The sequence below is a fragment of the Anolis sagrei genome, chromosome 12 (assembly GCF_037176765.1).
Source record: "Anolis sagrei isolate rAnoSag1 chromosome 12, rAnoSag1.mat, whole genome shotgun sequence".
Classification (NCBI taxonomy): Eukaryota; Metazoa; Chordata; class Lepidosauria; order Squamata; family Dactyloidae; genus Anolis; species Anolis sagrei.
This window is the reverse complement of record NC_090032.1, coordinates 12,997,051-13,068,843: the sequence shown is the minus strand read 5'-3', so window position 1 is coordinate 13,068,843 and position 71,793 is coordinate 12,997,051. Positions and strand designations below refer to the sequence as shown.

Here is a 71,793-nt window from a genome sequence, read left to right as displayed (position 1 = left end):
CATGCACGGGAGGCTGCTCTCGTGTCCTTGCATGAGAAGCTGGAACTGACTGACGGAAGCTCATCTCAATTTCCAGATTCAATATTATGATGACACTGGACATCAGGTCCCAGTGTCGGAAAGGAAAGGAAAGCCAGAAAAGGGATAACAGTGTTTCAGCCACTATGTATAATATCACAAAGGACTACGGCCTCACCCGCCTCATAGGAAACCTGCTAGAAAAGAGGAGCTTTTTTGTTGAGTTCCAGGGCCAGAGAAGCAAATGGCAGAAACAGAAGAACGGCCTGTCTCAGGGGAGCCTGCTTGCTCCATCCATGCTCAACATCTACACAAATGACCAGCCACTGCCAGAAGGGACAGAGAGTTTCATCTATGCTGATGACCGTGCCATTACTGCTCAAGCAGGGAGCTTTGAGATGGTTGAACAGAAGCTTTCCGAACTCTAGGTCAGTGGTTCTCAACCTGGGGTCCCCAGATGTTTTTGGCCTACAATTCCCAGAAATCCCAGCCAGTTTACCAGTTGTTAGGATTTCTGGGAGTGAAGGCCAAAAACATCTGGGGACCCGAGGTTGAGAACCACTGCTCTAGGTGCTCTTACTGCCTATTACAGGGAGAACCAGCTGATCCCTAATCCATCTAAAACACAGACATGTGCTTTTCACCTCAAGAACAGACAAGCATCCTGAGCTCTGAGGATTACCTGGGAAGGAATCCCACTGGAGCATTGCAGCGCACCCAAATACCCGGGAGTCACTCTGGACCTTGCCCTGACCTACAAGAAGCATTGCCTGAATATCAAGCAAAAAGTGGGCGCTAGAAACAATATCATACGAAAGCTGACTGGCACAACCTGGGGATCACAACCAGAGACAGTGAAGACATCTGCCCTTGCACTTTGCTACTCTGCTGCCGAGTATGCATGCCCAGTGTGGAACACATCTCACCATGCTAAAACAGTGGATGTGGCTCTTAACGAGTCATGCCGCATTATCATGGGCTGTCTGCGCCCTACACCACTGGAGAAATTAAACTGTTTAGCCGGTATTTCACCACATGACATCCGCCAGGAAGTTACAGCCAATAGTGAAAGGACCAAGGCAGTGACATCTCCAGCTCATCCCTTGTTTGAGTATCAGCCAGCACGTCAACGACTTAAATGAAGAAATTGTTTTCTAAGATCTACAGAGACTTTCGTTGGAACACCCCAGCAAGCGAGAGTCCAAAAGTGGCAGGCTCAAACCCAGAACCTCAATCAATGGTTGATACCAAATGAGAGACTCCCTCCTGGGCACACAGAAGACTGGGCGACTTGGAAGGCATTGAACAGACTGCGCTCTGGCACCACAAGATGCAGAAATGGGGCCAGAAAGTGGAATCCACGACATGCGAGTGTGGAGAACAGCAAACTACAGACCACCTGCCGCAATGCAACCTGAGCCCTGCCACATGCACAATGAAGAGCAGAGCTTGCAAACTTTGTGTTTTGTCTGTTTGTTTGTTTAAAAAAATGCAATGCAATTGTTTGGTCTGCCCCTGACACGATAAATAAATAGCCACTATGGCGAATTACCAAAAAAAAACACAGTATCTGAGAGTTTAAAGAGACCCCCAACAGTCATCCAGTCCAACCCCTTTCTGTCAGTCTTCCACACAATCAAAGCCTTCAGATAGATGGCCATCCAAGGTCTCCAGAGAGCGGAGACCCCACTGGACTCTGAGGCTGTCTATACACCAAGGGCCATCCAGTCCAATCTAATCCCGCCATGCAAGGGGTCCCCAAAAGGTCATCCAGTCCATTCCCCTTCTGCCAAGTTGGAGGACACAATCAAAACACTCCTGTCAGATGGCCATCCAGCATTGGTTTGAAAACCTCCATCAACATTATTATTGTTGTTGTTGTTGTTGAACCTTAGAATTAGATGGAACCTCCAAAAGTCATCCAGTCCAACCCAATCCTGCCATTCAGGAAGACATCATCCAATCCTTTCAGCAGGCTGTATTACACTAGTTGAGAGAGGCTCCCAAAGGTCACCCAGTCCAATCCCCATCTGCCAGGCCAAAGGACACAATCAAAGCACTCCCAACAGATGGCCATCCAGCCTCAGTTTGAAAACTGCATCAACGGCATTATCCAAGATGATGTTGATGGTAATGATGATGATTATTATTATTATAGGATTCTACAGTTGCATGAATTATTTAATTTCAGTCAATGACCAGTATTAAAACAAACAGTAACATTTAAATAATAATAATAATATTTTTGATCCAGGTTATATAAATGTTTAGGCATTACATTTCAAAAGGAGAATTGTTGTTGTTGTTGTTGTTGTTGTTGTTATAGAATCGTAGAGTTAGATAGGACCTTCAAAGGCCATCCAGTCCAACCCCATTATGCCAGGCCAGAGGACACAATCAAAGCACACCCGACAGATGGCCATCCAGCCTTGGCTTGAAAAGCTCCATCAACATCATTATCCAAGATGATGATGATGATTATAGAATCCAAGAGTTGCCTGAATATTCAATTTCCATCAGTGACCAGCATTAAAACAAAGAGTAGCACTTAAATCATTATTATTATTATTATTATTATTTATTGCCTGCAGCTCCAAGTTAAGCACATGTTTAGCATTAAATTACAGCTTTCAGAAAGAGAATTATTATTATTATTATTTCAACAGAAAAGGAAGAAACCATGAAAATGAACAAAATCTGGCTACCAGTATTAAAAAACTCAAATATTACAACAGCAAAACAACAGAGAGCAAACAGGCACATCAAATCACCTCTCTACAAGAGTTTCCCCCAGGCATTTCCAAGCCATTAAATGCTAATCAAGGTGGTCAGTTGAAACATTCACACCCAGCTCCAGCAGACAAGAGTCCTTTGTCCCACCGTGGTCATTCCACAGATATATAAACCCATTTTCCTACTTCCAACAGACCTCACTACCTCTGAGGATGCTTGCCATAGATGCAGGCGAAACGTCAGGAGAAAATGCCTCTAGAACATGGCCGTATAGCCCGGAAAAACCTACAACAACCCATTATTATTATTAATTATTATTATTATTAATATTATTATAGAATCAGAGTTTGATGGGACCTTCAAAGGCCATCCAGTTCGACCCCATTCTTCCAGGCAGGGACACCATCAAAGCCCTCCCAACAGATGGCCATCCATCCAGCCTATGCTTAAACACCTCTAGAGAAGGACACTCCATTTAAATATGGCTCATCCTTGCTAATGCCAGGGTCAAGAGAAACGCCCAGGCCCCAGTCACAAAACAGAGAGAACATTAAATGGAGCCTCTTTCTCTGGGAGGCCATCTGTCGGGAGACCTTTGATTGTGTCTCCCCGCATGGCAGAATAGGGGTTGGGCTAGGCGAGCTGCGGGGAGGGAAAATGTGAGAAGAAGTAAACCTGAGTTGGTCGCAGGGTCGCAGCAGCAGCCACCGCCTCTTCCTGCCTCTCCTCCTCTCCCCAAATCCAGCTGAGCCTCTTCCGGGTTTAAGCCCCGCCCCCTTTGGGGAGGGAGGGGGACGAAGGGGGCGGGCTCTTCTGAGAGCGGATGGCTCTGCTCACAAGCATCTTGCAAGTCACGTGGCCTCAGGGATGCAGCCCACTCGCCTCCCGTCGCCATGGCAACGGAGCAGGGCCCGCTGTGGTCCAGAGCAGCATCCTCTGATGGGCAGGCTGCCTCTCAAGGGCCCCATCATGCCCATCAATGGGGATGGGCCTGGGACCCAAACCAGTCTCTGCCCACTCAGGGTCTTTGTAGGAGAACAGCCTCCATTATTATTATTATTATTATTATTATTATTATTATTAGGAGCCCCCCCTCCCCGTGGCAGAGCGGGTTAAACCACTGAGCTGCTGAACTTGCTGACCAAATGTGAGTAGAGCAATAGGTTCTGCAGAGCAGGGTGAGCTCCCACTGTTAGCCCCAGCTTCTGCCAACCTAGCAGTTTCCAAACATGCAGATGTGAGTAGAGCAATAGGTACCGTGGAGCAGGGTGAGCTCCCGCTGTTAGACCCAGCTTCTGCCAACCTAGCAGTTCGCAAACATGCAAATGTGGGTAGAGCAATAGGTTCTGCAGAGCGAGGTGAGCTCCTGCTGTTAGCCCCAGCTTCTGCCAACTTAGCAGTTTGCAAGCATGCATATGTGAGTAGAGCAATAGGTACTGTGGAGCGGGATGAGCTCCCACTGTTAGCCCCAGCTTCTGCCAACCTAGCAGTTCGCAAACATGCAAATGTGGGTAGAGCAATAGGTACCGCGGAGCAGTGTGAGCTCCTGCTGTTAGCCCCAGCAGAAGCCAACCTAGCAGTTCGCAAACATGCAAATGAGAGTAGAGCAATAGGTACTGTGGAGCGGGGCGAGCTCCCACTGTTAGCCCCAGCTTCAGCCAGCCTAGCACTTCAAAAACATGCAAATGTGAGTAGAGCAATAGGTACCGCAGAGCAGTGTGAGCTCCTGCTGTTAGCCCCAGCTTCTGCCAACCTAGCAGTTCGCAAACATGCAGATGTGGGTAGAGCAATAGGTTCTGCAGAGTGGGGTGAGCTCCCGCTGTTAGCCCCAGCTTCTGCCAACCTAGCAGTTCGCAAACATGCAAATATGGGTAGAGCAATAGGTTCTGCAGAGTGGGGTGAGCTCCCGCTGTTAGCCTCAGCTTCTGCCAACCTAGCAGTTCGCAAACATGCAAATGTGGGTAGAGCAATAGGTTCTGCAGAGCGAGGTGAGCTCCTGCTGTTAGCCCCAGCTTCTGCTAACCTAGCAGTTTGCAAGCATGCAGATGTGAGTAGAGCAATAGGTACCACGGAGCGGGGTGAGCTCCCACTGTTAGCAGCTTCTATGCAGCTTCTGCCAACCTAGCACTTCGAAAACATGCAAATGTGAGTAGAGCAATAAATCAGCAGAGTCTGATTTAAACTGGGTTATATCAGTCCCCAATGCCAGATAATCTGGGATAAATAAAAAACCTGGGATTACATCCTGGGATATAGGGCATGTCTGGAAGGGCCCATAGTAGAACACATGCTGAACAAGGTGATGCTGCAGCTCAAAAGGCCAACGTGATACTAAAGTACCAAACGTAGGCATTCACAGTTATAGGATGGCTTGGAAATAGCCCACGTGAAAGGGATCTGGGTGTCTTAATATGCCACAAGCTGAACATTAGGTTAACAGCTAAAAAGGCCAATGCAACTCAGGCCAGGTCGTCCCTGGACAGATAGGGAGCCAGATGCCTAGCCTGACACAGATGGAAAAATGCAACTCTGCTCGCAGTGGAAGCCTGGGCCTCCACTGTCAGCAGAGGGTCTAAAAAGATTTATTTATTTATTATTTATTTCGAGGTTTTATATACCGACCCTCTCACCTTCAAAGAGGGATTCGGACCGGTTCACAACATGTGTTAACATACAAAAAAATACAATAACAACACAATGCCACTTCATTACACGGTTAAAATATCAGCACTATACACGTTAAAACATTATCATCACAGTTAAAAGAGCCAACTCGTCCGACACCATCACAATCCCATTCATCATCCTCCTTTCATGTGGGCAAAAAATTAAATCAGTTGTCAAATGCCGCGTTCCACAACCAGGTCTTTGTTAGTTTCCTGAACGTCATGAGGGAGGGGGCAGTTCTGATCTCTAATGGCAGGGAGTTCCAAAGTCGAGGGGCCACCATTGAGAAGGCCCTGTCCCTCGTCCCCACCAGCCGTGCTTGTGCAGGCGGAGGGACCGAGAGCAGGGCCCCTCCAGACGATCTTAGTGGTCTTGATGGTTCGTAGGGGAGAATATGTTCGGAGAGGTAAACAGGGCCGGAGTTGTTTAGGGCTTTATAGGTTAACACCAGCACTTTGAATTGTGCTCGGAAGCTAATCGGCAGCCAGTGGAGTTCAAGTAAGAGCGGAGTGGTGTGCTCCCTGTACCCCGCACCCGTTAGCAATCTGGCTGCCACGCGTTGTACTTGCTGCAGCTTCCGGGCAGTCTTCAGAGGCAACCCCACATAGAGAGCGTTGCAGTAATCTAAGCGGGATGTAACCAAAGCGTGTACTACCGTGGCCAAGTCAGCCCTCCCAAGGTACGGACGCAGCTGGCGCACAAGTTTTAATTGTGCGAATGCTCCCCTGACCACCGCTGAAACCTGGGGTTCCAGGCTCAGCGATGAATCCAGGAGAACTCCCAGACTGCGTACCTGTGCTTTTAGGGGGAGTGTGACCCCGTCCAGCACAGGCTGTAAGACTCCCAGACTCTTTACCAAAGATGACGGGCATAATGTCACACCATCCAGGGTAGGCAACCAGATCACTCCTCCGTCTGGGCGACCCAACCAAAGGATCTCCGTCTTCGCTGGATTCACCCTCAACCTGCTGGCACACAACCATCCAGTAATGACCTCAAGGCATTGATGGAAATTATCGAGTATGGAGTCTAGCTTGCTGCTGACCTATGCAACAGTTGCATCTGTCAAGTAGGAAATTTAGGTACTGCTTTATGTGGAGAGACTAATTTACAATGCCATAAAAATCCTTCCAGCAGAGTGCAGAAGAATGAGGAAGTACTCCATCAAAGGACTCGGTGTCACAAGTGGACGGTGAAACGGCAGTGATGGGAGTGATGGGGATGAAGAGGAACCACTGGATTGGACCAAGGTACAGGAGGTTCAGAATGTGTGTACTCAACCAACGTTTAGTGGCACTTTTGTGGGGTTTTCTGGTGACGGGGATTGGCAATCTGGTGATACTGTGGATTCATGGGGAGACCTAAGTCTTGACAAGAAGTGAAAGAGTTGGAGGGATGGGCATTGGCGTTCAGCTGTAGAGGCTAAGCCAGCTGATAGCAATGAGGACGGGATGGAGGGCAGCTCATCATCGGATGATGAGCTGTAAGATAAATAAAGGCACTGGAATTATAGAACTTTGCTTGGTTGGTTTCGTGACTTGGGTCTTGTCGCTGCCGCTTTCCTGTTGGGCTTGGGTCCTGGATCTGCAGGTTGCTGTTTGCTTTGTTTGCTTGGATTCTCGTAAGTGCGGATTTCCTCTCTCCTTGACTTCGGACTGTTTTGACGATACGGCCTTGTGGAATTTGGAACTTTCAACTGAGATTTCTTCGACTTTGGACTGCTACTGGACAACGGCTTATCTTCACAGCTCTTTGTTTGCTTGTTTTCTTTGAACTGTGAGATTTTGGTGTGTTTTGCACAAACTCTTGTTTAATCCGGGGTTTTTTTGCCAGTTTAATCTGGCTTATTTTCTGAGTTCGTTTTTCAAGCTGTAAATTGCTACAAACTTTGAGTTTTGACCAGAGGCACTGAAGCAAGTGTCTCTGGGTCCTATTTACTTTGCTTTAATAAACTATTGTTTGGACTATACTCCTGTGTCTGGCTCTTTAAGGCATCTGGATTCCGACACCAAACACTTCACCTGAGAGCCAGCAAAATGTCCTTTCTTTCCTTATCAAAAAGGATGGTGAAATCACATATTGTCATAGATTTTGGAACCAAGAGAGAGAAGAGGAAGGAAGAGAAAGAGCAAGAAAAAGCAAGCAGTGCACTGATGTCAGATTTCCAAATGAAAGAGGCAATGATGATGATGATGCTGCTATGTACTGCAGCTTTCATGTGTTCGTACCATTACCTGCATAGGGGGTGCATTCACCCGAACCTCTATGTTTCTGGTCCTGTTTGTGTGCTGCGTCCTCTTTGCCTCTGTGCTTCCTCCTTCGTGGCTTCCTTTTGGTGGCAAAACCACACTTTTGGAATGTATTAAAAAGTAAACAAATCTCTTGCTTCCCCTTGAAGCCTATCTGGGTGTGGGTACTGCCACCCCTTTCTCTGACACAGAGATGGTTCGGTCCCAGCATTGAGGGGTTTTGCAGCATCCTCAAGGTGCTGGACTATTGAACTAAGCCTAGGAAAGGTGAGCAGAGCCATTTGGGGGAGACAGCGAGGCATCAATTTGGTGGCAGAGGAGGAGAACCAAGCAGGCAAAGGCTGCCAGAACCCTCCCTTTTCCTCGCTCTACAATTTCCCAGTATTGATAGGGGATAGAGAAGAGTCGCCCACCTTATCCAGAGCTTCAAAGGGCTGAAGAATACCATTTTGATCTCCTTCTTTTTGTCCAGGTAATAGCAACGAAAGGGTTTGTCTTGGAGGTTGGGGCTCAGTCCAGGTTGGAGGCTTATATGCATGAGATCAATGGTAGGTGAAGACTCTCTAGGGAAAGTGGCTTTTTTTTTTAAGGCAAACATAAGGATCTGGGTTGCATGGCTACTCTATATCATTTTGTATCTGTTCTAACAGAGACAAAGACAATATATGCCTTGGCTGGGTGGTTTGGGTGGGGTGGGATGGAGAGAAGCATTTCTGTTTTCCTCTCCCTGTCTCTCATTTGTTCCCTCCCCATCACCTCCTACAGTTTAGGAATAGTATTACTGCATGAGTCTCTATTTCTGTGTGAAGGCAGCCTTCAGAATGGCCACCAGAATAGGCTCCTTTCTCAGTGGACGCAATAGGAGATGCATATAGAATCCTAGACTTGGAAGAGACCCAAGGGCCATCCAGTCCAACCCTGTTCCTTGCAGGAAAAACACATTCAAAGCCCTCCCAACAGATGGCCATCCAGCTTCGGAATCATAGAACCCTAGTGTTGGAAGAGACCCCAGGGCCATCCAGTCCAATCCTCTTCCTTGCAGGAAAAGCACATTCAAAGCCCTCCCGGCAGATGGCCATCCAGCCTCAGAGTCATAGAACCCTAATGTTGGAAGAGACCCCAGGGCCATCCAGTTCAACCCTGTTCCATACAGGAAAAACACAATCCAAGCCCTCCTGATGGATGTCAGACAGAAGAGAGAATGGGGTTGGATTGAATCGTAGAATCATAAGAGTTGGGAAAGGCCACTCTGGGTGGCCATCTGGCAGGAGAGCTTTGATTGTGTCTTTCTGCCTGGCTGAATGGGGTTGGACTGGATGGCCCTTCCAAATCTAGGATGATGTCATTCAAGCGAAGCCTCTGTCATGCATGAAGACACAATCAAAGCCCTCCCGACGGATTGCCATCCAGTCTCTACTTAAACACCCTCCAAAGTTGGAGACCCCACTGGACTGCAAGGCAACAACATATTCCACCACTAAACAGCACTTACTGTAAGGAAGATCTTCCTAATGTTTAGGTGAAATCTGCTTCCTTGCAAATTGAATCCATTGCTCTGTTGCCCCTTCTAGAATGTGAGCTCCTTTCAAATATTTATTTATTATTTATTTATTATTATTTATTATTTACTTTACTTGTATACCGCTCTTCTCAGCCATTAGGCGACTCAGAGCGGTTAACAACCAGTATCAGCAATACAGTACAAACAACTATTCTATTTGTTTACCTCAAAAGGGACTCAAGGCAATGGGTCAAACCCTTGTGCCAACAGGTCGAAGGTTCAAATCCAGAGTAAGCGCGAATGAGCTCCCTCTGTCAGCTCCAGCTCCCCATGCAGGGACATGAGAGAAGCCTCCCACAAGGATGTTAAAACATCAAAACACCTGGGCATCCCCTGGGCAACGTCCTTGCAGACAGCCAATACTCTCACACCAGAAGCGACTAGCGGTTTCTCAAGTTGCTCCTGACACAGAAAAAAAAAACCTATTCACTGCCTTTGGACAACAAACAGAATACACTTAAATTAGAAATTAAAATTAAATACACATTAAAACATGTAAAACATTGAATTCAGTATTAAAATCATACTATCCTCAATAATAATATGGATATTTAAACATGGTGGTCATGCCCCCTCTCAGCCTTGATCTCAATACTAAATATACCAAGCTCCTTAAGCCGTTCCTCATAGGAAGAAGATGAGTGGCCATGGGAAGAAAAGGAATCGCTCTAATAATTGAGTTCTAAAGGTTCGTTTTCCTGTGACAGATTATCTTTCAAAGGGTAAAGTATGTTTTCTAAAAAAAAATCTCTGTGGGAGGAATGTGCATTTGTTTACATTTAACATTGGGGAATGGCAGTGGTAGGTCGTTGCTATGGTTAGCATATGAATAAGGGTAGGCAGCTTCCTTCATTATACTAGCAATATGATTATATATTAATTGATTGCAAATATACAAGAAGGAGCCCCCAGTGGTGCAGCGGATTAAAGCGCTAAGCTGCTGAACTTGCAGACCAAAAGGTCACAGGTTTGAATCTGGGGAGTGGGGTGAGCTCCTGCTGTTAGCCCCAGCTTCTTCTAACCTAGTAGTTCAAAAGCATGCAAATGTGAGTAGAAAAAGGAAGAACAAGGAGGCGATAGGGCCTCTTTGAGGAGAAGATGGGGTAATGCTGACAGGGGATAAGGAAAAGGCAGAACTACTTAATGCCTTCTTTGCCTCAGTCTTCTCACAAAAAGAAAGTCATCCTCAACTTCAGCAAGATGGAGTGGATGAGGGATTAGAGGACATCCAACCCCAAACTGGGAAACAAGTCCTCCAGGAATACCTGGCCGCTCTAAATGAGTTCAAGTCCCCAGGGCCAGATCAACTACACCCAAGAGTATTGAAGGAACTAGCGGAAGTCATTTTGGAACCATTGGCAACCATCTTTAGAGTTCTTGGAGAACGGGAGAAGTTCCAGCAGATTGAAGGAGGGCCAATGTGGTCCCAATCTTCAAGAAGGGAAAAAAGGATGACCCAAACAATGACCAATGTCCGGTCAGCCTCATGTCGATACCAGGCAAGATTCTGGAAAAGATTGTTAAGGAAGTGGTCTGCAAACACTTAGAAACAAATGCGGTCATCGCTAATAGTCAACATGGATTTATCAAAAACAAGTCATGCCAGACTCATCTGATCTCTTTCTTCGATAGAGTTACAAGCTGGGTAGATGCGGGGAATGCCGTGGATGGAGCGTACCTGGATTTCAGGAAGGCCTTCGACAAGGTCCCCCATGACCTTCTGGCAAACAAACTAGTCCAATGTGGGCTAGGCAAAACTACGGTGAGGTGGATCCGTAATTGGCTGAATGGACGAACCCAGAGGGTGCTCACCAATGCTTCCTCTTCATCCTGGAAAGAAGTGACGCGCGGAGTGCCACAAGCAGGGTTCCGTCCTGGGCCCGGTCCTGATCAGGATCTTCATTAATGACTTAGACGAAGGGTTAGAAGGCAGGATAATCAAGTTTGCAGATGACACCAAATTGGGAGGGATAGCCAATACTCCAGAGGACAGGAGCAGGATTCAAAACGATCTTGACAGATTAGAGAGATGATGGGCCAAAACTAACAAAATGAAGTTCAACAGGGACAAATGCAAGATACTCCACTTAAGCAGGAAAAAAGGTAATGCAAAGATCCAGAATGGGGGACAATGCCTGGCTCGAGAGCAGTACGTGTGAAAAAGACCTTGGAATCCTCGTGGACAGCAAGTTAAACATGAGCCAACAATGTGATGTGGCGGCAAAAAAAGCCAATGGGATTTTGGCCTGCATCAAGAGGAGCATAGTGTTCAGATCTAGGGAAGTAATGCTACCCCTCTATTCCGCTTTAGTTAGACCACATCTGGAATATTGTGTACAATTCTGTGCACCACAATTGAAGATAAATGTTGACAAGCTGGAATGTGTCCAGAGGAGGGCGACTGAAATGATCAAGGGTCTGGAGAACAAGCCCTATGAGGAGTGGCTTAAGGAGCTAGGCATGTTTACCCTGAAGAAGAGAAGGCTGAGAGGAGATATGATAGCCATGTATAAATATGTGAGAGGAAGTCACAGGGAGGAGGGAGCAATCTTGTTTTTTGCTTCCCTGGAGACTAGGACGCGGAACAATGGCTTCAAACTACAAAAAGGAGATTCCATCTGAACATGAGGAAGAACTTCCTGACTGTGAGAGCCGTTCAGCAGTGGAACTCTCTGCCCCGGGGTGTGGTGGAGGCTCCTTCTTTGGAGGCTTTTGAGCAGAGGCTGGATGACTATCTGTCAGGGGTGATTTGAATGCAATATTCCTGCTTCTTGGCAGAATGGGGTTGGACTGGATGGCCCATGAGGTCTCTTCCAACTCTATGATTCTATTATTCAATGATTCTGGTAGGAAGGTAACGGCAATCCATGCAGTCATGCTGTCCACATGACCTTGGAGGTATTTATGGACAACACCGGCTCTTTGACTTTTTCAAATGGACTCAGAGGGTGGTTTTTGCTATCTTTGCCACTGGAGAGATCCAAGGGGAGAAAATTGGCTCCTGGATGTGCTTGACCTTCTATAGATGTATAACCTTTGAGATCGTTTACAAAGCCAGGGATGATGCAGCACACGATCATCAATACTAGTGCTGTAGTGGCTGTACGATAAATTCTGAAATAATCAATTCAGTCCATCATTCTGTTTACTATAACCAAATGCCAAAAAGGCTCTTCCTTTACATCAGTGTTTCTCAACCTGGGGTCTGGAGGAAGGGTGTATCAGAAGGGTCAGCAAAGACCATCAGAAAACACAGTATTTCCTGTTGGTCATGGGGTTCTGTGTGGGAAGTTTGGTCCAACTCTGTAGTTGATAGGGTTAAGAACGCTATTTGATTGTAAGCAAACTATAAATCCCAGCAACGACAACTCCCAAATGTCAAGGTCTATTTCCCCCAAACTCCACCAGTGTTCACATTTCGACATATTGGTATTCATGCCAAGTTTGGTCTAGATCCATCATTCTTTGTGTCCACAGTGCTCTCTGGATGTAGGTGAACTACAACTCCCAAACTCAAGGTCAATGCCCAGCAAACCCTTCCAGTATTTTCTGTTAGTGATGGGAGTTCTGTGTGCCAAGTTCGGTTCAAAGTCAAGACGTGGCTTTTTGAACAAGCGTTTGCAAATGAAGAATAACTGACATAGGAGAATGGAACGACTAGACAATGAGTCCGGACAATGTTTTTAACAAGGAGACACTATGAATTTATATTTTATTGATTTGTTTAGTTTTTATTATATGTTATTTTGTATACTTTATTGTATTTAAGACATTGTAAGCATTGAATTTTGCCGCCTTGAGTGCACCTGCGGGCAAATACAGTAAATAAATAAACAAACAAACAAATAAATAATTCCATCGCTGATGGAGTTCAGAATGCTTTTTGATGATAGGTGAATTATAAATCACTACTCCCAACTACTTTCAAATGACAAATAATAATAATAATAATAATAATAATAATAAGAAGAAGAAGAAGAAGAAGAAGAAAATTTATTTATACCCTGCCACCATCTCCCCAAGGGAATCGGAGCGGCTTACATGGGGCCAAGCCCAACAGTACATCAATAAACAAAAGCAATAAACAAAACAGCATATACAGTACAATCTGTGATTTATATATAAATCACATATAAACAATAACCAAAAAACAGTAACACACAAGGATTAAAAACCTATGGCCGGGCCAAATGTAATTGTTTACGAATTAAAAAAATAAACGCTGGGCATGAGGAGGGTATGATATAACTTGTATAAGGTTTTCAAAGAGAGATGAGGGAATGCAGTCAATCCTAATCCAGTAGTAAAATGCATTCTGAGGGCAAATTGCTGAGAGTTTTCCTTATTCAGGGAAGGCAGACTGGAACAACCACGTTTTCAGGCTCCTCCTAAAGGCTGCCAATGTGAGGTCTTGCCTGATGTCCTTGGGAAGTGAGTTCCACCACCGAGAAGGTCCTCTCCCTCGTCCCCACCAATGCTTCTGAAACATGGCCAGGCAGCCCAGAAAACGCACAGCAACCCATTATTATGTTTATTTATACCCCACAAAGGAGACTCAAAGTGGCTTGCATCAAAAGCATTTCAATACAATACTAATTGGGTTGTTGTGAGTTTTTCCGGGCTTTATGGCCATGTTCCAGAAGCATTCTCTCCAGACATTTGGCCTGCATCTAGGGCAGGCATCCTCAAATAGTAATTATTTCTTGCTTTCATGTCTTCCTTCCCAGAATTACCATGAAAGGGGAGACACCAGTGAACAGCACCATGAGTATTGGCCAAGCCCGCAAGATGGTGGAGCAGCTCAAGATTGAAGCCAGCATGTGCAGGATAAAGGTAAGAAATGGGGTTGAATATGATGATAAGATAAGGAAATCGAGAACCATTCCCTCCCATCAGGGTTGAAGGGTCTGAACCCAACTAAAAAGTTCCTTGTATTGTCGAAGGCTTTCATGGCTGGAATCACTAGGTTCTTGTGGGTTTTTTCGGGCTATATGGCCATGTTCTAGAGGCATTTTTCCTGACGTTTCGCCTGCATCTATGGCAAGCATCCTCAGAGGTAGTGAGTGTTGGAATTAGGAAAATGGGTTTATATAACTGTGGAATGACTGGGGTGGGGCAAAGAGCTCTTCTCAGCTGGAGCTAGGTGGGAATGTTTCAACTGACCACCTTCATTAGCATTTTGAAGGCCTGGCTGAGCCTGGGGGAATGTTTTGTTGAGAGGTGTTAAGATGTGCCTGGTTGTTTCCTCTCTGCTGTTTTGCTGTTGTAATTTTAGAGTTTTTTAATACTGGTAGCCAGATTTGTTCATTTTCATGGTCTCCTCCTTTCTGTTGAAATTGTCCACATGCTTGTGGATTTCAATGGCTTCTCTGTGTAGTCTGACATGGTGGTTGTTGGTGTGGTCCAGCATTTCTGTGTTCTCAAATAATATGCTGTGTCCAGGCTGGTTCATCAGGTGCTCTGCTATGGCTGACTTCTCTGGTTGAAGTAGTCTGCAGTGCCTTCCATGTTCCTTGATTCGTGTTTGGGCAATGCTGCGTTTTGTGTTCCCTATGTAGACTTGTCCACAGCTGCATGGTATACGGTAGACTCCTGCAGAAGTGAGAGGATCCCTCTTGTCCTTTGCTGAACGTAGCATTTGAAACATTCCCACCTAGCTCGAGCAGAGAAGAGCTCTTTGCCCCACCCCTGTCATTCCACAGATATATAAACCCATTTTCCTAATTCCAACAGACCTCACTACCTCTGAGGATGCTTGCCATAGATGCAGGCGAAACGTCAGGAAAAATGCCTCTAGAACATGGCCATATAGCCCAAAAAAAACCCACAAGAACCTAAAAAGTTCCTCTTTATCTTGGAGACAAGTGACCAGTGGGGTGCCTCTGGGTTCTGTCCTGGGCCCAGTACTATTCAACATCTTTAACATGTGCTAATAATATAATATATTGTATATACATATAATATTGATCATAATATTATAATGTACTAAAATACATTAATACAATACAATAATTATATATTTTATATTACATGTAATATTGCTAATAATATTGCATTATAGTGGTATAGTACAATATAGTAATAGATAATACTAATATGTTGCTGTGCTAATAATTATAATATATTATATGTACATATAATATTGATCATAATATTGTAACACAATGTTGTTCATTCGTTCAGTCGTCTCCGACTCTTCGTGACCTCGTGGACCAGCCCACGCCAGAGCTCCCTGTCGGCCGTCACCACCCCCAGCTCCTTCAAGGTCAGTCCAGTCACTTCAAGGATGCCATCCATCCATCTTGCCCTTGGTCGGCCCCTCTTCCTTTTGCCTTCCACTTTCCCCAGCATAATTGTCTTCTCTAGGCTTTCCTGTCTCCTCATGATGTGACCAAAGTACTTCAACTTTGTCTCTAGTATCTTTCCCTCCAGTGAGCAGCCGGGCTTTATTTCCTGGAGGATGGACTGGTTGGATCTTCTCGCAGTCCAAGGCACTCTCAGCACTTTCCTCCAGCACCACAGCTCAAAAGCATCGATCTTCCTTCGCTCAGCCTTCCCTATGGTCCAGCTCTCACATCCGTATGTTACTACAGGGAATACCATGGCTTGGACTAGGCGGATCTTTGTTGCCAGTCTGATGTCTCTACTCTTTACTATTTTATCGAGACTGGACATTGCTCTCCTCCCAAGAAGTAAGCGTCTTCTGATTTCCTGGCCACAGTCTGCGTCTGCAGTAATCTTTGCACCTAGAAATACAAAGTCTGTCACGGCCTCCACATTTTCTCCCTCTATTTTCCAGTTGTCAATCATTCTTGTTGCCATAATCTTGGTTTTTTTGACGTTCAGCTGCAACCCGGCTTTTGCGCTTTCTTCTTTCACCTTGATTAGAAGGCTCCTCAGCTCCTCCTCGCTTTCGGCCATCAGAGTGGTGTCATCTGCATATCTGAGGTTGTTAATGTTTCTTCCAGCAATTTTCACCCCAGCTTTGCATTCATCAAGCCCCGCACATCGCATGATGTGTTCTGCATACAAGTTAAAAAGGTTGGGTGAGAGTATGCAGCCTTGCCGGACGCCTTTCCCAATCTTGAACCAGTCTGTTGTTCCGTGGTCAGTTCTGACTGTTGCTACTTGGTCCTTGTACAGATTCCTCAGGAGAGAGACAAGATGGCTTGGTATACCCATCCCACCAAGAACTTGCCACAATTTATTATGATCCACACAGTCAAAGGCTTTAGAGTAGTCAATGAAGCAGAAGTAGATGTTTTTCTGAAACTCCCTGCCTTTCTCCATTATCCAGCGGATATTGGCAATCTGGTCTCTCGTTCCTCTGCCTTTTCTAAACCCAGCTTGAACATCTGGCAACTCTCTCTCCATGTATTGCTGGAGTCTTCCTTGCAGGATCTTGAGCATTACCTTACTGGCATGAGAAATAAGGGCCACTGTACGGAAGTTGGAGCAGTCTTTCGCATTTCCCTTTTTTGGTATGGGGATATAAGTTGATTTTTTCCAGTCTGATGGCCATTCTTGTGTTTTCCATATTTGCTGGCATATGGCATGCATCACCTTGACAGCATCATCTTTTAAGATTTTAAACAGTTCAGCTGGGATCCCGTCGTCTCCTGCTGCCTTGTTGTTAGCAATGCTTCTTAAGGCCCATTCAACCTCACTCCTCAGGATGTCTGGCTCTAATTCATTCACCACACAGTCAAAGCTATCCTCGATATTGTTATCCTTCCTATACAGATCTTCTGTATAATCTCGCCACCTTCTCTTGATCTCTTCAGCTTCTGTTAGGTCCCTGCCATCTTTGTTTCTTATCATACCAATTTTTGCCTGAAATTTACCTCCAATGTTTCTAATTTTCTGGAAGAGGTCTCTTGTCCTTCCTATCCTGTTGTCTTCTTCCACTTCCATGCATTGCTTATTTAAAAATAGTTCCTTGTCTCTTCTGGCTAACCTCTGGAATTGCGCATTTAACTGGGTATATCTCCCCTTATCCCTGTTTCCTTTTGCTTTCCTCCTTTCTTGGGCTACTTCCAGTGTCTCAGCAGACAACCATTTTGCCTTCTTGGTTTTCTTTTTCTTTGGGACGTACTTTGTTGCCGCCTCCTGAACAATGTCGCGGACTTCTGTCCATAGTTCTTCTGGGACTCTGTTTACTAAATCTAGCCCTTCAAATCTGTTCTTCACTTCCACTGTATATTCGCTAGGAATGTTAGTGAGATCATATCTAACTGGTCTGTGTATTTTCCCTGATCTCTTTAGTTTTATTCTAAATTGAGCAATAAGAAGTTCGTGATCTGAGCTACAGTCAGCCCCAGGTCTTGTTTTCACCGACTGGATGGATGTCCGCCACCTTTGGCTGCAAAGGATGTAGTCAATCTGATTTCGGTGTTGACCATCTGGTGAAGTCCATGTATAAAGCCGTCTTTTAGGTTGTTGGAAGAGAGTATTCGTTATACACAGCGAGTTTTCCTGGCAGAATTCTATCAGCCTGTAACACAATATAATACTAATAATAATACAATATAATAATATAATAATTATATATTACATGTAATATTACTAATAATATTGCATTATAGTGGAATACTACACTATAGTAATAGATAATAGTAATATTGTGCAATGCTAATAATATAATATATAGTGCACCAGCAGACAGCCTATCCCAGCTGCTTCAGACTGTGTCGGAGTGGTCCTTGAGGTTCCCCAGACTTATCGTCTTGGGGGATTTCAATGTCCACGCTGATGCAGACTCTTGTTCATTAGCAGCTATGGACCTAGTGTCTACCATGGAGGCACTGGGACTCTCGCTTTGTAGTACTGGGCCCGAGCATCGGGTGGGACACACGCTAGATCTGATTTTCAGCGCAGGAATTCAAGTGACCCAAGCCTCCACAATAGAGGTTCTATGGTCGGATCACTGCGCCCTGAGAGCATGCCTACCCACCCTGCAAGGGCGCCGAGCCAATTTGGGTTCGCCCAAGGAGACTCATGGAACCCAGCACGTTCTGGAATGCTCTGTGGGATCTGGAGCCTGCCAGCGACTCGATCGATGTGCAGGTGGACACATGGAACATCAGGCTATCCAATGCACAAAGGAAATGGGAAACGAAAACAAAACTGCAGCTCGCTAGGAGTTATCTCACAGGCACTCCCTAGTATTTCACACAGCTAGAAACTCTGGGTCACATTCTCACAGCCTTCTGTGTAAACATACATCCTGGCAATACAATCCTATTGCAATCACATTTCTACTACATTAAATTACATTTAAACATACATCATACATGAAAATATACACTGACACATATCATATTGATAATATTATAATGTAATAGAATATAATACTAATAATAATACAAAATAATATTTATTTTACTAGCTGTCCCCTGCCATGTGTTGCTGTGGCCCAGAGAGATCTTCAGTATGTTTTTTAATGATCTTTGGCAACCCCTCTGAGCCCCCCAGGGGCCCTGGCCACCCAGGTTGAGAAACACTGCCTTACATTTACATTCAAATCACTCCACTTGATACCACTTGGTTTCTGGGTAAAAAGACAAAGTATTGGCTATTACCTTTATATTGGTTATTACCTTTATTACATGGTTTGGGTCCAAGATCGGCTTCTTCCATACAATCTGGTCATCTGGAAGACAGAACACAGTGCAGGGATGTATAGTTCACCTACAGTCAAAGAGCATTCTGAACCCCACCAAGGATAGAATTGGGCCAAACTTCCCACACAGAACTCCCATGACCAACAGAAATACTGATACATTTTCTGAGGTTGAGAAATGCTGAGAACCACTTGTTTAACCCATTGTGCCACTGTTGCACAAAGGAAGCCTGCTCCCTCTTCCTTATGGCATCCTTTCAAATATGCAAACATGGCTCTCATGCCTCCTCTCAACCATCTCTCCTGCAAGCCAAGCATGCCCTATGCTCCTCATAGGACATGGGACCTGGACCTCCGTCCTACAAACTCTCCTTCTGTATTTGCAGGTATCAAAGGCCGCGGCTGACCTAATGACCTACTGTGATGCCCATGCCTGCGAGGACCCGCTCATCACTCCGGTGCCCACCTCCGAAAACCCATTCCGAGAGAAGAAGTTCTTCTGCGCTCTCCTCTGAGCAACGATTGTGTCCCTCACTGCAGCCCCAACCAGTTTCGTAAGGCCAGATGGCACAAGAGCCTTTTCTCCTTTCCTTTGTCAATTCCCCTATTAGTTATGGAGGCCCAGAGTTACCTGCACAACTCGGCCTCCATCACCAACCAGCTTATTACATACACTTCACCTGAGCACAATAACCAATCCAAGCAGGATGGACGCAGTTCCCCAGCTCTTTCCAAGAAGAGGACTCTCCATTCCATTTTACAAAGGAGAGGAAGAGAAACAGCACATTGTTTACCTGCCATGAAGGTGTATTCTGGGCTGTCTAGTTCTTCTCCAGTATTCCCAGTGGGATCTCAAATTCATTTAGTCCCATTGGAATATAATATAAACATTCAATGTGGAGTGTTTTGTGACAAAACTACCAACCAGGTTTAGCTAATCAGAGCCCTCTATTCTCCCAACCCATCCATTTTAGGAAAAGGGCCAGTGTTTTCCAAATGGTTTTGTGCAACCACTGTTCATCTGCCTTGTTATCAGAGAGCACAGAAAAGGAATAAAATTGGAGACACTAAAGCGAGTCCATAGCTTGGGATGGCAAAATGGAGGGAAAGGGTTGATGCTGTCTATCTGAAGAAATGCTCACGAAGGTGCTTCCCAAATCAAGTCACAACAAAACAGAGGGACCCAAGAGGTCAAATTACATGTATTTGAAATGTCTGCCTTTCAATTTAGAAATAAAGAACAGGCCAAAATTACTATGGCAACCACAAAAAAATGAAGGTGTGGATAGTATGCTTGGGATTTTAACACCGGGGTGTGTGTGTGTGTGTAAAACTGTAATGCCAAATCTAGGTTCAACATATCATCCACTTCATCAGATCCCAGATGCCTTAAAGAGCCAGACTCAAGAGTATGTCCAAAAGTAGAGTTGATTAACACAAAGTAAAAGAAACTCAGAGACACTTACTTCAGTGTCTCTGGTCAAAACTCAAAAGTAGCAGCAAGTTCCAGTTCAAAAAGCAAACTGAAGCAATAATCCGGATTATCCGGAGAAAAGATCCAGATTAAACTGAAGTGCTTCAAAAGTCACGCAAAGTAACACAGCAAGTAAAGGACAAACAAACAGAGCCGCAAAGAAGACGTAGTCAAACGAAGTCCGAGGTCAAAGTAAGCCAAGTCCGAAATTGCAAGGTTCCAAAGTCCACGTAGGCAGTGTCGTAGTCAAAAACGGTCCAAAGTCAAAGAAGGGGAAATCCACACTCACGAGAATTCAAGCCGAGTTGTAACACGAACGGAAGCAGCAACCTGCAGATCCAGAACCCAAACCCAACACGAAAACGGCAGCAACAAAACGCAAGGCACGAAACCAACACTTTGCCTTCTGCAAAGATTCCCCATTTCAGTGCCTACTTTTATCTTACAACTCATCATCTGATGAGCTGACCTCCGCCCTGTCATTATCTCTTCCAGCTGTCCTTGCCTCCACACCCGAACCCCGACGCCCATCCCTCCAACTCTACCACCTCTTGTCAAGACTTAGATCTCCCCAAGACTCAGAAGTATCTCCCGATTGCCAATCCCCCCCACCAGAAAACCCCACAAACATGTCACTAGATGTTGGCTGAGTACATACATCTTGAACCTCTTGTACCTTAGTCCAATCCAGTGTATCATCCCAATCCCCATCACTCCTAGACCCATCACTCCCAGAGAAACCCATGAAAGACTCTTCATCTGCGGGAGCAGTAAGTATATCCCGGATCTTCTTCCTTTGTCGCTCCTCATCCGATTCCTGCTCCTGAGTAACCCTCTTAGTTCCCCTATTCACATCCACTGTATCTCCTTTCTCTCCCTCACTCATTGACCCTTCGCTCTCAGAAAACCCTTTGAAGGAGTCTTTGTTGGTAGGTGACATAAGCATATCCTGGATCCTTTTCCTTTGCTGTTTCTCATCTAGCTTTTGCTCACAAGCACTCCTTTCCCCCCTTCTGACACCCATACTACCACTTGAAGAATTACTAACAGGCTCTATTACAACAGACTTAGATGAAGGGTGAGAAGGCGTGATCATCAAATTTGACCAAATGGGGAGGGATAGCCAAGACTCCAGAAGACAAGAGCAGAATTCAAAGTGATCAGAACAGATTAGACAGATGATTTGCCAAAACGAACACAATGACAAAATGAACAAAAGGGGACAAATGCAAGAGACTCCACTTAGGCAGAAAAAAGCAAAGGCAAAGATACAGAATAGGGGACGATGACTGGTTCAACAGCAGGACATGTGAAAAAGAACTTGGAGTCCTCGTGGGGGGGGAAGGGAAACACAAGCCAACAATGCCATGCGGCAGCTAAAAAAGCCAATGGGATTTTGGCCTGCATCAATAGGAGTCTAGTGCCTAGTTTCAGGGAAATCATGCTCTCCTTCTATTCCGCCTTCGTCAGTCCACTTTACCTGGAATCATATTGTGTCCAATTCTGGGCACAGCAATTGACTCTATGCTGGACTGTGTCCAGAGGAGGGCGACTCAAAGGGTCAAGGGTTTGGAGAACACCAAAGGAGACATTCAATGAAATGAAAGAGGTTTATGGTGATGATTCCCATCATATGATGGAGTCAAAAACTGGCATCGTTAATTCAAATGTAGTTGGACTTCAGCGCAAACAGCTGCAATTCCAGGGAGGCCCCAATCTGCCATTGAGGAACACACCATTCAGGAAGTGGATGTCGCCATTTTGGAAAATCACTACGCAACGATTTGCCACCTATTATTTATTTACAGTATTTATATTTCGCCCTTCTCACCCCGCAGGAGACTCAGGGCAGATTACAATGCAGATATACACGGCAAAAATTCAATGCCATTTAGACATACAACATATATAGACAGAGAGGCAATTTAACATTCCAGCTTTTCTGGCTTCATGAAGGTATGCTCGGTTCCAGCCACAGTGGGAGCTGCCTCATCACCGTCCACTAGTGACACTGGGTCCTTTGGAGTACTTCCTCATTCTTCCGCATGCTGATGGAAGGTTATATGGCGTCGTAAATTAATTAAATTAACCTCTCCGCATAAAGCGTTACTTACATTCCCTTCTTGACAGATGCAACTGTCTTTCAGGCTGCATAGGTCAACAGCAAGCTAGACTATTAATTGTAATAATAATAATAATAATAACTTTATTTGTACCCCGCTACCATCTCCCCAAGGGACTCGGTGCAGCTTACATGAGGCCAAGCCCACAGCACATCAATAAACAAAAGCGATAACAAATAATCAATACAAAACAGTTAAAATAAAAACAAAAACAAAAAATACACAATAAGCAATATCAATAACAATAACATACAGCATTTAAAAAACCTAATGGTTGGGAGCTTACTCCAGCCCGAGCTGGCTTTGAATTCATGACTTCTCGTCAGTAGTGATTGAATGCAGCTGGTTACTAACTAGCTTCGCCACAGCCCAGTCCAAAATGTCAAGATTAGCATGGGGTCTGCGGAAGAAATCACCCAAGACCATCTTCACATGCATAAGTTATCCACTTGCTAAGTCCTCTGGCTGCTCACACCTTTCCAGAAGCAGGAATAAGTGGAATGCTCTCAGGCTCTATTTACAATGATATGCCATGCAAACCAGAAGGACTTGTTCAACAGACGGCTCACACAGGGTGAAAGCTGAGTCCATCACTCTGATCCTGAGACTCAAGTGCAGTCAATGCAATGGAAGCATCCTGACTCACCGCCTCCAAAGAAGGCACGTGCCCAACTCTCGGCAGGCAAGGTCACGCTCACAGTATTTTGGGATCAGCACGGAGTAGGGTAGATGAATTTCCTACCAAAGGGTATCATGATCACTGGGTCATACTAGGCTTCACTGCTGTGGAAATGGTGGGAGGCCATCAAAACAAAGAGACAATGTGGCATGCTTGCCAAAGCTGTCCGCCTTCTGCAAGGCAATGCACCAGTTCCCAACTCACCTGCTGCCCAAATGGAAGAAGCATGGTCCTCTGTCTTTGAATTTCTACCGCATCCCCGATTCACCTGACCTTGCACCATCGGACTTCCACCTCTTTCCAACCATGAAGCTATTTTGGAAGGACAAGCGTTTTTCAGATGATGAAACCCTGATTACCTAACTCACAACATGGCTTTTGGAGCCTGTTGACTTCTACAAGTGAGGTGTTTACAGTTGTTTAAAAAGATGGGAGAAGTGTGTGTCCCTAGGTGGCATCTATGGAAAGAAGGACTAATGACTGTGCCAATTTTAGGTAAATTATAACTCCCAAAATCAAGGACCATTTCCACTAACCCCTGCAGTATGTTCAGTTGGTCATGGGGCTTCTCTGTGCCAAGTTTGGTCCTAGTCCAGGCGGTGGGGATCACAGTATCAGTGGAGGTATTGCAAGTCACATCATCCATAGCAAGTTTGGTCCAGATACATCGCTGGTTGGGTTAACAGTGCTCTCTGGATGTAGGTCAAGTACAGCTCCTGTAAATTATGGTGAATTCTCCACAAGCCTCTTGTTCAGTTGTTGACCAATTCCTCTATTTGTTGTGTGCCATAGGAAAGGGTAGGAAAGTGTTAAGGGAGAGGCAGTGGGCGGGGTCATGCAAATTTCACACCAATGGAGAGAGTAAGAAACATTAGGATGTCTGTGGTGGAGGAAACACGTAAAACCTAGGATGGAATTGTTCCCACATGAAAGCCTTCACTTGGGTAGGGGGCAGTATGGTGTTTGTGGAGGACACTGGCAGGGTTAGCAGCCCCCGGTGGTACAATGTGTTAAACCCTTGTGCTGGCAGGACTGAAGACTGACAAGTTGCAGGTTCGAATCCAGGGAAAGCGCGGATGAGCTACCTCTGTCAGCTCCGGCTTCCCATGTGGGGGCATGAAAGAAGCCTCCCACAAAGATGGTAAAACATCAAAACATCTGGACATCCCCTGGGCAACGTCCTTGCAGACAGCCAATTCTCTCACATCAGAAGCAACTTGCAGTTTCTCAAGTTGCTCCTGACACACACACACACAATGGCAGGGTTTGGGCTACATGTTCATGGCGCTCACTATAACCTGAAATGCCAGTGGAGGGAGGGACAAGGATGTCTCCTGCAAAGTGGGAACTATGGCTGTCTCTGTAAGTGGACACCACCACCTACACACATACACATTTTCACTTTTATTATGTGTATAGATTTGGGGGAACAAACAAGCTAAAAGCATTAAAAAAGCCAGTGCAGCAAGAGAAGGTGGTGGAATCAAGCGAATGGTTATTTATTCTAAAAATGGAAGTATTTCAATCTACATATGCCAGAATTGTTAAAAGAAAGAAAGTTACAGATGTAAACAACCACACAGTTACATGTTGAATGGCAAAAACCCTTTTACTGGCCACTGAAACGTTTTACAATTTGTAAAAACATTTACAGCCTGTTTCACTTGAGCTTCCGATCTACAGCAACTAAGACATACAATCATGAAAAACACGAACAGGCTGAATCTTTTTTGTCCTTTTTTTAGGGGTGTTTTTTTAACACTTTATTTTTTTCACTTTCCCTCTTTTTTTGTTTTGTTTTTATACAAAAATGTGCAGAAAAAAGACATCTACTAAAGTCGCTAAAGATGTAGCAGTTTTAGTCATTCCTCCAGTTTTGCTTTTAGATTTCATATTCTAAATAGCTTCCCAAAGCGATTCCGTTTAAACTGGAACTTCCTGAAGATACTGAAATGAGTTGGGCCTCAAATGTTGGTTTTTCTCGCAATCCCGAGATGTGGAACTGCTTTTGCTTTTCGTCAAGGCAGCATGCCATAACGATGCCCAACTTTTCATAACCTCAAACTTATATGACAGTTCCCTGTGAGTTTTCAAAGCTTACGGAAGCTATTTGCATTCTCACATACACACAAACCCTTTCTTCCTCGGAAGAATATTTTCTCGTGGCCAGAAGTGTTTTAAAATACCAATTAACTTTTGTTATAAAAACAGTTGTCACACAATCAGACATTCGGAATACATACATGCAGGGAAATAGAAGAATCCTGCTTCTCTCTAACTCCTATGCTTCCGATCGAGAATAAAAGGGCTGCCCTCCTGCAATGCTCCCTCTACCCATCAGTCAAAATGACAACAAAGTCTTCCAGTCCTGGCAGACTTTAATTCCTTTCTCTGGCTGGGACTGTTGCAATCTTGATAGGAAGGGAGAAAAAAAGCTGCTTGTAAAAAGAGAGAATTTTTGAATATTCTAAAAAAAAGAAAAAGAAAAAAGAGGTTTGAATTTCAAACAGTGAATCACAAAGAAAAAGAGGCAAATCTTCAATCCCTATGGCTGGGAAATCAGATGCAATTAGGAAATAGGACCCAAAATTTATGCAAGACATATCTGAGAGGGAAATACATCTTATTGTAGAACATTCCCCCAATGGCAGATTAAAAATTAATTGATCTTTGAGTAGCGAGATAGGAAACTAGGTATTTCCCCCCTACTTCTGCAAAAATATCAAAAAAGGAAAATAAAACCTGCCCCGAATGTGAGGAACTTCAAAACATTTTGGACACATAGAGATGTTTCCTTTTTCTTGCGCAACTAATAGAAAAGGACGCATATAGATGGAAGAAGAGGGGAGTTCTTCGGCGGGAGCCTGAGGAAAACATTGAACGTACTAAAGGGCCAGGATCAAAAAAAGCCAAGTAAGGATCATGCACACAACCACCCTAGAACTGCAGACTGCTTTCCCCGCCCCCCGCCCCACACCTATCCTTTCCTATAGACAGAGGCAATCGGTTTATAAAAACAGCAAGCGTTACAGAACGATTCCTGCCTCCCTCCCCCTCCAGATATAAAACCTGCTGTTTCAGCATGAAGCTCCTCCAAAGGAGAAAAGGAAGGGGGCAAAAGTCACATGCTAGCACGGTTTTGCTTATATACATTTCAGGTGCTAACAACGAGAAGATCCTGCAGAAACCCTGAGAAAAAAATGTTCCTTCCATTCGCTAAAAAGAAAAAAAAGGGGGGGGGGCAAGGAGGCAGGGAGGAGGACAGGTACTATGCCGAGATGAAAAAAATGGGGCCAACGAAGAAAGGATGAGCACAGAAATGGACTTGAGAACTGGAGAAGTGGAAGCCCTGCGCTTCCGTGAACAGATCGTGCAAAAACAGACTTGAGAACTTGGCAAATGCAAGTCCTGTGCTTTCTTCTGTGAATGGATCGCAAGTACAGTAGAGTCTTGTTTACCCAATGTAAACGGGCCAGCAGAATGTCAGAAAAACAAAAATGTCAGATAATATGGAGGGATATTATATATATATTTAGAGGCTAAAATAAAAAGGCCTCCTTCTAAACGCCACTTTGTCCTCCCTCTTCTCCCTTCCTTCCTGGTCTGTCTGAATGATTCACTGCTGGTGGGGGGTTCATGCCATCCACGAAGGGCTCCTTCTCTCCTTTCCGCTTCTGCCTCCCTTCCCGGCCTCTTCAGCCCGGGTTTTCCTTGCAATGCAGATGGGGAGCCCCGCCAAGGAGGGAAGCCAATCCCTCCCTCTCCTTCCTTGGGTTGTGGAGATGGCGGGCAAAGCGGGCCTCACCCTCACCAAACCCTGGGCCCTTGGATCCTCGTGAAGCCCTTGGCTGAGACCTTGGCAACCTGATCCCCCTCTGGATTCCTCCTGCTTCTTTCTTCCATCATCATCCTTTTACTGAAGACAAACCAAGGAAAAGTGTATGGGGCTCTTTTGCTCTGGGAAAGGGGTTTGCAAGCTTTTTGGAGGGGGTTAACAATTGGGGAACTGACTTTTTCAATATCCTCCCATCAGAGACAGAATGTTGGATAAGCAAAGGTCAGTTAAACGAGACTCTATTGCATCCCACTAAACATTCTGGAAAAATAAAGAGCGAAACCTCTAAGCTGGGATAGATAACGTCTAACGGGCCTTCCTGCTGAATTGCTATTCACTGTCTGAAAACACGGGATAAACTCTGAAAGGCAGGGAAAGAGAAACACTTTGCTTTCCACCATAATATTTCCCCCCTTTTTGATGGGCATATGCCACCATCACCACCCGACTTTGGGGAAAAAATAATAAAACCCCTAAATAAAATTTTGAAAAAGTTAGGAAAATGCTAAAAGGTGTATTCGTGGCTCAACGCTTCCCCTGGTACCCCTCGTCCACACTTTGCTAAAAAGAGATTCTGCCTCTTGAATGTCCCACCCCTCCCTCCCTCCCTCCTCCGCCTAGCTGCTTTGTCGGATTTTCCTGCTTGATCGTATGTGGTGGTGTTAAGAGTGCCTCTCCTCTCTGCACAAGTTTCGATTACAAAGGTCTAAAGTTAAGTTCAATTTTTTTAAAGAATAAGACAGTATTGTTTTCAACAAACTTTTTAAAAAATTTACAATTTCTTTTTTTTTAACCTCCCCACCCACCCACTCTCCCCCAAAAAACCCCCCAATGCCAATCTTTCCCCAACAGCCCCAATTTTCCACTGCTTTGTGTCTTGGGAAGTGGTGAAGGCTTCCCCTTCATCGCACTTTGCTGCTTGGCTGAAGGGTCGAGATGGGGAGGGTTTCACCGGTAGCCCTGGTAGCCATAGTAGTTCCTGTAGTATCGGTCTCTGTCTTGGTAGTAGTTCTGCCACTGAAAAAGAATAATAAAAAGGGTCATTCCACAGCCAATGGGACCAGCTCAAGGTCTCCTCTCTTTGGCAACAACTATAGGCCTGTGTCAAATCTCCCCTTCCTGGGTAAGGTTCGAGAGAAAGTGGTGGCTTCACAACTCCAAAGTTTCTTGGATGAAATTGACTATCTGGATCAATTTCAATCTGGTTTCAGGCCTTGGTGAATTTGTATTTGTGTGAGGAGTGACTTGAGAAACTGCAAGTCGCTTCTGGTGTGAAAAATTGGCCAGTTGCAAGGATATTGCCCAGGGGACGCCCTGATGTTTTATCATCCTTGTGGGAGGCTTCTCTCGAGTCCCACCATGGGGAGCTGGAGCTGACAGAGGGAGCTCATCCCTGCTCTTCGCGGATTCAAACCTCCAACCTATCAGTATTCAGTCCTGCCGCCACAAGGGTTTAACCCAGGAGTCCTCAAACTTTTCAAACAGAGGGCCAGGTCACAGTCCCTCAAACTGTTGGAGGGCCGGATTATAATTTGAAAAAAAAAAAGAATGATTTCCTATGCAAACTGCACATACCTTAGTTGTAGTGCAAACAACACTTAAAAACAATACAATAATTAGAATGAAGAATAATTTTAACAAATATAAGCTTATTAGTATTTCAATGGGAAGTGAGAGTCTGCTTTTGGCTGATGAGATAGCATTGTTGTTGTTGTTGTTGTGTGTTTTCATTCAAGTTGTTTCAGACTTAGGTTGACCCTGAGCGAGGGCCGGGTAAATGACCTTGGAGGGCCGTAACCCATTGCGCCACCGGGGGCTCATCAGCCTTGGTGGATGATCTACAAAGAGAGCTAGACAAGGGGAGTGTGTCCCTGCTGGTCCTCCTAGACCTCTCAGTGGTTTTCGATACCATTGCTCATGCTATCCTTCTGGGCTGTCTCTCTGGGATGGGGCTTGGAGGCACTGTTTTTCAGTGGCTCCGGTCCTTCCTGGAGGGTCGGACCAGAATGTGGAGCTGGGGCACTCCTGTTCAACTCCCTGGCTTGTCGCCTGTGGCTTCAATTCTGTCCCTCATGCTGTTTAACAATCACATGAAACTGCTGGGAGAGATCATCCAGAGTTTTGGAGTTTGGTGTCAAATTTACACCGATTACACCCAATAAATAATAATAATAAACTTTTTTTTTCTTCCACTCTATCTCCCTGGAGGGGATCAGGGAGGATTCCAAACATAAAAACAGGTTCGCAGCTTGGGAGTGATCCTGGATTCATCGCTGAGCCTGGAACCCCAGGTCTCGGCGGTGGCCAGGTGAGGTTTTGCACAGTTAAAACACTTGCACCAGCTGTGCCCATACCTTGGGAAGTCTGATCTGGCCACGGTGGTCCACGTTCTGATTACCTCCCAAATAGATTACTGCAACGCGCTCTACGTAGGGCTGCCTTTGAAGACGGTTCGGAAACTTCAGCTAGTCCAATGGGCGGCAGCCAGATTACTCACTGGGGCGACATACAGGGAGCATACCACCCCCCTGTTGTGCCAGCTCCACTGGCTGCCAGTCCATCTCCGAGCCCAATTCAAAGTGCTGGTTTTGACCTATAAAACTCTATACCAGGGGTCCTCAAACTATGGCCCGCCAAGGGCACTCCCCCCCCCCACACACACCCCAGAGTCAGACACGACTGGACTTCATGTCAGAGGAAAACCTTTAACTAGGAAAATTGTGGAAGATCCAGGATGGGAGAAAGAACTCTTGTCTGTTGGAGGTAGGTATGAATGTTTCAATTGGCCACCTTGATTACCATTTCATAGCCTGACAGTTTTTAGGGAGAATCCTTAGTTGAGAGGTGATTAGCTGGCCCTGATTGTTTCTTATCTGGAGTTCCCCTGTGTTTGAGTGTTGTTCTTTATTTACAGTTATAATTTTAGAGTTTTTTTTAATACTGGTAGCCAGATTTTGTTCAGACTAGAAATAGGAACATTTCCCATCCTCTGCTCCTGGAATTACTGCCTAAAGAGGGTTAGAAAGAACCCCCTCTAAGGGCCCTTCCACACAGCAAAATAATCTTAATGTGCATAGTAATTTTTTAATTGCTTTTTTTTTAAAAAAAAAAACTATAGTCCGGCCCTCCAACAGTCTGAGGGACAGTGAACTGGCCCCCGGTTTAAAAAGTTTGAGGACCCCTGCTCTATATGGTTCTGGCCCAGCTTACTTGTTCGAACGCATCCACCCCTACGTCCCACCTCGTAATCTAAGATCATCTGGGGAGGCCCTGCTCTCGCTCCCGTCAATTGTGCAAATGCGACTGGCGGGGACGAGAGACGGCCTTTTCAGTGGTGGTCCCTCGCCTATGGAACACACTCCCAAATGAGATAAGATTTGCTCCCTCCCTCCTGGCTTTTAGAAAGAAATTAAAATCATGGCTTTGGAACCAGGCCTTCGGACAATAGATGTTTGTAGAATTTAAAGGACATGGACTAGAATGACAATACAACTAGTGAGACTGTTATTATTATTTATTGATTTAATGATTGCTTGTGTACTGTCTAATTATGATTTATACTTAATTGGGTTTTATTCTTGTGGTTGTTACAGATTGGCATCGTGTCAGTGTCCAATATATGGCATTGAAGTTTTGCCAGTTATGTGTAAACCACTTTGAGTCCCCCTAGGGGTGAGAAAAGCGGTATAGAAATACTGTAAAATAAATAAATAATAAATAAAAAGTAAACATTCAGTGCCCGAATACAACAACAATACATCCATACTAACAAAATTTAACGATCCAACATATAAACATGAATTATGACTTAACAACAATTACTGTATATACTCTAGTATAAGCCTAGTTTTTCAGCCCCCTTTTTAGGCTGAAAAAGCTGCCCTCGGCTTATATTCGAGTCAAGATGATTTATTCTTTTACTCTGTTATTACTTTACTTTTATTACATGTATTATTTTACTCTATTATTAGTATTATTACATTTACATTATTTTACTCTATTATTATTTTATTACATTTATTTTATATTATTATTATTACATTTATTATTTTTATCTATTATTAGCATTATTACATTTGCATTATTTTACTCTATTTATTATTATTATTATTGCAATTGGTGGGGACGAGGGATAGGGCTTTCTCGGTGGTGGCCCCTCGACTCTGGAACTCTCTCCCTAAGGACATCAGGCAAGCCCCATTGCTGGCAATTTTTAGGAGGAGCTTGAAAACGTGGTTGTTCCAGTGTGCATTCCCAGAATAAGGAGACTTCAAGCATTTTGTCCCCAACGCACTTTATCAGAGATTTAGGATATCTGCATACCCATCCCTCTCCAAACACCCACCCTTTCTCCTGGTCATGCAGCACTTTTTAATTTTAATTATTCAATTTGGCCCTGCCATAGTTTTTAATTGCGTCATTATGTGTTGTTAATGTTATTGCTTTCTTTTTGATTTATTTTGCTGTATTATTGTTGTTGCTGTTTTATTGTTGTATTTGGGCTCGGCCTCTCGTAAGCCGCACCGAGTCCTTCGGGAGATGGTAGCGGGATACAAATAAAGGTTTGTTTATTATTATTATTATTATTACATTTATTATTTTACTTTATTATTACATTTATTATTTTACTCTATTATTGGCATTATTACATTTGCATTATTTTACTCTATTATTATTTTATTACATTTATTTTACTCTATTTATTTCTATTATTATTACATTTATTATTTTACTTTATTATTGTTGTTATTACACTTATTATTTTACTTTATTATTATTGGAAGGATACATAAGCACATTAACATTGAAAAAGATTAGAATAATGGTTTAATCAAAGTTGGTCAGTCTTATTTTAAATTACAGTTTTATGTAAACATTGAAAAACATTTAACCTACTGTTTCCTCAATTAATGTAATTTTATTGGTATCTATATTTGTTTTGTATTACCAGTAGCTGCTGCATTTCCCACCCTCGACTTACACTCGAGTCAATATATTTTCCCATTGTTTGGTGGTAAAATTAGGTGCCTCGGTTTATATTCGGGTCCGCTTATACTCGAGTATATACGGTAAATAAAAAACACAGCCTGTTATAACAGACATAAGACAAAACATCAAACATTGAACACCCAACTCTATTACTCCTTATCACCGAAAACCAGTGCCTGTCATCACTGATGGACTGGCTGAAGGCTAATAAGTTGAAAGTAAATCCAGACAAGACAGAGACACTCTTGGTCAGTCAGAAGACAGATCAGGGTGTGGGATTACAACTTGTGTCATACTCCCCTTGAAGACACAGGTCAGCATCCTGAGAGTGATCCTGGATTCATCGCTGACCCTGGAACCCCAGGTGTCGGCGGTGGCCAGCAGCACATTCGCAGTTAAAACTTGTGCCCCAGCTGCGTCCATACCTTGAGATGCCTGACTTGGCCATGATAATCCACGCCTTGGTCACATCCTGTTTGGACTACTGCAATGCTCTCTAAGTGGGTCTGCCTTTGAAGACAGTTTGAAAGCTGCAATTGGTGCACAAATAGGCAGCCAGATGGCTAACCGGAGTGCCATATCATGAGACCCATGCTGTGGCAGCTCCAATGGTTGCCATCCCACTTCTGGACCAAATACAAAGTGCTGGTCGTTATCTATAAAGCCCTAAAAGGTTTGGGTCCAGGCTATTTGTCCAATCACATCTCCCTTGCAGACGGCCAATTCTCTCACACCAGAAACGACTTGCAGTTCCTCAAGTTACTAATGACATGACAAAAAAATCTCCCTATATAGACCATCTCGTGCACTATGGTCAGAGGAGAAGGGCCTCTGGTGAGAGCGAGAGAGGGAGCCTTCTCCGTGATCGCACCCCATCTCAGGAACTCCCTTCACATCGAAAGAAAAATGGCACCCACCCTCCTCTCCTTTAAAAAGCTCTTGAAAATGCACTTTCAGTCCCTGTGAGAATTGGATTTTTTTTAAATGGCTTGTTGTCTAAAAAATACTCACCTCTCGATTGTAGTCCCTGTAATAGTCTCTGTATCTGTTGTACTCATAATCACGTCCATAGAACCGATTGTAGTCCCCCCTGTATCTGTCATAGAAATTGCGATAACCCTGCAAATTAAAGTTAAATATTAGATTTATCAGAGGCAGGAAACAGGGCCTGATATTACCCTAATGTTTTCGTTTTTATTTATTTATTGTGTCAGGGGCAGACCAAACAGTTGCATTGCATTTTTAACAAAACAAACAAACAAACAAAACACAAAGTTTGCAAGCTTGGTAGTTGATTAAATGTCCTTTGACCAGTAGCTGGCGACTTGGGAGTGCCTCTGGTGTTGCTGCAAGAAGGTCCTCCATTGTGCATGTGGCAGGGCTCAGGTTGCATTGCAGCAGGTGGTCAGTGGTTTGCTCCTCTCCACACTTGTTTTCTCACACACAATGTTTTAGTGAGCCAGCCTTTTCCTATACCACTGAGGCCACAATGCTTCAGTGCTACTATTCTTTTAGAAGTGCTTTTCATTGTGTTGTCAAAGGCTTTCATGGCCAGAATCTCTGGGTTGCTGTGGGTTTTCTGGGCTGCATGGCCATGTTCCAGAAGCATTCTCTCCTGATGTTTCAGCCACATCTATGGCAGGCATCCTCAGAGGTTTTGAGGTCATTTGGTAACTAGGCAAGTGAGGTTTAGATATCTGTGGAATAATGTCCAGGGTGGGAGAAAGAACTCTTGTCTGTTGGAGGCAAGTTGCAATTGGCCAGCTTGATTAGCATTCAAATCCGCTGCTTCCTGCCTGGGGGGGATCCTTTTTTGGGAGTTGTTAGCTGGCCCTGATTGATTCCTGTCTGAAATTTCCATTTTCTGAGTGTTGCTCTTTATTTACTATCCTTGTTTTAGAGATTTTCAATACTGGTAGCCAGATTTTGTTCATTTTCATGGTGTCCTCCTTTCTGTTGAAACTCACCATGTGCTTGTGGATTTCAATAGCTTCTCTGACATGGTGGTTGTCGGAGTGGTGTAGAATTTCTGTGTTCTCAAACAATATGCTGTGTCCAGGTTGGTTCATCAAGTGCTCCGATATGTTTGACTTCTAAGGCTGAGTTAGTCTGCAGTGCCTTTCATGTTCCTTGATATGTGTTTGGGGGTCCCGATATAGAGTTGTCCACAGCTGCATGGTAGGCTTCTTGAAGGTGCAAGGGTTCACACTTCACATTCACACTTGCCTCCAACAGACAAAGAGTTCTTTCTCCCACCCTGGACATCATTCCAGATATATAAACCCCACTTGCAGTTTCCAACAGATCTCACAACCTCTGAGGATGTCTGCCATAGATGTAAGCGAAACATCAGGAGAGAATGCTTGTGGAACTTGGTCATTCAGCCCGGAAAACTCACAATAACCCAGTGCCTTTAATTCATTGCTTTTGACCTATCCAAGTTAATGTATCCAATGAGAGGGAGGCTGCTAGCAAGACACAGCTCTATCAAGTCTTATGTAATATATCTATATAAATAAAAATGTTATGTTCTTTTGTGGGATTAACAGAACTCAAAATCCACTGGACAAATTGACACCAAATTTGGACACAAGACACCTAACAACCCAATGTATGTTCCTCACTCAAAAAATGATTTTGTCATTTGGGAGTTGTAGTTGCTAGGATTGATAGTTCATCTACAATCAAAGAGCATTCTGAACCCCACCAACTATGGAATTGAACCGAACTTGGCACACAGAACTCCCATGACCAACAGAAAATACTGGAAGGGTTTGGTGGGCAGTGTCCTTTGGTTTTGGAGTTGTAGTTCACCTACATCCAGAGATCACTGTGGACTCAAACAATGATGGATCTGGACCAAACTCTACACAAATACTCAATATGCCCAAATGTGAATACTGGTGGAGTTTGGGGAAAATAGAATCTTGACATTTGGGAGTTGTTGTTGCTGGGATTTAGAGTTCACCTACAATCACAGAGCACTCTGAACCCCACCAACGATAGAATTGGGCCAAACCTCCCACATGTAACCCCCATGTGGGCCACAGCAACGCGTGGCAGGGGATGGCTAGTATGTAATTATTATTATTATTATTATTGGCAAAAGGAAGAGGGGCCGACCAAGGGCAAGATGGATGGATGGCATCCTTGAAGTGACTGGACTGACCTTGAGGGAGCTGGGGGTGGTAACAGCCAACAGGAAGCTCTGGCGTGGGCTGGTCCATGAGGTCACGAAGAGTCGGAGACGACTGAACGAATGAACAACAACAACAATGTACATTGCAAGGCTGAAGGCAAATTAAAATTTTGGACGTCCCTCTGAGCGCCTTTTTAACAGGGAGCAGGGTAAAAATTATCTAAATCATAAAAAATAGCCAAAATAAAACAGCAAATTTGAGAAATGCTAATCCAAGGGATATACTTACACCTCTGTTACCAGGTTGGCCCCAGTACTGCTGCTGCTGTTGTTGCTGCTGATGCTGCTGGCCCTGCCCATAAGCACGATGATTGTACCCTCGGCGTTGTCCACCAACTGAAGAAAACACAAAGGGAAGAGGGTCAAATGGTAGTTTAAGCTAAGATCAAGAACTGTTGTTGCAGCCATCACTTCCTTGAGGAGCAGCAGCAGATCTTTATAGCATGGAAGAAACTAGGGAACACAATGGAGGGAAACACTGAGCTGCATTCTCTTTTCTACCAATTTCCAAAAGTATAAGAGAGCATTTGCCATTTATGAAACACTTTAGGATCAGCAACAGCTCCTCAGCCCCACATACCCTTCCTAATTCTACCATTGAGGGTGAGGTGGGGGAAAAACTCCCCCCCACGGGCAAGGGAGAATGTGGACAAACGGATGCCAAGTGTCCACTCAAGTATTTGCTCAATTCCAAACACAAGCCCTTCTCCATTCCACCCCATCCTCTACCCCAAAGCAACGATCCCACCTTCCCCCATGCTCCGCCCCACCTTCCCATAGAGTATTGCGCTACTCACACAGCAGCCCGGGTGGGTGCTGCATACTTGGATGCCTGGGCTGAGCTGCTAAAAAGAAAAACAAAAATTGCTCTCAGTGAGAATTCAGACTGTAAAGTGACTACGACTAAATCGGCCTGCTCTGGAGGAAAGGGCTCCAGAGTGAGGGTAAAGGAAGCCAGAAGATAGGCTAAGCAGCAGAACAGCACCTAACACAGCATACAGTAGAGTCAACATTACAATAAAAGGGGGGGGGGGGAGAGAGAGGAAAGAGAAAGATGCTATAAAGTGGAGCCAAGAAAAATATTACATATCAGGGCTAACATCCAAGATAGTTCATTCTTAAACTGGACTCATGAGATTAGGGAAGGCACAGTATATACTTGAGTCTAAGTTGAGTCTAAGTTGAAATTTTACTTGAGTCTAAGTTGAAATTTTCAGCCCTTTTTTAGGCTGAAAAAGGCCCCCTTGGCTTATATTCAAGTCAAAGTTATTTATTATTTTACTCTGTTATTATTGTTATTATTATTTTATTACAGTTAATATTTTACTCTATTATTATTATTATTATTATTATTACTATCATCATCATCATCATTATCGTTATTAGAAACACAATGAGATGAGTCCACAGCAAACAAGATCACTCTGCTGCCTGTTGTATTGGATCACATGTTGGACACTTCCCAAGTGTCTAGGACTGTGTAATGTATCGGCGAATAATGCAGCTGGCAGATGGTAATTTTGTCAACACCGATTGTGTTTAAGTGCAGGCCAAGGTCTTTAGGCACTGCACCCAACGTCCTTGCAGACGGCCAATTCTCTCACACCAGAAGCGACCTGAAGTTTCTCAAGTCGCTCCTGACACGACAAAAAAACAAAAAACTAAAAAAACAAACAAACTGCACCCAGTGTGCCCATCACCACTGGGACCACCTTGACTGGCTTGTGCCAGTCTTTGTAGTTTGATCTTCAAGTCCTCGTATTGTGTCAGCTTTTCTAGTTGTTTCTTTTCAAGCATCTGGGTTTGAGTGTGTCCACCTGAAGGTGGGGAACCGTGACAGCGTGGGGTTTCTGCTGGTGTACTGCCCACCCCGTGACCCAGCAGTTTCCCTGCCTGAGCTAGCAGAGGTGGTCTCCAATTCGGCCTTGGTCTCCCAGCACCTGGTTGTGCTGGGAGACTTTAACATTCATGCCGAGACCTCCTTGACCGGTGCAGCTCAGGACTTCATGGCCGCCATGACGACCATGGGGCTATCACAAATTATATCAGGACCCACCCATCAGGCTGGACACACACTCGACCTAGTTTTTGTGGCGGACAGTGGAATGATCAGAGTGGAAGAACAAAACACCCTTCCTGTCATGGTCTTATTACTATCTGATCGGTTTTAGACTCTCTGTGACCCTTAACCTCCACAGGAGTGGAGGACAAATTAAGACGGTCCGCCCCAGGAGACTGATGGATCTGGAGGGATTCCTGAGAATCTTGGGGTTCTCCCTGCCATGGAACCTGGCGATTCTGTCAACACCTTGGTTGATCTCTATAACAGGGAGATGACCAGGGTGATAGATACGATCACTCCCAAACGCCCCATCACATTGCGTCATGACATGCCGTCTCCCTGGTTCACCAAGGAGTTGGCTGTGGTGAAGCACACAAGGGAGCTTGAGCGCATTTGGAGGAGGTCTCGGGACGTGTCTTACCAAGCACAGGCTACTGCCTCTCTTAGGGCATATACCGTGGCTATACTGGTAGCCAAGGAGTCTTTCACGACTGCCTGTATAGCGTCTACAGCAAATAGATCATCGGAGTTGTTTCGGGTCATTGGAGAACTCCTTCAGCCACCTGTGGTGGAGGAGACCTTCGATGACCCAGCAACTCGGTGTTGCGAGTTCACACATCACTTTGCAGGCAAAGTTGCTCAGATACGCCTTGAGCTGGACTCCAATTTCATCACAGTGCCAGGGGAGGTGATTGAGGCATCTGCTTGTCCAATTTTGTGGGATTCTTTTAGGCTTGTTCTTCCTGAGACCGTGGAAGAGGTCCTTGGGGCTGTGAGGGCGACCACGCTCTACACCCTTGCCTGTCTTGGCTAATTAAATCAGCCAGGGAGGGGTTGGTTGATTGGTTTGTGTTGATCTTTAATGCATCGTTGGAGCAGGGGTTTTTTCCCATCTTGACTGAAACAAGCTGTGGTTCGTCCACTCCTTGACTCCCTTGACTCCACGGTGCTGAACAATTTCAGACTAATCTCCAAACTCCCTTTTTTGGGTAAGGTGCTGGAGCAGGTGGTGGCCTCCCAGCTCCATGGCTTTCTAGATGACATCAACTACCTAGATCACAGTCTGGTTTCAGGCCTGGTCACGGCACTATTTATTTATTTATCGTGTCATCCGCAACCAGAACATTGTATTACATTTCTAACAGAACAAAACAAACAAACAGATAAAAACACACACACACACACACACACGAATTTTGCAAACTTGGTAGCTGATTAAAATGTCCTTTGACCAGTATCTGGCCACTTGGAGTGCCTCTGGTGTTGTTGCAAGAAGGTCCTCCATCGTGCATGTGGCAGGGCTCAGGTTGCATTGCAGCAGGTGGTCAGTGGTTTGTTCTTCTTCACACTCGCATGTTGTGGATTCAACTTTGTAGCCCCATTTTTAAGATTGGCTCTGCATCTCGTGGTGCCAGAGCGCAGTCTCTTCAGCACCTTCCAAGTCGCCCAGTCTTCTGTGTGCCCAGGGGGGAGTCTCTCATCTGGTATCACCCACGGATTGAGGTGCTGGGTTTGAGCCTGCCACTTTTGGACTCTCGCTTCCTGAGGTGTTCCAGTGAGTGTCTCTGTAGATCTAAGAAAACTATTTCTTGATTTAAGTCGTTGACGTGCTGGCTGATACCCAAACAAGGGATGAGCTGGAGATGTCTCTGCCTTGGTCCTTTCACTATTGGCTGTAACTTCCCGGCGGATGTCAGGTGGTGCAATACTGGCTAAGCAGTGTAATTTCTCCAGTGGTGTAGGGCGCAGACACTCCGTGATAATGCGGCATGTCTCATTAAGAGCCACATCCACTGTTTTAGTGTGGTGAGATGTGTTCCACACTGGGCATGCATACTCAGCAGCAGAGTAGCATAGCGCAAGGGCAGATGTCTTCACTGTGTCTGGTTGTGATCCCCAGGTTGTGCCAGTCAGCTTTCGTATGATATTGTTTCTAGCACCCACTTTTTGTTTGATGTTCAGGCAGTGCTTCTTGTAGGTCAGAGAACGGTCCAGAGTGACTCCCAGGTATTTGGGTGCGCTGCAATGCTCCAGTGGGATTCCTTCCCAGGTAATCCTTAGAGCTCTGAGACAGCCTTGGTCGCCTTGGTGGATGACCTTGGTGGATGACCTCCCCCTTGGTGGACAGGGGGAGTGTGACCTTGTGGTTCTCTTGGACATCTCAGCGGCTTTCGATACCATCGAGCATGTTATCCTTCTGGGTCGACTCTCTGGGATGGGTCTCGTGGGCACGGTTCTGTCGTGGCTCCGTTCCTTCCTGCAGGGTCGTTCCCAGATGGTGAAGCTGGGAGATGCCTGCTCGGACCCCTGGCCTTTGACCTGTGGGGTCCCGCAAGGCTCTACCTTGTTTCCCATGCTTTTCAACATCTACATGAAACCGCTGGGAGAGGTCATCTGGAGTTTTGGAGTTAGGTGCCACCTCTATGCAGATGACACACTACTACTCATTTCCACCCAACTCCAAGGAGGCCTCTCGGGTGCTGGACGAATGCTTGGCCGCTGTGTCTATCTGGATGAGGAGGAACAAGCTGAAGATCAATCCCGACAAGACAGAGGTCCTCCTGGTCGATCGCAAACCGGATCGGGGTATAGGGTGGCAACCTGTGTTGGACGGGATTACAGTCCCCCTGAAGCCACAGGTCCGCAGTTTGGGAGTCCTCTTGGATTCATCGCTTACGCTTGAGGCTCAGGTGTCAGCGGTGTCCGGGAGGGCTTTTGCACAACTGAGACTTGTGCGCCATCTGCGAGCGTACCTCACAAAGGCTGATCTGGCTGGGGTGGTCCATGCCTTGGTCACATCTAGATTGGACTACTGTAATGCGCTCTACGTGGGCTGTCCTTGAAAACGGCTCGGAAATTTCAACTGGTCCAACGGGCGGCGGCCAGGATGTTAACTGGTGCTCCTTACAGAGAGAGGTCAACCCTCCTGTTCAAGGAGCTCCATTGGCTGCCGTTTATTTTCCGAGCCCAATTTAAGGTGCAGGTGCTTACCTACAAAGCCCTAAACGGTTTGGGACCATCCTACCTGCGTGACCGCATCTCCGTCTACGAACCCATGAGCTCACTTCGTTCATCCGGAGAGGCCCTGCTCGCGATTCCGCCTACGTCGCAGGCGTGTCTGGTGGGGACGCGAGACAGGGCCTTTTCTGTGGTGGCCCCCCGACTCTGGAACACCCTCCCCAAAGATCTTAGACAGGCCCCTACATTGGCAGTCTTTAGGAAGAACTTCAAGACCTGGCTGTTCCGATGTGCCTTTCCAGAATATGAAAACTCCAACAAGTCCCAGAAACACTTTAGTAGAAATTAAGATTGCTGGCACACTGCACTTACCCTATAATCCTACATATCACTTGTCACATCAGCACTTTTAATCTGTACCCATTACTCTGGCCCGGCCCAATTTTATTGTGTCTTGGTGTATTGTTTTTATTGCTTATTATTTTTGTTTTAATATTGCTTGTTGTTTTAATATTGCTTTAACTTGTTTTAATTGTTGTTTTAATATTGCTTGTTGTTTTAATATTGCTTTAACTGTTTTTTATTTGCTTTAGGTTGTGTATTGTTATGCTATGTTTTGAGGCCTTGGCCTTTGTAAGCTGCATCGAGTCCTTCGGGAGATGCTAGCGGGGTACAAATAAAGTTAATAATAATAATAATAATCTTGCAGTCGCCTGGGATTCCAACATCGACGATCCATACTTTTTTTTTTAACATGATGGTGAAGTCAGGAGTATTTTGCTCCAAAACTCTGTCAGTCTGAATTCAGAATTCCCAGAGGAGTTTGACGTGTTCATTTTCTGTAACTTTTTCAGGCTTGTGATTCCACCAGTTCTTTGTCGCAGGCAGATGGGATTTGTTGCACAAGTTCCAATGAATCATCTGAGCAATGATGTTATGCTTTTGCTTGTAGTCTGTCTCTGCAATCTTCTTGCAGCATTATTATTACTACTACTACTACAACTACAACTACTACTACATTTGGTACATTTACTCTATTATTATTATACATTTATTAATTTACTCTATTTATTATGATTACATTCGTCATTTTATCTATTTATTATTACATTCATTATTTTACTCGATTATTTTTTAAACATTTATTATTTTACTCTATTTTTATTATTACTTTTCCATTATTTTACTCTATTATTATTTTATTCTATTATTATTACATTTATTATTTTACTCTATTTTTAATATTACTTTTCCATTATTTTACTTTATTATTATTATTATTATTATTATTATTATAATATTTTATTCTATTATCATATTTGGTACATTTTTACTCTATTATTATTACACTTATTATTTTACTCTATTATTATTATTATTATTATTACACTTATTATTTTACTCTATTATTATTACATTTATTATTTTACTCTCATATTATTGGAAGGATACATCAGCACATTTACACTGAAGAAGGCTAGAGTTGGACAGTCTTACCTTAAATTACAGTTTTATGTAAATAGTAAAAACATTTAACTATTGATGCTTTTAACTATTTAACTATTAATGTAATTTTATTGGTATCTATTTTTATTTTGAAATTTACCAGTAGTTGCTGCATTTCCCACCCTCAGCTTATACTCGAATCAATACATTTTCTCAGTTTTTGTGCTAAAATTAGGTGCCTCAGCTTATATTCGGGTCGTCTTATACTCGAATATATGCGGTAAATGCTGGCAAGCAGACCTTGAAAGATTTAACTTATCTAGACTATAACTCTCAGAATTTTCCAGCCAGCATGTCATTGATGAACTGCAATCCAAAAACATTTTTCCAAGGTCAGATTATGAATTTGAGCAAGAGGGGTCCCATGTGGTCCACAGAATTTGAGGACCTCCAGGAAACAGAACCATTAAAGCTTCATGGATTACATGAGCTCAAACTTGAGCAAAGCCAAGTCTTCCAAATCCTCCTTTAAGTGTGTACAATTCAGAATACATTTAAACCCATGATTGCAAGGAGAATTAAGTGTAATCAGGAATACGACAGTCATCTGGGCAAGAAGAATGCAAGTGCTTCTCTTGGAAGATCCCAATTTTCCTTGGGGTAGGCCACAGGCAGCCTCAACAACAGATAAGAATGTATGTTTCAGGATATTCCCTCTTTACATAGCAGCCTGGGCCCCCTTACCATATCCCTGGCCTCGGTTGCGATTCTGGCGGTTGCGTTTGTTGCGATTGTTGCGCCGGTTTGTCCGCTTCTCGGAAGGAGGAAGTAATTTCCTGGCCTCCTCCTTATATTTTGTGACAAGAGGCTGAGCTTCTTCCTTGGCGAGTTCTGGGAACAGAACTTCGTCTACATAATCACATTTATCCGGAATAGAGAAGTTGGCTGGAATCAGATGGAAACGGGAGGGAGAGAGCGCATGGGTATTAGACGTTGTCATTGCGACCTAATATCATCACCCACCCGCCACCACTTTTGTCCCATGTTTTCTCAGGTTGTTTGTGGAGCCCACCTTTCATTTCCAGCATCACTGTCTCAGGAACGTCTTCCCCTTCAGCTTCCTCCCGCTGCTCCAATCTCTCCTCCCAGTTCTCTTCACTAGGGACCACCACTATTACCTTGCGGATGAACCCCTTGAAGGGGTGCAGCTTCCGCCGCTGACCAGAGTTATACACATTACACTGAAATGCAGAAAGAAATGATTTAAAAGACCTTAAAAACACCCTGTTGCAAAGACAGAAAGAAACTATTTAGAAGCACGCATAAATGCAGTAAAACAGCCTTTCCTAACCTGGGACCTTGAATTTTATACAGGAGTCTCACTTATCCAACATAAACGGGCCGGCAGAATGTTGGATAAGCAAAAATGTTGGATAATAAGGAGGGATTAAGGAAAAGCCTATTAAACGTCAAGTTACATTAAGGTTTTACAAATTAAGCACCGAAACATCATGCTTGAAATCCAAAACACCTGGAAGACTAGAGTTGGGAACACAGATATAAACATCTCTAGAATCCCGTAATTTATTTATTTATTTATCATGTCAGGAGAAGATCAAACAGTTGTACTGCATTTTTTAAAAACAAACAAACAAAACACAAAGTTTGCAAGCTTGGTAGTTGATTAAATGTCCTTTGACCAGTAGCTGGCCACTTGGAGTGCCTCTGGTGTTGCTACAAGAAGGTCCTCCATTGTGCATGTGGCAGGGCTCAGGTTGCATTGCAGCACTTCACTTCTTCACTTCACTTCTTAATTAGTCACTCTCCACCAAGGTGCTCCGAGCGACTTACAATTTAAAATAGCATTTACACAACATAAAAACATTCAACATAAAAACATACAACAGTGACTATTTGGCAGCAGGTGGTCTGTGGTTTGCTCCTCTCCACACTCGCATGTCGTGGATTCCACTTTGTAGCCCCATTTATTAAGATTAGCTCTGCATCTCATGGTGCCAGAGCGCAGTCTGTTCAGTGCCTTCCAAGTTGCCCAGTTTTCTGTGTGTCCAGGAGGGAGTCTCTCATCTGGTATGAGCCATTGATTGAGGTTCTGGGTTTGAGCCTGCCACTTTTGGACTCTCGCTTCCTGAGGTGTTCCAGTGAGTGTCTCTGTAGATCTTAGGAAACTATTTCTTCATTTAAGTCATTGAAGTGCTGGCTGATACCCAAACAAGGGATGAGCTGGAGATGTCATTGCCTTGGTCCTTTCACTATTGGCTGCAACTTCCCTGCTGTCAGGTGGTGCAATACTGGCTAAGCAGTGTAATTTATCCAGTGGTGTAGGGCGCAGACACCCCGTGATAATGTGGCATGTCTCATTAAGAGCCACATTTACTGTTTTGGTGTGGGGAGATGTGTTTCCCCATTGGGCATGCGTACTCAACAGTAGAGTAGCATAGTGCAAGGGCAGATGTCTTCACTGTGTCTGGTTGTGATCCCCAGGTTGTGCCAGTCAGCTTTCGTATGATATTATTACTAGCACCCACTTTTTGCTTGATATTCAGGCTGTACTTCTTGTAGGTCAGGGCATGGTCCAGAGTGACTCCCAGGTATTTGGGTGTGCTGCAATGCTCGGAGGAATGGAATCACTGGAAAACCATAGTTTGCTAAACAGTGATATTGGTCAACTGTCTCCAGACTCTCATCTGGAGCTGGGTGGCCCTCCGTTGGGAATGCTTGGCTTGTGCCTTCCAGCCTAGAAGAATGGGGATGGACTGCATACCCTCTTAAGGGAAGAGGTCTCTTGTGTTTCTAGGATTCCATGCCTCTAATTATTCTTGCTTGGGTTAGAAGAGAAGAAGGAGGCCAGAAGTGCAAGGTGCTGCAAAGCTGTCAGTTGTAAAAGAGAGAGGAGGAAGAGAGTGTGCGTGGGGGAGAAAAAGGAAGGGAGAAGAGAGAGGGAGGATCTGGAACAAAATTTGTGTGTGCGTGTGCAGGAAGAAAGGGGGGTTCCTCCGCCCACCCAGCCAGGTAAGGAGAAAAGCCTTCTCTCCCCCCTTTTCTTCTTTCCAGCCACGAGCCCCCCCCCCTCCCCCGGATTTGGAAACAAGTCTGGGTTGGAGAGAAGTCTAGCCGTCCTGAGTCCCTCTGCAGAGGTTGAGAAAGGATGGGTTATAAAAGCCCCAAATCTATATAAATAAAAATGTAATGTTCATTTGTGGGATTAACAAAACTCAAAAACCACTGGGGGAATTGATACCAAATTTGGACACAATACACTTATCAGGCTAATGTATGTCCTTCACTCAAAAAAAAGCAACAAAACAAAAAACAAAAACAAAAAGCAGAAAGGACTTCTAAACTGCATGTCCACAAAGGAGAAACTGCATGCCCATAAAGAGACCCATGACCATGCCACCTCCTCCTCACGGGGAAACTGCCGGCCGTTAAAGCATTAGGCTTTAGAAGTGAGGAAGCAGAAGAGGATGGTGGAGGGGCTCCTCAAGTCCTTCCCTCGCCAGAAGAAGCAGCACCCTTCTTCCTCTTGGCTGCCCCCCCCCTCTTTCGTCGCTTCCTCTTCTTCCAAGATGCCCCAGTGGAATCAGCAGGCAGGAGGGAGGGAGGAGGCGAAAGAGACTTCCCTTCTTCGCCAACTCTTTCTTTCCTCCCTCCCTTCACTGCAGGAGGGAGGAAAGAAAGAAAGAGGCAGAAACAAGTTTTATTTTTGAATTCTCCCATTCCTCTGCGTCCTGCTCCCTTCCTCCTCCTCCAACTCCTTCTTTCTTTCCTCCCCTTCTTCTCTCTCATTTCTGTAGATCCTTCTGCTTTAATTTTCACACATTTATCTCTCTCTCTCTCTCCTATTAACATCCAGACTGAGAGATAGCTGCCTCTGCCACACTCCACTCCTTCTCTCCCTCCCTCCCTTCCCTTCTTTCCTCTCCCCTCCCTTTCTTTCCTTTTCTTTCTCCCCCTTTCTGTCCCTCCTTCCTTCTCCTTCCTTTCCTTCCCTCCTTTTTCATTCCTTCCTGTCCCTCCTTCTTTCCTTTCCTTCCCTTCTTTCCCTCCTCCCCTCCCTTTTTTCCTTCCTTCTTCCTTTCCTTCTTTCTATGTAAGATATAAACACAATATTTTATACATTGTTATATGGATTACTATATAATATGTTACTATTATATATTACTATATAATACAAATTAAATAGACTTACAGAATTGAGTTGGAAGGGAAAGTCATGAAGTAAAGAGAGAAGGAGGGAAAGAGGGGAGAAATGAAGGAGGGAAAGGGAGAAGTAGAGAAGGAGGGAGGGAAAGAAGGAAGGAAAGAAAGAAGGGTAGAGAAGCAAGGAAGGAGAGAAGGAAATAAAAAAGTGAAAGGAAAAAGACAGGGAGGGAGGGAAGGAAGGAAGGATGTAACCAAAGAGCAAAAATAGGGAGAAAAGAAACAGGTAGAGATGGAAGAAAGAAGAAGATAAATAGGAAGGGGGGAAAAAAGAGGAAAGGAAGGCGAGAAAAAGGGAGGGAAGGTTGGCCACAGCAACGCGTGGAGGGTACAGTTAGTAAATAAGTCTCCAAAGCGAGGCTCTGACTGCGCCAAGAGCAGGGAGAGTGGCATCACATTTCCTTTTTCCCTCCCCCCCCCCTTTTTCCCACCTATTCCTCTTTCTCTTTTGATTCACCCCTCTTCTCTCCCTTCCCTTTGGAAATGTGCTTTCCTCCTCCTTCTCTTCCCAGTTTTTGCAACAGGAAAGAAAGCCGTACCTTGTCGTAAGTCAGTCCAAGTCAAGTCCAAGTCAATATCCAACAATCAACGAAGGTTCACTAGTTGATAGCCTACTTGATGGCAGAAAAAAGAGGACTGATGGCTGGCCCCTCCCAGGGGTCTTATATACTCGAGAGGAGATGGTGCGGGGCCAGGAGGGGGATACAATCACTTTAAGCTTCTAGAAGGTTCCGAAGTTGGGCCTGCGCAGGCACAGGAATACCACAATGTGCGATTCACAGTTGACTACGACAGGAAAGTCACCCCTCTCATGAACACATATCAAAGGGTGCAATGTTTCCAATTGGCCACCTGATGGCATTGGATAATACAGAGTGTTGGATGAGAGGAGCTCAGACAACCGGGGCTCTACTGTACATGTAAACTCCTAGTCCTGGCCACTGGTGGCACAGCGAGTTACACCACTGAGCTGCTGAACTTGCTAACCAAAAGGTCGGCGGTTCAAATTCAGGGAGTGGACTGAGCTCCCGCTGTTAGCCCCGGCTTCTGCCATACTCAAAATCATCATCTTTATTTGTACCCAGCCACCATCTCCCCAAAGGGACTCAGGACGGCCCACAGAAGTACTCCAAGTGCCACATGCAGACAACAATACATGAGTATAAATACAATTACATAAGTATCATCAACAGCACATAAAAATCTCATTAATAAAATGATAAAAAAATCAAAATGATAAAAGCTTGAAGTTCGCAAACACGCAAATGCGAGGACATCAATAAGTCCCGCTCCGGAGGGAAGGTAACGGTGCTTCATGAAGTCATGCCGGCCACATGACCTTGGAGGCGTCTATGGAAAACACGGGCTCTTCGGCTTGGAAATGGAGATGAGCACCCCCCCCCCCCCCGAGTCAGACACAACTAGACTTAATGTCAAGGGGAAACATTTACCTTTACTAAACCGTTAGTCACTACGGCTAACAGTCACAATGGCTAGGATTTTTAGTTGCGATTGCAAATTTCTCACTTCCTCAACCTCAAACTATTTTTTTTTATTTAAAAAACAGTAATACCTGATCGAGAATGAAGTTCCTCTTTGCCTTGGGAGCAATCTGGATAAGCTTGCTAACACAACGGGCAGCTTGCTGAAACAGCTGATCTCGAGTTGCTCTGTCAGGTGTTTCTTCAGGTTGAGTTCCCTTTGTCTAACAAGAAAAAGAAAACAATGCAAAACTGATCAAAAAGTATCTTTAAGAGTAATTGGGGGATCAAAATATAACTTCAAGTATTTATTTATTTATCATGTCAGAAGCAAATTGAGGGTTTTTTTGTTTTGTTTTTGTCGTGTCAGGAGCGACTTGAGAAACTGCAACTGCAGTTGGTGAAGCTGGTGCACACCTGCTGAAACCCCTGGTCTTTGATCTGTGGGGTCCCACAAGGTTCCATTTTTCCCCATGCTTTTCAACATATACATGAAACCGCTGAGCAAGATCATCCAGAGTTTTGGAGTTCAGTGCCATCTCTATGCAGATGACGGCCAATTCTACTACTCCTTTCCACCTAACTCCAAGGAAGCCCCTCAGATACTACACCAGTGTCTGGCTGCTGTGATGGTCTAGAAGAAGGTGAACAAGTTGAAGATTAATCCTGACAAGACAGAGATCCTCCAGGTAAATCACAGGCCGGACCGGGGTATAGGGTGGCAACCTGTGCTCGACAGTGTTGCACTCCCCCTGAAGACACAGGTCTGCAGCTTGGGGAACCTCCTACTCAGCGCTAACGCTTGATGCTCAGGTGTCAGTGGTGGCTGGGAAGGCCTTTTGCACAACTAAAGCTTGTGCGCCAGCTGCGACCATACCACGTGAAGTCTGACTTGGCAATGGTGGTCCACGCCTTAGTTACCTCTTGGTTGGACTATTGCAATACACTCTCCTTGGGGCTGCCCTTGAAGACAGCCCAGAAATTTCAATTGATGTAACGTTCGTCAGCCAGACTGCTAACCAGAGTGAATTACAGGGAGCAGTCTACCCCTCCTGTTTAAGGAGCTCCATTGGCTGCGGTTTATTTTCCGATCCCAATTCAATGTGCAGGTTATCACCTACAAAGCCCTGAACAGTTTGGGACCCGCCTACCTTCGTGACCGCATTTCCTTCTACGAACCTACACAATCCCTTAGATCTTCCAGAGAGGCCCTTCTCTGACTCCTGCCCCCATCGCAAGCGCGACTTGTGAGAACAAGGAAGAGGGCCTTCTCTGTGGTGGTCCCTCGGTCCCTGTGGTGGTCCCTCAGCTCTGGAACTCGCTTCCTGGAGAGATTAGGCAAGCGCCCACCCTGGCAGTCTTCAGGAAGAGCCTAAAAACCTGGATGTTTCAGAGTGGTTTCGATGAACAATCCCTTACCTTGACCAAACCCTGCATAAAATGTCCTTTGATGCACTTTATCTCACCCTTTAGTGAAATTAGACCCCATTGCTTGTCCCACCTGAACCTCCTTCCAGATACACCACACTAATTATCTCACCTAGGGTTTAAAAAAGTCTTTGCAATCAGCCCTGCCCACCTTGATCAATTATTGTGTTTTTATATTGCATCTTGTGTTTATTTTGTATTGTTCTTTTATTATTTTCATTATATTTTAATGCTGTATCATTTTATGTTGTATATTTGCTTTGTTGTAACTGTTGGGCTTGGCCTCGTGTTAGCTGCCCCAAGTCCCCTTGGGGAGATGGTGGCGGGGTATAAATAAATTATTATTATTATTATTATTATTATTATTATTATTATTACGATCTCTGGTTTTTTTACCTTCATTTTGTAGAGAACTGTGTCTGTCCCCAAGATGTTGACGCGCTTATCTGGATTCTCCTGGGTGTATTTACGTGCCCAATGGGTTTTCCCACATCCTGGCAACCCAACCATAAGCATGACCTGGAATCGGACAAAGAGAGAAAAATTAGTAAACCAGTCACATTAGAAAAGGTAGTGCTTGCTGAACACAAAGTGCATTCAAATCCGTAGAATCAAAAAAGTACAGTATTCACAAAACATGGATTATACCTGGAAGACCTGACTTCTAGGACTGCTGCTTTACAAACCCATTAAGTAGGAGCCCCCAGTGGCACAATGAGTTGAACCCTTGTGCTGGCAGAACTGCTGTCAGCTCTAGCTTCTCATGCGGGGACATGAGAGAAGCCTCCCACAGGATAGTAAAACATTTGTGCGTCCCCTGGGGACAACCAATTCTCTCACACCAGAAGCGACTTGCAGTTTCTCAAGTCAATCGTGATGCACACAAAAAAACCCATAAAGTGCTCAATTTGCTCTCTGTTCATCTACTTCCTTTAATTCGGTGATTCTCTCTTCAGGAAAAACAATGGTGTCTAAAATTACCTTAATGCAGGCATAGGGTTGTCCACTAAGGACAATGTTTGTAGGTGCATTACGATCTTGTAACATCCCATCTGTATTTTTTACTGTAACCCATCAATGTTTTCATCTTTAATGGAGTTTCCTATTTTATATCTTGTGTTTAGTCTTTTACATTTTTTTAGTGGTGGTCTTTCCACGTTCTTTCTTTCGTTCTTTAGATCTGATGCCATCTTTATTCACTGGTTCACTATTATTTTCTGTTTTGAAATGCACTATGTAATAATCATGTGCATTCGGGACTTCCCTTGATCCATTTTGTGTCCCGGCTTTCAGTGGGGGCCCCAATCCATTGTTGTTTGAGACTCCCAAAATTAGGAGGTTAGATATTTGTTTTTAGTTTTCATTATTGGGGGGAGGGGGCAGACTTCACATGTAGGCCTAAAGCAACTGGGCCCCTATGGATGCAGGATCTGGGCCTAGGGACCCCGGCCTTGCAGGACCTGCAAGCGAGCACCAAGTAAGGAACACTCCTTATTTGTCATGCAGCTGGAAGCCCTGCAAGGCCCAAATTCTGCATCCGCAGGCTTTGGATCTATGCCCCTGGGCCTGGCAGGGCCTCCAGTCGAGCGCCAAGTAAGAAGCGCCCAGGCCCTGGCAGGTAGGCCCAAAGCGCTGGAGTGCCTGCAGCCGAGCACTAGGTAAACAGAGTTTCTTACTCGGCACTCAGCTGCAGGCTCTGTGAGGCCCGAGTGCATAGGCCCAAAGCCTGCACCCGTACGCCACGGCACTTTGGAACTATGGGTACAGGCTTTGGGACTACGTGCCTGGGCCTCACAGGGCCTGCAGTCGAGCACCAAGTAAGCATCACTCCTTACTCAGTGCTCAACTGCAGGCCCTGCCAGGCCCCACGTAATCATCCAAAAAGGAGGTGTGCTTGCCCTTCATATCGATCGCAGTTTTGTTTCAAGAGGGGCCTTTCCGTTTCGTGCCATCCAAATGGACAAAACAAAACAGAAACACGAATGAAACGAACGGGACAAATTTTGAGCCCATGACTACTACGTAATGCATTTTGCAAACAAATTCTTAAATCTAACCTCCAAGAAACACTGTCTTTCCTTTACATCTACATCTAAGAAAAACATCATATGTGCTGCCAATTTATAAACCCGTAACACTTTTTTCTATTTCCTTGTCAATGTTTGAGTCTTACAACAGCCCTACGACAACCCAAGAAGGAATGCTTGTGTTACCTCACACTCTCCTGTAGTTTTGGGAGGCAGGGGAGTGCGCACCCGGTCCTCAACAGGGACAGCATGAATGAAGATGTAGTCCTCCGGAACTGGAAAGAACGGCTCTTCTTTTTGGCCAAAATTCAGCTCCACCACACAGTTTTTGCACAGCACGTGTGGCAGCAAAACCCGGTCTCCAAGCACTTCCTTACTGATGCAGAAGGCAACACCCAGGTCCTCCCCATTTTTGGAGAAAGACAGTTCGACATCGCTACTTTCAAACTTCTGCAATGCAGGACATAGAAGCATGAGGTGAGGTATATTTCTTATCACATGCACAAGTAGTTCCAAGAAAACAAAGGAGCGAAAGGCAAAACTAACTTTTGGTTGCCCTACGTAGCAACACAACCAATTCGAAGATGCTTTAAGAATATTAAGAGGCATTAGGACACACCAGGAAACATTAAAATAAAGTTACCCCACTAGAGAGAATGTTTTAAGAGATGGAGCTAGAATGAACATTGTATTAATGGCTATGCCCTAATTGTACAAAGTTCAGCCTACTCTGAAAACACCAAAGAAGCTCCTCAAGAACAGACTCCTGCATTGTACTTACGGCAAAGCAACCTATCACATCATTCTCTCCAAAGGTTTGACCAAATTCTTCGAACTGCCCATTTTCAGCCTTCAACCCCCGTCCGTCGTAGCCATAAGAATACTCATCCTCACCTAGAAGACAGCAACATGGTTGTGTTACAGGGCACTGGATCCGCACAGATAGCATCACCTTAACTATAGTGTAAATCTGCCCAGAAGGAAGGGAAATTTCTTTACCTAGCTGCGAACAAGAGAAATCCACAGACCACCCAACGCGAAGCAGTTGATGCTCTGTGGAACCTTCCTTCAGTGGGAGGTTTTGTGTCACCTGAGAAAAGAAGGGCAAATAGCCATTGTGGATATGTCTTAAAGCAGATCTGGAAAAGATACCGTATATACTCGAGTATAAGCCGAGGCATCTAATTTTACCACAAAAAACCCTGGGAAAACGTATTTACTCGAGTATAAGCCTAGTGTGGGAAATGCAGCAGCAACTGGTAAATTTCAAAATAAAAATAGATACTAATAAAATTACATTAATTGAGGCACAAGTCGATTAACTGCTTTTGAACATGTACTGTATTTCAAAGAAAAACAGTAAACTAGCTCTGTAAGTGGAAAAGGAGGGTCCATAAAAATAATATGGTATCAATAATAATAATAATAATAATAATAGAACTTCATTTGTATCCCACCCTATCTCCCCATGGGGACACTCAGGCCGGCTTCCAACATAGTAACAGGCAAACATTTAATATCTGTATAAACAATGCAGAGCGAGATAGAGATCTATAATTATGTATATTAATTTCACACGTAAATTTCCCCCAGAAATGTTTGCAAATCCTCTATATATATGTGCATTCCCTACCTGCAATATTTATATCTATATAGGACTTGCAAACATATGAGGGGAAAATTCATATATAAAATTATTTACACACACACACAAATATACAGATAATATATAGGTACCTCTATATTTATCAATATCTGTATCTATATAGGATTTGCAGAGACTTGCAAAAAGTGAGGGGAAAATTCATATAAAATAATGGATACATATACATACAGATATACAGATACATGGAAATCTCTAGATAGCTATATGTATATAGGATTTGCAAATACCTGCAAATATATTAGGGGAAACTTCCAAGATCCTCCAGGGAGGCCCTGCTTTCCATCCTGCCATTGTCACAGGCGCGATTGGTGGGGGCGAGAGACAGGGCCTTCTCAGTGATTGCTCCCCGGCTATGGAACTCCCTTCCTGGTGAGATCAGGTCAGCCCCCTCCCTCCTGTCCTTTAGAAGGATGGTAAAATCTTGGCTGTGGGACCAAGCTTTCGGGACGGCAATGAAGCGGCAGTGGGAAAGATGACAGGGCCAATTGGATTTGATGCGGATGGCTAGGACCGCTTTAAATGGTGTATTTTAATATTTTGAAATTTTTTTTTTAATGTTTATGTATGTGAATCTGTGTCCCATCATTCAATGTTTGCCGTGTATGTGCTGTGCTCCGCCCTGATTCCCCTTCGGGGTGAAAAGGGCGGAATATAAATGTTTTAAATAAATAAATAATAAATAAGAGAACTAAATTGCACATATAACGTTAATACATTTAGGCATACACAAAAAAGCCAGGAACTTGGATGGGTTTGAAAGAGAGCAGTCCAAACAAGGAGGACATTATATCTCCTTTCCCTCCTTTCCTCCCTTTCGATTGGAAAAGAAAACACACTGTAAAGGGAGGGGAAGAGGAGAGAGAAATATATCATATATTGCAAGCAATGGTCTCCAGGCTCCTTACAGCTAAAGGTTCCAGGAATTGTGATCAGACTTCTTTACCTTTGCCTCAAAGCAGACCTTCCCACTTTTCACTCCATGTGTACTCCTTGCCCCAGACCAAAGATTGGGAAATTTGTCATGGAACAAGGGCTGTCCTCCATAGCGGTCCTTGGTGGCTCTGAAGTGGAGATCGGATGTATCTGTGCAAGAAAAGAAAGCAGTGTGCAGGTAAAGTTGTCATAGTGTTTCTGTACAAAGATGAGCTGTGCAAGCAATTAACCGAGTCTCCAACTTCTACTCAGTGTTCAGATTCTGAGGATGTTATAACCTTAATAACATCTTTTGCCCTCTTGATCCCAAATTCCTGCAGAAATACACAAATCCTTCCAAAACAGGCCTTTCTATAGGATACAAAAACATGCAGATTACTGAACCTCATCTGAATGGATTTTTCAACCGCATACCTTTTGAAAATATTTTAAAATTGGAACAGTTTCTGTCGCCATTACTGCCATCAAATACTGCAATTGATATTAGGCCTAAAACGCTGGGACATCAGTTGCAATCCTGTAACTTTTGTTCAGTTTCCTGTGCTTTTTTATATTGATGAGAATTAGCCTAAGAGCCTCATCACACTAGAGAATGAATCCACTTTAAATCCGGTTGCTGCCTCCTGCGGAATTCTGGGGTTTGTAGTTTAGGGAGTAGCCTTTAACAGCCTCACTAAACTACAAACACCAGAATTCTGCAGGAGACAGAAACCAGATTTAAAGTGGATTCATTCTCTAGTGTGATAAAGTAGTTAGTATTCCTAATCCTTTCAAAGCTGCTTCAAATTATAGCAATGCTGACCTATTCAGAAGGGACGGGGACTGACACCACATATTAAAGACAACACGGCGTTGTCAAAGGCTTTCATGGCCAGAATCACTGGGTTGCTGTGAGTTTTCCGGACTGTATGGCCATGTCCCAGAAGAATTCTCTCCTGACGTTTCGCCCACATCTATGGCAGGCATCCTCAGAGGTTGAGAGGTCTGTTGGAAACTAGGCAAGTGGGGTTTATATATCTGTGGAATGTCCAGGGTGGGAGAAAGAACTCTTGTCTGTTGGAGGCAGGTGTTAATGTTGCAATTGGCCACTGTGATTAGCATTTAATGATCTGGTAGTTTCAAGGCCTGGCTGGAGCCCCCGGTGGCGCAGTGGGTTAAACCCCTGTGCCGGCAGGACTGAAGACCAACAGGTCGCAGGTTCGAATCGAGAGAGAGTGCGGATGAGCTCCCTCTATCAGCTCCAGCTCCTCATGCGGGGACATGAGAGAAGCCTCCTACAAGGATGATAAAAACATCAATTCATCCGGGCGTCCCCTGGGCAACGTCCTTGCAGACGGTCAATTCTCTCACACCAGAAGCGACTTGCAGTTTCTCAAGTCGCTCCTGACACGACCAAAAAAAAAAAAAAAAAGGCCTGTCTGCGTCCTGTCTGGGGAATCCTTTCTTGGGAAGTGATTAGCTGTCTCTGATTGTTTCTTGTCTGGAATTTTCCTGTTGTTCTTTATTTACTGTTTTGATTTTAGAGTTGTTGTTTTTTTTAAAATACTGGTAGCCAGATTTTGCTCATTTTCATGGTTTCCTCCTTTCTGTTAAAATCACCTCCCAACAAAGTATTCCCCATGCAGGAAGCAGCCAGACCTTGAAACTGCAAGGCCATTTAATGCTAATCAAGGTGACCAATTGCAACATTCACAACTGCCTCAAGCAGGCAAGAGTTCTTTCTCCTACCCCGGACATTCCACAGATATATAAACTCCACTACTCCAGTTTCCAACAGACCTCACAATATCTGAGAATGCCTGCCATAGATGCAGGTGAAACACCAGGACAAAATGCTTCTGGAATATGAACATATAGCCCGGAAAGCTCACACCAACCCAAAGACAACACCACTAAAACTCATGATCTGAATGATAACCTTATGCACACATTTGCGTCTCAATTTATGTTTGCAGATTAGTTCCCCTCCGGATATTTAGGACTAGAGCCCCTATGTACTCCAATCTTAAAGACAATGGTCAGAACATTATTGGAGCTGAAGTCCAAAACACCGGGAGTGCACTAGACAATCCACACTTAGGCTGATCAGCATAAGTAAGCAATACATACATGTGTCCAGGATCACCAGAGTCTCATCATCGTCTTCTCTAGGTTCTTCTTCTGGTGGTGGTGGAGACTTGGATCTGCATCAAGAAAAAAGAAATAAATAATCTGGTCAGGTTAAAACATACCCCCTTGAGAACTAAAAAAAGAAATTGAATAAATTATACAAAACTAGTTTAGTCCACACTAGATTAATATCTAAATCAGCAGCAGGCTGATTCATGGGCTAAACAAAGTCATGTTTGGCTCTTATGCTCCCAAACAATCCCTGACCCTGACCCAGTGGTTCTCAAAATTCCTAATGCCGCGAACCCTTAATACAGTTCCTCATGTTGTAGTGACCCCCAACCGTTGCTACTTCATAACTGTAATTTTGCTACTGTTATGAATCATTGTGTAAATTTGCTTATAAAAGCTTCCTTCCTATGCTGTAAATTTTAGTTTGATTTCAAAACACTGCTCGCATGTGCCTCAACACTGGTTTGAATCTCACCGGCTATAAAACGCCTCTTCTCGGAATTCACAGTAAGCACGACCATGTTCTTCCTTTTCATCGCGTTGCCTTTTTAGCCCTTGACGTTCACCATCTGGACCAGTCTCCTTTGCTTTCTCACCCTCTTCATTTGCTGTAAAGAGGGAGATTTTGGTAAGATGGGTCTAAAATTAACACGCACCCACACATGAACACAAGCACCATTCTGGTCTCTTCCACTTCAGAAGAGATGCTCCACTTCAGGCTGCCATCAGGTTGCTCCTCCACCAAAAGGGCTTTAGCACAGCAGGTTAATCACCAGCTGAAGTAAATCTTGTCAATCGAAAGTTGACAATTTGGAGCCCGGGTCGGGATGAGCTCCTGGCCTTTAGCCCAGCTTCTGCCTACCTGGCAGTTTTTAAAACAGCAATGTGGGTAGATAAATAGGTACCACTTTAAAGTGGGAAGGTATTTAAGATACCCATAAGGAAATGCCAGGAAAATGTCAGTGATTCGATCAAGGTGGAAAGTTTACAAACAAAGCAGGGGAGATGGAGAGGCAGCACCCCACCATGGCCGGAATTGAGCACAGCCTCCAAGATGCTGAAGATGGGAAAACCTATATATACTTCTATCTATGTACAGTTGTCTGTCTTGTCAGTGTATAACGGCATTGAATGTTTGCCGTATATGTGTTCTGTGATCCGCTCTGAGTTCCCTTCGGGGTGAGAAGGGGAGAATATACAGTGGGGGAAAAAGTATTTAGTCTGATACCAATTGTACAAATTCTCCCGCTTAAAAAGATGAAAGAGACCTGTAATTGACATCATAGGTAGACCTCAACTATGAGAGACAACATGAGAAAACACATCCAAAAATGACAGTATCTGATTTTTAACTAATTTATTTGCAAATGATGGTTGTTTTCTTGGGGTTTTTTTTTTGTCGTGTCAGGAGCAACCACTCCTGTTGTGAGAGAATTGGCCGTCTGCAAGGACGTTGCCCAGGGGACGCCTGGATGATTTTTGATGTTTTATCATCCTTGTCGGAGGCTTCTCTCATGCCCCCGCATGAGGAGCTGGAGCTAATAGAGGGAGCTCATCCACCTCTCCCCGGATTCGAACCTGTGACCTTCAGTCCTGCCGGCACAGTGCTTTAACCCACTGCGCCACCGGGGGCTGATGGTGGAAAGTAAAATATTTGGTCCATAACAAAAGTTCATTTCAATACTTTGTTATATATCCTTTATTGGCAATGACAGAGATCCAACATTTTCTGTAAGTCCTCACAAGGTTAGCACACACTGTTGCTGGTATGTTGGCCCATTCATCCATGCATATCTCCTCAAGAGCAGTGTTTTGCGGCTATTGCTGTGCAACACAGACGTTCAACTCTCTCCAAAGGTTTTCTATAGGGTTGAGATCTGGAGACTGGCCTGGCCACTCCAGGACCTCGAAATGCTTCTTACAAACCCACTCCTTTGTTGCCCTGGCAGTGTGCTTGGGATCGTTGTCATGCTGAAAGACCCAGCCACATTTCATCTTCAGTGCCCTTGCTGATGGAAAGGGGTTTGCACTCCAAATCTCACAAGACATGGCCCCAGTTATTCTTTCATGTATATGGATCTGTCGCCCTGGTCCCTTTGCAGAGAAACAGCCCCAAAGCATGATGTTGCCACCCCCATGCTTCACAGTAGGGATGGTGCTCTTTGGATGCAACTCCGCATTCTTTCTCCTCCAAACACGACAAGTTGTGTTTCTGCCAAACAGTTCTACTTTGGTTTCATCTGACATTCATATGACATTCTCCCAATACTCTTCTGGATCATCCAAACGCTCTCGAGCAACCTTCAGTCAGCCCCTTCAGTAAGCAGGGGGACACGTCTGGCACTGTAGGATCTGAATCCCTGGCGGTGGCGTAGTGTGTTACTGATGGCAGCCTTTGTTACGTTGGTCCCAGCTCTCTGCAGGTCATTCAATAGGTTCCCCCATGTGGTTCTGGGATTTTTGCTCATCGTTCTTGTGATCATTTTGACCCCATGGGGTGCGATCTTGCATGGACCCCAGATCGAGGGAGATCAGTGGTCTTGTATCTTTTCTATTGTCTAATGATTGCTCCCACAGTTGATTTCTTCACACCAAGCTGCTTGCTTATTGCAGATTCAGTCTTCCCAGTCTGGTACAGGGCGACCATTTTGTTTCTGGTGTCCTTCGACAGCTCTTTGGCCTTCACCATAGTGGAGGTGACCATAACCTCAAGCAGAGTGTGACTGCTTGAGGTTGTGGACAGGTGTCTTTTATACTGATAATAAGTTCAAATACGTGCCATTACTACAGGTAATTCCTCATTGATAGCTTCCGCCAGATCTCAACCTGCTCAAATTGTTCGTAACATCACAAATCCAACCCAGCTGGCCAAAGATGTGGCTAGTCAAGATATTACAGCAGAGATTTTCCAGAGCCACTTCATAAATAAGATCAATCTGCTCTGCGAAGGGCTACCTCCCACAGAGGACACATTGAGGGAACTAGAAGCCTCCTGGCCATTTAGTGGCCAATTTATCGAACATTTTGTGTCATTAGAAATGGAAGACCTGGAAAAGACTCTAGCTGCAGCAAGACCAACCACCTGCTCCCTCTATCCTTGCCCCTCCCAGTTGGTTAAGGAGTGCTGGGAGGGACTACAAAATCCCTTAAGGAGCATCATCAACAGCTCCTTGGAGCAAGGAATTTTTCCAGATTGCCTTAAAGAAGCAGTGGTCCACCCTCTCCTGAAAAAACCAAGCCTTGATGCTGCCATACCTAGTAACTATCGCCCTGTTTCAAACCTTCCGTTTCTGGGCAAGGTGATTGAACGGACAGTGGTGGGGCAGCTACAGCAATTCTTAGATGAGACTGCAGGTTTGGACCCCTTTCAATCAGGCTTTCGTTCAGGTCATGGGACAGAGACTGTCTTGGTAGCTATTACTGATGAAATTCGTCGTCAGTTAGACCGAGGCGGATCAGCGCTATTGGTACTCTTGGACCTCACAGCTGCATTTGACACCGTGGACCATGACTTGCTGATTCATCTATTGGCTCTGTCTGGTGTACGAGGTTTAGCCCTCAAATGGTTCAATTCATTCCTCCGGGACCGGAGACAGAGGGTGGAGTGGTGAGGCCAAAGCTCTGAGAGCTCCTGCCTTTGCTGTGGAGTTCCCCAGGGTGTTATCCTCTCGCCCGTTATTTAACATCTACGTCCGACCACTTGCTGGACTGGTGCGGAGCTTTGACATAGAGTGCTACCAGTATGCAGATGATACCCAGCTACTCTTGCGTCTCGAACCTGGGACAACCGTGATTCCTGAGAACTTTAAGCTGTGTTTGGAAGCAGTGATGAGTTGGCTACGAGCAAGCAGACTAAAAGTCAATCCTGCAAAAAATGAGATACTCTGGCCTGGCCAGCCACCAGAATTAACCCAGTCTCTGCCTGATTTCGATGGGGAAGCTCTGGTTCTGTCTGCCACTGTTGAAAGCCTTGGGGTTGTGTTGGATTCATCTCTGACGATGGAGGCCCAGATCACTGCCTTTTTTCATCTTCGCCAGGCAAGGAAATTGGCATCCTACCTTTCGGTAGAAGCATTGGCAATGGTAATCCACGCAACAGTCACCACTAGGTTGGACTATTGCAATGCCTTATATGCTGGCCTTCCGAAGTCAACGACCCAGAAGATTCGGATGGTCCAAAATGCGGTAGCCAGGCTGCTAGTGGGATCATCTATAAGACTCCATATTACACCGATTCTGCAACAACTGCATTGGCTACCAATAGAAGATCGGATCTCTTACAAGATTCTGATCCTGACATTTAGAGCTCAAAATGGCCAAGGACCTTTATATCTTAGGGACCGCCTCATTCCTTTTCCCCATCAGTGGTCACCTCGATCCACCCAGGAAAATCTCCTATACATACCGGGCCCTAGGGAGGCACATTTGGAAGCTACAAGGCGTAGAGCTTTTTCGATCTATGCTCCAATTCTGTGGAACTCATTGCCTCCATATATTAGAGCAATGTCGGAGTTGCAACCTTTTGTAAAGGCGCTCAAGACTTGGCTGTTTGGTTGTGCATTTAAGTAATCGGATCAAATTTTGCCATAGTCACTGCTGAATGTTTTTATGTTGAATGTTTTATGTTGAATGTTTTTATATTGAATGTTTTATATTGTGTATAAGCAATTTTAGATTGTAAGTCGCTCGGAGCACTTTGGTGGAGAGCGACTAATTAAGAAATAAAGTGATGATGATGAGGTAATGAGTGGAGGACAGAGGAGCCTCTTCAAGAAATTACAGGTCTGTGAGACCCAGAAATCTTGCTTGTTTGTAGGTGACCAAATACTTATTTTCCACCATAATTTGCAAATAAATTCGTTAAAAACCAGACAATGTGATTTTCTGGATGCGTTTTCTCATATTGTCTCTCACAGTTGATGCCTACCTAGGATGTCAATTACAGGCCTCTCTCGTCTTTTTAAGTGGGAGAACTTGTACAATTGGTATCTGACTAAATAATTTCCCCCCACTGTAAATAAATGAATAAACAGACCCATTCAATCAACGTTTATTAATTATTATTATTATTTGCCATATTTATACTCCGCCTTTCTCTACCCCAGCAGGGGGACTCAGGGTATCTTACAATGGTTGAATGGCCTGTCAATACAGAAGCAAACCCTACTAATTTAAATGGTCTAGACTAGCAATAGGGGTTAGGCTGTAAGATGTCATATCTTTCACAGGCAAAGTGACCCAAATCCCTTGCTTTCAACATAAGGCTTGCACCACCTTTCTGATTTACATCTTACGCTGTCTTGTGTATGTGAAAGGTCATGTTTCACTTTTCCACTTTATCTAGGTTAACTCCAGATCTTCTGTATTCCCAAATTTACATCTATTGTATTTATTTATTTACCGTACTTATATCCTGTCCTTCTCAACCCAAAGGGGGTTCAAGGTGTCCTTATAATGGCAAGAATTTGATGCTGAGTGTACACAAATCATTGATAAATAAGCAAAACATTAAAACCAACCAGTGAAAACATCACATTAAAACAACAACATAAAATCACATAATCCTGGTCATAATCCAGGGCCAGTCTGAGTTGTCAATGTTAATTTATAGTCTCTTCTTGCATGGTTCCCATTACTGACCAAAGGCCTGATCATGTTTTCAGTTTTTTCCTGAAGTCCAGGAAGGGTGGGGGTCTGATTTCATAATTGTACATATAATTAAAGCATTATTACCCTCAAACCAGAAGGAAGATGTTTATCTCTACATCTTAAATATCCCATGTGTGTGAATTGCAGAGGCATACATACTGCAAAATAAGCCTGAGCACTGAATTCAGGCCGAGATGTGGTAAACATGCATACAGAGGATTCAATGTTGAACAGGCCTATTACTAACTTACAACTTCTCTATTTCATCTTCCCAAAAAATGATTGTTTTACATCCAGAGAAAACAAATCTCAACATAATTTTTGAGACAGGAATAAAGGAAGAATAAATCCATATTAGTAAAATGTACATTGCTTTGTGAATTAACGACCAACAGAAACTGTTTCCCTCTGAATGCCTTATTTCCCTTTTCCAGGATTCTGCGATGCAAAATATTATGATCTAAAATTATCCACATGGTGACACTTTTTTTGCTTTCTGGTGGTGCAATGTTCACAAACTATTACTGTATATAACATTACCTTCAGGCTATGTATGTAAGGTGCATGTGAAATATAAATGAATTTCTTGTTTATACATGTGTCCCATCTCAGTATGGATATGTAAGTATTCTAAAATATGAAAGATTTCTGGTTCCAATCATTTTGGCTAAGAGATACTCAACCTGTAACATAATATTGTTTCATTCACACCCTGTTTTTCTCCCAAATAGAAAAGCAACTTATGGATAAAATTAGACAAAACATCTGCCGTATATTCTGGCATATAAGACTACTTTTTAACCCAAGAAAATCTTCTCAAAAGTCAGGGGTTGTCTTATAAGAGGGAGTCGTCTTATATGCGGGAGTCTTATACACAGGAATCCTCTTATACGCTGGAGTGGCCTTATGCATGGGATTGTCTTATATGCAGGAGTAGTCTTATACACCGGGAGTCGTCTTATAGAGTGGGTGCTGAAACTTCCAATCCGGATTGGAGAATCTGTGGTTGCTGCATATTGTGGGGGGAGCTCAAAAATGGCAGTGGCCGCGTCCCTGCCATATGCAGCGACTGTATGAAAGCATTAAGGGCAACGCTCTGCAAATATGGTAGAAGAAAATCAATTCATCAGGATTCGTGGACTTAATGCGGTCCAGATGGTGAGGTGATGGGGGGCCTCACTGGGAAGGTGTAAGTGAAGGCCGGAGCAAGCTGCAGGCGTTTGGGGCGCCCTGGGATATGGAAAAAAGAGATAGAGTGGCTCTGGGCTCAGAAAAACACAATTCTTTTACCTGTCTGGCCCGCCCTTGTGTCCTATTACCGTACCTCCTCCTCTGCCTCTCAAATCTCGCTCCTAAAGACTGCAGTGAAGCGGTGCATGTGCACATGTGCGAGATCTGAGAGGCAGAGAAGGAGGGACAGTAATAGGAAAATTACCATATTGAAATCAAATCCGATGCTTTTAAAATGTTTATTTGGTGTGTGTTGGAAGAGGGGTAGTCTTATACAGCGAGTATATCCCAAACTCTATATTTTAACTGCAAAAGTTGGGGGGGGGAGTCATCTTATACGCCCAGTCGTCTTATATGCCGGAATATACGGTACAACTCCTGTTGCTGTTTTTAAGCATTCTCACAGGCAGAACACAACAACAACAACCATACTATGTTAATTGCAAATAGATCTGATATACTGTTATCAACATTTTGGACAAAAATAGTATGGATCCAAATTTATTTATTTATTTGCTCTATTTATAGCCCGCCTTTCTTTACCCTGAAGAGGACACAAGGCGGCTTACAAAGAGGCTATTATTCAATGTCTTAAAACACATACAATTCTTATATATATTATATTATATTAAAATGAAAACACACTGAACATTTAAAAACATTCAGTTCTATTGTCCGGAATTCCCCTGCTTTTTTAGTGTTGCTCTTTATTTAGAGTTATTTAATACTGGTAGCCAGATTTTGTTCATTTTCATGGTTTCCTCAAAAAGCACGGAAATTCCAGAAAAGAATCAATCAGGGCCAGTGAACACCTCACAACAAAGGATTTCCCCTGGCAGCAATCAGCCAGGCTTTGAAGCTGCAAGGCCATTCAATGCTAATCAAGGTGGCCAATTGCAACGTTCGCACTTGCTTCCAACAGACAAGAATTCTTTCTTCCACCCTGAACATTCCACAGATAGGAGTCCCCATGACACAATGGGTTAAACTCTCATGCCAGAAGGACTGAAGACCGACAGGTCCGAGGTTCAAATCTGGGGAAAGTGTAGATGAGGTCCCTCTGTCAACTCCAGCTCCCCATGAGGGGACTCAAGAGAAGCCTCTCACAAGGATGGTAAAACATCAAAACATTCGGCCATCCCCTGGGCAATGTCCTTGCAGACAACCAATTCTCTCACATGAGAAGAGACTTGCGGTTTCTCAAGTTGCTCCTGACACACATACACAAATCCACAGATATATAAACCTCACTTGTCCAGTTTCCAACAGACCCCTCAACCTCTGGTCTGCAACAGATGTGGGTGAAATGTGAGGTGACAATGCTTCTGGAACATACAGCTCGAAAACTCACAGCAACACAGTGTAAGCCATGAAAGCCTTCAACAACATATTGTTCCAGTGGCACTTTAAAGACTATCTGCCCAACCAAATACATACTAACCAACACCATATAATGAGTAATAAATGGTGATATATAACAAAACAAATCCTCCATACTGATCGTAATAACCAGTAAAATACAAGTAACAAACCTCCACCAAGCATAACTCCAAATGGTGTAATTTCCACCACAAGCCTAAATCCAACTATAGCCAATTGCTAAATGATTAAGTTCATGTTTATGTATATCTCACAGTGTAAATTGTAACATCGTCAACAAATCTTCTTAATAGATAAGATATAGATGGTAATAATAAATGTATTTTGTCAACCTCGCCTAAGCTGTGCAATGGCCTGGCAGAAGAAATTTGATAGCTAATTGAGCAGTCAGAATTTAAAACACAATTAAAGACCTCTCTCTTCTGGCAGATGGGAGTTCGCCTGAATCATAAAATCCTAGAGTTGCAAGAGACCCCAACAGACACCCAGTCCAACCCCCTTCTGCCAAGCAGGAAGATACCATCAAAGCTCTTCCAACAGATGGCCATTCCAACTGGATGGTCCCTTAGGGTCTCTTCCAGCTCTAAGATTCTATTATTCTAATCTTTGTTCTGTTTTTGAATATATGTATTTTATGGTCCTTTTGTTATATCTACATATTATGCTGTGCTCTGACTTGAGTGATCGTGGGGGGAGGCAGGTCACAAAATTTATTATTATTATTATTATTATTATTATTAGAGATAGGAAGATTAGAGCCATGAGGAGAGGCAGGTAGCAAGTTACATTATATACTACCATCATTATGATTAGAGCTAATAAGATTAGAGTTGTGGTGGAAGGCAAGAAGAAAATAAATTTATATTATTATTGCTAATAATATTATATCCATGAGGACAAGGGGGAAATAAAAAAATAATAATAATTTGAGTTAATATTAGAGCTGTGGGGGAGGCAGAAGGCACATAATATTGTGATTATTGTTATCATTATCATTATTATTAGTTTTCTACTACTATCAGTAATATTAGAGCTATGAGGATAAACTGGTAATAAAATAGTAATAATAATTACAGTTAATATTAGAGCTGTAGGAGGATGCAGGAAGCAAATAACATTATTATTATTATTATTATTATTATTATTATTATTGCAAATAATATTAGAGCCACAAGAAGCAGGTAACAACCAACAATAGTAATAATAATTGTTATTATTGTTGTTGTTTGTTACCCACATCTTGTGGCTCTAATATTATTGATCCAAAAGTCTACCTATATATAGAAAAAAACAAACTCGTATATTAAATTCTAGAATCATAGAATCCTAGAGTTGGAGAAGACCCCAAGGGCCACCCAATTCTACCCCTTTTTGTCAAACAGTAGGGCGCAATCAAAGTCCTTCTGACAGATGGCCACCCAGCCCCTGAACAATAGAATCTTAGAGTTGGAAGCAACCCCAAGGGCCATACAGTCCAACCCCGTTTTATACAGGAAAAGCACAATTAAAGAACCCCCGAGTATGTCTGGATGGCGTGTTTAGCATGGACTGTGTAACAATAATAATAGAGTTAATATAAGAGCCATGAGGGGAGGCAAGAATCAAATAACACTATTACTATTATTGCCAATAATATTAGAGCTCTGAGAATAAGAAGGTAATACATAAAATAATAATAATTAGTTAATATTTGTAATGAGGGGAAGAAAGGAATCAAATAGCATTATTATCATTTTTGGCATCACTATTGTCATTCTTATAGCCAATGGTATTAGAGCTATGAGGATAAACAGGCAATACCTAAAATAATAACAATAATTAGAGTTCATATTAGAACCGTGGGTGGAGGCAGGAAGCAAATAACATTATTATAACTGCCAATATTAGAACCATGAGTATAAGCAGGTAATACATAAAGTAAGAACAATCAAAGCACTCCTGAGTATGTCTGGATGCTGTCTTCGGCACGCACAGTGTAATAATAGTAATAATAACAGTTAATATTAGGGTTGTGGGTGGAGGCAGGAATCAAATAACATCATTATTTTTGGCAATAATTGAGCAGGTAATACATAAAATAGTAATAATAATTAGTTAATATTAGAGCCGTGGGGGGAGGCAGGAATAAAATAACATTATCATTATTATCATTATTAGTATCATTATTATTAGTACTGCCAACAATATTAGAGCTATCAAGACAAGCAGATAATAGATATAACAAGAAGGAGGAGGAGGAGGAGGAGGAGGAGGGGGGGGGGTTAATATTAGCGCCATGGGGAAGGCAGGAATCTATTATTATTATTATTATTATTGCCAATAGAGTTGTGAGGATAAGCAGGTAATACACAAAATAGTAATAATAAAAAGAGTGAATATTAGAACCGTGGGGAAGCAGGAATCAATAAACATTATCGTTATCAGTACAATAGAGTCTCACTTATCCAACATAAATGGTCTAGCTGGTTCTCAAGGTGTGGGTTCCCCAGATTTTTTGGCCTTCAACTCCCAGAAATCCTAACAGCTGGTAAACTGGCTGGGATTTCTGGGAGTTGTAGGCCAAAACACCTGAGGATGCACAGGTTGAGGACCACTAGGCTAACAGAACATTGGAGAGGTAAAAAGGTTGGATAATAAGGAGGGGTTAAAGAAAAGCCTGTTAAATGACACATTACATTATGATTTTACAAATTAAGCACCAAAACATGTTTTACAACAAATTTACAGAAAAAACAGTTCAATACACAGTAACGTTATGTTATATTACTGTGTTTATGAATTTAGCACCAAAACAAACAAGGGTTCTTTCTTTCTCCCACCCTGGACATTATTCTGGAGGTAAATGTACACTCCACTTCCCTCACCCGTGTATCCAGCCAGGAGGCAGACTGCTTTGGATAATACAGAACGTTGGATAAGTGAAAGTTGGATAAGCGAGACTCTATTGTATTATTATTAGAGTATTAGAGCTGTGAGGATAAGCAGGCAATACATAAAATAATAATTAGAGAGAATATTTGAGCCGAGGGGGGAAGCAGAAAACAAATAACATTATGATTAGTATCATTATTATTATTGCCAACAATAAGAGCCATGAAAGGCGGGTAACAAACAATAAACCACACACACACAATATTATTATATAATAATACATTTATTATACTACTAGCCGTCCCCTGCCACGTGTTGCTGTGGCCCACGTGGAGGTTGTGTGTGGGAGGTTTGGCCCAATTCTATTGTTGGTGGGGTTCAGAATGCTTTGTGATTGTAGGTGAACTATAAATCCCAGCAACTACAACTCCCGAATGTCAAGATTCTGTTTTCCCCAAACTCCACCAGTGTTCACATTTGAGCATATTGAGTATTTGTGTAGAGGATGGTCCAGATCCATCATTGTTTGAGTCCACAGTGCTCTCTGAATGTAGGTGAACTACAACTCCAAAACCAAAGGACACTGCCCACCAAACCCTTCCAGTATTTTCTGTTGGTCATGGGAGAACAGTTTGCCAAGTTTGGTTCAATTCCATAGTTGGTGGGGTTCAGAATGGTCTTTGACTGTAGATGAACTATAAATCCTAGCAACTATAACTCCCAAATGACATTTTTTTTAGTGAAGGACATACATTGGGTTGTTAGGTGTCTGGTGTCCAAATTTGGTGTCAATTCGTCTAGTGGTTTTTGAGTTCTGTTAATCCCACAAACGAACATTACATTTTTATTTATATAGATTATATATTATATAATAACTAATGTATATATACACATACAATATAATAATAATGTTGTTGTAATATACATATATATACACACACACCCCAAATAACTGTTTAAGATATAGATAGATAGATAGATATAAAAATGTAATGTTCATTTGTGGGATTAACCGAACTCAAAAACTACTGGACGAATTGACACCAAATTTGGACACCAGACACCTAACAACCCAGTGTATGTCCTTCACTCAAAAAAAAAGTCATTTGGGAGTTGTAGTTGCCAGGATTTATAGTTCACATACAATCAAAGACCATTCTGAACCCCACCAACGATGGAATTGAACCAAACTTGGCACACAGAACTCCCATGACCAACAGAAAATACTAGAAGGGTTTGGTAGGCAGTGCCCTTTAGTTTTGGAGTTGTAGTTCACCTACATCCAGAGATCACAGTGGACTCAAACAATGATGGATCTGGACCAAACTTGCCACGAATACTCCATATGCCCAAATACGAACACAGATGGAGTTTGGGGGGAATAGACCTTGACATTTGGGAGTAGTAGTTGCTGGGATTTATAGTTCACCTACAATCAAAGAGCATTCTAAACCCCACCAATCTTAGAATTGGGCCAAACTTTCCACACAGAACTCCCATGACCAACAAAAAAAACTGTGTTTTCTGATGGTCTGTGGTGACCCCTCTAACACCCTTTTATGACCTCTGCAGGGGACCCAACACCCAGGTTGAGAAATGGTTCCTTATGGCCATCCAATCCAACTCCCTTCACGGGGCAAGAAAAAATAACCAAAACCTTCTTGACAAAGAACCATCTACCATAGGTATAGATAGAAATGATTCACACACACACACACATATATACAGGTATATGAAAGATGTTGTATCCTAGATTTGAAAGGGACCCCTAAAGGACAATATGTTCCATGTTCCAGAGTAGGCAACCCAGACAATCTCTACATCAACATTGACCAAGAAACAAGTAATACTGTTGACCGACAAGCATCAAGAAACTACAATGATTAGAAACCAACACTTTTGCATTACCATATATACTTGAGTATAAGCCGACCCGAATATAAGCCGAGGCACCTAATTTTACGACAAAAAACTGAGAAAACGGATTGACTCGAATATAAGCCGAGAGTGGGAAATGCAGCAGCTATTGGTAAATTGCAAAATAAAAATATATAGCAATCAAATTACATTAATTGAGGAATCAGTGGGTTATATATTTTTGAATATTTACAAAAATTGTAATTTAAGATAAGTCTGTCCAACCCTGATTAAATGATTATTTACCTTCTTCAATGTAAATGTGCTTTTGTATCCTTCCAATAATAATAGAGAGTAACATAAGAAATGTAATAATAACAATAAAAAGAGTAAAATAATGAATGTAGCAATAACAACAATTATACAGTAAAATAATATATGTATAATAATAGAGTAAAATGATAAATGTAATAATAATAAATAGAATAAAATAACAATAATAGTAATAGTAGTAATAATAATAATAAAAGTAAAATAATAAATAACCTTGGCTCGAGTTTAAGCCGAGGGGGACTTTTCCAGCCTAAAAAAAGGACTGAAAAACTAGGCTTATACTCGAGTATATACCGACAAGCATCAAGAAATTACATAGATTAGAAACCAACACTTTTGCATTACCATATATACTTGAGTATAAGCCGACCCGGATATAAGCCAAGGCTAATTTTACGACAAAAAACTGAGAAAACGGATTGACTTGAATATAAGCCGAGAGTGGGAAATGCAGCAGCTATTGGTAAATTGCAAAATAAAAATATATACCAATCAAATGACATTAATTGAGGAATCAGTGGGTTATATATATTTTTTCTTTTCCAGATCAGCAGACTGGGCCACAGCAACGCGTGGCAGGGGACGGCTAGTATTATTATATAATAATAATAATAATACATTTATTATACTATTATACATTATATAATAACTAATGTATATATATACAGAAGACATTTCCATCTTGTCTTTACTAATAATATAATATAGTATATTGTATATACATATAATATTTATAATATTATAATGTAATACAATACAATACTAATAATAATTCAATATTATAATTATAATTATATATTTACATTACATGTAATATTACTAATAATATTACAATATAATTGTATAGTGCAATATAGTAATGTATACTGATATTGTACTATGCTAATAATATAATATACTGTATGAAAATAGATATTGTAAGTCGCTCTGAGTCCCGTTCAGGATGAGAAGGGCGGCATAGAAATGCCTTAAATAAATAAATATCCACATACCAAATAATGTTGTTATGCGGGTTTTTTTGGGCTATATGGCTATGTTCTAGAGCAGGGGTCCTCAAAGTAAGGCCTGGGGGCCCTCCAAGGTCATTTACCCGGCCCTCGCTCAGGGCCAACCTAAGTCTGAAATGACTTGAAAGTACACAACAACGACAACACTCCTATCTCATCAGCCAAAAGCAGCTCCATACTTCCCATACTACTAATAAATATATAGTTGTTAAAATTGCTCTTCATTTTAATTATTGTATTTTTAAGTGTTTTTTGCACTACAAATAAGGTATGTGCAGTGTGCCTAGAAATTCATTCATGCTTTTTTCAAATTATAATCCGGCCCTCCAACAATTTGAGGGACTGTGACCTGGCCCTCTGTTTAAAAAGTTTGAGGACTCCTGTTCTAGAGGTATTTCTCCTGACGTTTCGCCTGCATCTATGGCAAGCATCCTCAGAGGTGAGGTCTGTTGGAACTGGGAAAAAAGGGGTTTATATATCTGTGGAATGACCAGGGTGAGACAAAGGGCTTTTGTAAATTGGACTAGGTGTGAATCTTTCAACTGACCACCTTGATTAGCATACAATGGGCTTGACTGTGCCTGGAGCAAACTCTTCTTGAAAGGTGATTAGATGTCCCTGCCTGTTTTTCTCTCTGCTGTTGCAATTTTAGAGTTTTTTAATACTGGTAGCCAGATCTTGTTCATTTTCATGGTTTCCTCCTTTCTGTTGCAATTGTCCACATGTTTGTGGATTTCAATGGCTTCTCTGTGTAGTCTGACATGGTGGTTGTGAGAGTGGTCCAGCACTTCTGTGTTCTCTAGAACATGGCCATATAGCCCGAAAAAACCCACAAGAACTGAGTGATTCCAGCCATGAAAGCCTTCGACAATACAATGTTGTTATATATATAACATTATTATTTTGTACACACACACACACCAAATAACTGTTTAAGATATATATATAGACACAAAGATATAAGGTAGGGAGGTGGGGATGGAAAACAATAGCGTGGCGGGCAAAGAGGAGGCCTGGTCAGGAGGATGGGGAAGCGCGGCGGGCGGGCGTTGGGCCTTCTTACCCTGGGGCTTGTCTCCGGGCTGGGCCTCGCCGCGGCCCTCTTCGGCGGCGGCGGCCTCGGCCTCCTCCTCCTCTCCGCCTCCGCTGCTCCCCGCTCCTCCTTCCTCGGAGGCCCCTTGGGCGCCGTTGACGCCACTGCCAGGCTGGGCTGAGGCCTGCTCTTCCGCGCTCGGCGCCGAGGCCTGTGCGGGGCCTCCTCCTGCCGCGGCCGCCGCCTCCTCCTCGTCGGCCAGCAGCGCCTCCTCGTCCTCCTCCTCCTCCTCGTCCTCGTCTTCCTCCTCCTCCTCGTCGTCGTCGTCATTTTCGCCGCCTCCCGTTCCCAAGCGGGCCCTGCCGAGGCCTTGCCCGGCCGCCGCCGCCGCCGCTCCCCCGGCCTCGGCGCCGGCTTCTTCGGGGCCCGCGGCCAACATCTCGGCGTCCAAGGCTTCCTGGAGCCGCTGGGCCAGCTCCACCTTGAGGCCGCGCGAGTCCAGGCCCCGCCGCCCGAGCTCGGCCCGCAGCTCCGTCACCTTCAGCCGCTTCACGTCCATGGCGCGCGCGCTCCGCTGCGGGGGGAGGGAGCGAGGGAGGGGGGAAAGCGAGCCGAGCTCCGAGGGCTAATGCGCCTGCGCGGCTCTTCCCGCGGCACTGCGCCTGCGCGGCTTCCGCTTCTTGCGCTGCGTTGCCCTCTCTCGCCTATTCTCCCACTGCGCCTTTGCGCATGCGTGGCCTGCTTTCTCCCACACCCGAAACCCTCCTCCGGGCTCTATTGCGCAGGCGCGTCAACGCTTTCCTCCTTCACCAACCCCAAGCTTAAAACGCTGTACCATCACGCGCGCGCGATTTTCAGAGTCCACCACGACGCATGCGCTGTCGCCTCCCTTGTTGGCCCCTATTCCCCTCGACGCTTAGCTCTTTGTTTGTACGCATGCG

General features: G+C 43.8%; 3 protein-coding genes across 6 annotated transcripts in view; 1 reads left to right on the top strand and 2 right to left on the bottom strand.

Moving 5' to 3' along the window:
- The window catches only part of BSCL2 (BSCL2 lipid droplet biogenesis associated, seipin), a 23,809-nt gene extending 20,276 nt beyond the window's left edge, over positions 1-3,533 (bottom strand). The window contains exon 1 of one of the 2 annotated variants that reach the window (XM_060758275.2): positions 3,427-3,533. The gene's annotated coding sequence lies outside the window, so the exon portion shown is untranslated. The remainder of the gene's footprint in view (positions 1-3,426) is intronic. The other variant, XM_060758274.2, reaches the window with a different exon arrangement.
- Positions 3,534-7,851: 4,318 nt separating this feature from the next.
- On the top strand, positions 7,852-19,922 carry GNG3 (G protein subunit gamma 3). Its single transcript, XM_060758273.2, has 3 exons — positions 7,852-8,139; positions 13,956-14,061; positions 19,237-19,922. Exons 2-3 carry the CDS (start codon positions 13,963-13,965, stop codon positions 19,363-19,365), a joined length of 228 nt encoding a protein of 75 aa, XP_060614256.1. The 5' UTR covers positions 7,852-8,139; positions 13,956-13,962; the 3' UTR covers positions 19,366-19,922.
- Positions 19,923-24,601: 4,679 nt separating this feature from the next.
- HNRNPUL2 (heterogeneous nuclear ribonucleoprotein U like 2) lies at positions 24,602-71,480 on the bottom strand. 3 transcript variants are annotated; one of them, XM_060758271.2, is made up of 15 exons: positions 70,883-71,480; positions 55,968-56,100; positions 55,481-55,554; positions 53,382-53,521; positions 51,772-51,862; positions 51,554-51,666; positions 50,959-51,222; positions 49,142-49,264; positions 47,410-47,541; positions 42,688-42,856; positions 42,360-42,560; positions 35,947-35,991; positions 35,379-35,485; positions 32,962-33,069; positions 24,602-27,978 (listed from the first exon to the last, which is right to left on the bottom strand). In XM_060758271.2, the coding sequence occupies exons 1-15, from the start codon at positions 71,409-71,411 to the stop codon at positions 27,910-27,912; spliced, it is 2,298 nt and encodes a 765-aa protein (XP_060614254.2). In that variant the 5' UTR covers positions 71,412-71,480; the 3' UTR covers positions 24,602-27,909. The 3 variants fall into 3 exon arrangements, with proteins under 3 accessions (XP_060614254.2, XP_067328545.1, XP_060614255.2); XM_067472444.1 differs by having other exon boundaries at positions 35,947-35,994; positions 70,883-71,479; XM_060758272.2 differs by lacking the exon at positions 35,947-35,991 and having other exon boundaries at positions 70,883-71,479.
- Positions 71,481-71,793: the final 313 nt, after the last annotated feature.

What these genes read in the sequence shown, in the direction of transcription:
- GNG3 (XM_060758273.2), top strand. Translation starts at nt 13,963, where the DNA reads ATGAAAGGGGAGACACCAGTGAACAGCACCATGAGTATTGGCCAAGCC. An exon ending in CCAGCATGTGCAGGATAAAG is followed by an intron (nt 14,062 to 19,236) that starts GTAAGAAATGGG and finishes CTGTATTTGCAG; the next exon opens with GTATCAAAGGCCGCGGCTGA.
- HNRNPUL2 (XM_067472444.1), bottom strand. Translation starts at nt 71,411, where the DNA reads ATGGACGTGAAGCGGCTGAAGGTGACGGAGCTGCGGGCCGAGCTCGGG. An exon ending in AGGTCTGCTTTGAGGCAAAG is followed by an intron (nt 51,863 to 53,381) that starts GTAAAGAAGTCT and finishes TTCTTTTCTCAG; the next exon opens with GTGACACAAAACCTCCCACT. An exon ending in GGAACTTCATTCTCGATCAG is followed by an intron (nt 42,857 to 47,409) that starts GTATTACTGTTT and finishes TCTGCATTTCAG; the next exon opens with TGTAATGTGTATAACTCTGG.